The 72,089-nt window shown below is 44.2% G+C and overlaps 1 protein-coding gene across 1 annotated transcript; it reads right to left on the bottom strand.

Annotated features, from left to right (window-relative positions):
* Nucleotides 1-20,877: 20,877 nt before the first annotated feature.
* On the bottom strand, nucleotides 20,878-53,627 carry SAMD7 (sterile alpha motif domain containing 7). Its single transcript, XM_075548902.1, has 7 exons — nucleotides 53,542-53,627; nucleotides 51,370-51,494; nucleotides 48,459-48,537; nucleotides 46,882-47,495; nucleotides 41,251-41,372; nucleotides 35,394-35,504; nucleotides 20,878-21,081 (listed from the first exon to the last, which is right to left on the bottom strand). Exons 1-7 carry the CDS (start codon nucleotides 53,625-53,627, stop codon nucleotides 20,878-20,880), a joined length of 1,341 nt encoding a protein of 446 aa, XP_075405017.1.
* Between the last annotated feature and the right edge of the window lie 18,462 nt (nucleotides 53,628-72,089).

Here is a 72,089-nt window from a genome sequence, read left to right as displayed (position 1 = left end):
ATGATTTTAGCATCCATTTTTTATTTCTGACAAATAATTCTTATTGTGGCATTTGCAAAAGTCCATTTCCTTATTCCTTCTACATTTATTATTTAGAATATTGCTGTAAGGGAGAGTGTATTATTCAATTCTTTACTTATGTATTCATTCAGTAATCTACTTCTATTAGTATTGATTCACAGATATTTTTCATTCTGTATATTATTATCATTATTTATTTTACTTATTCAGAACAGCTGTGTTTAGAATAAGTGGCCTTAAAGATATTTATTATATAAAGCAATGGTTCTCAACCTTCCTAATGCTGCAACCCTTTAATATAATTCCTCATGTTGTGTTGACACCCCCAACCATAAAAATATTTTCATTGCTATTTTATAACTGTAATTTTGTTACTGTTATGAATTGGGCGACCCCTGTGAAAGGTCGTTCAATCTCCAAAGGGGTCATGACCTTGGAGGAAAGGTAGGGTAGAAAGGGGGAATGGATTACAAGGATCTATATATAACCTCTTCCCTGGGGGATGGATAACAGAAAAGTGGTGAGAGGAGACATCGCACAGTGTAAGACTTGACAAAATAATAATAATTTATAAATTATCAAGGGTTTGTGAGGAAGGGGAGATGGGGAGGGAGGGAAGGGGAAAATGAGGAGCTGATACCAAGGGTTCAAGTAGAAAGCAAATTATTTGAGAATGATGATGGCAACAAATGTACAAATGTGCTTGACACAATGGATGTATGTATGGATTGTGATAAGAGTTGTACAAGCCCCCAATGAAATGATTTTTTTAAAAGGGGGGTCACTACCCACAGGTTGAGAACCGCTGATCTAAAAGGAAAGTGGGGACTGAGGAAATCATATTAACCTGTTTAATCTTTCTAACTAGAACCGATTGTAATCAGTCAATTCTGATGCCCAGTGATTGTATAGGACAGAGTAGACCAGTCGCCCCCTACTGAAATCAAGGCTGTAATCTTTATGGAAACAGGCTGCTGTATCTTCTCCCTCCAAGCATTTGGTGGGTTTGAACCTCTGACGTTTGAGTTAGTTAACCAGGGTTCCTTTCCTGGCTAGAAAAGTGCTGATGATTAATGTCATCCTCATATCAGTGGCTCTGCCATTTGGCTTGTCACTCAGGAATGGTTGGGGAATGAGTGTCAGCAGGGTCACCTGAGGGTGTGGCTCCTCTCCCGCCACCACCCACACAGCGGCTTCCTTCAGCGATCTCTGCGTGGAGAGGAGCGCCGGGTCCTTTGCGGAAAGAGCCTGGGGATTATTCTCTGCTCTAATTCATGTAGCTCTATCGACGGACACTGCAGCGGAAGACCTCTCTGAGAAAAACACTTGAACTCTGTCAAGACATGCGACACATCGGACAGACGGGTGTGGTCCACAGAGGTCAGATTGGTTGGAAGGAATGATGTGGGGGTGGTGAGCAAAACACCTTATGGAAGGAGCCCAGCCTGGTAAGAGTCCCAGAAACTGAGGTCGAGCTTCAGAGGGCTGGAGATGTTAGATCACTGCTCTAGACCGTGAACTTGGAGCCCTGGTGGTGCTGTTGGGTCAGTGTTGGATTGCCAGCTGCAAGGTTGGTGGTTCAATCCCCCTGGCTGCTCCTGCTCATTTCCAGCCTCCAAGACATACAGCTTCAGAAATCCTAGAGAGGGTCAGTATGGTGGCAGTGGGCTGTAGAACTAATCTCAACAAGACCTCTGACAGCAGGTGTGTCCCTTGATGAAAGTTGCTTGGTGTATTAATTCAAAGAAGGATGAAACTGAATGCTCTAATATTTGAGTCCAAGCAGTCTTGCTCTGAGTCCCTGTGCTACTCTATCTGAGTGTGACTCAGAAGCAGTGGTTTGCTTACTTAAAAAAAATCATTTTATTGGGGGCTCGTACAACTCTTATCACAATCCATACGTCCATCCATTATGTCAAGCACATTTGTACATGTGTTGCCATCATCATTCTCAAAACATTTGCTTCCTACTTGAGCCCTCCATATCAGCTCCTTATTTTCCCCCTCCCTCCCCGCTCCCCCCTCCCTCGCGAACCCCTGATAATTTTAACATGCGCTTTTTGGACCTCTGATACAACCTTTAGAACCATCTCCACCAGCACAGCTGTACAACTCTAGCTCAGGGACACCAGATGTTGCCCCAGGCACTGATGAGTGCCCTCTCCACCAGAACCCAGAGGACAGCCATGGGCAGCCCGAGTTAACATTTGGGCCTCCAGCATGCAGTTGAGCAATTAAGGGTGAAGATCTATTGAGATTTCGATGTTTAGATGCATTGCCTTGTGCTAGTTAAACACCAGTTTTCTAGAGCTAAAACAGTAAGGCATCCTGGCTCACTCTAGCTGGTTCAAGCCTGAAAAGTAACTGGCTTTTCATGAAGCATTGACTTCTTGTTGTGAATGACAGTAATGCTTCTCCCTGAGTCAGGAGTTTTCTTTCACGTGACTCCAAGTGTGCTACTAAACTGTGCCCAGGGTTCAGACGATGAGCTTTACATTTCTTTATAAGTAGCTCAGTGGTAACTATGGTTACCATTCAGCTGAGGGCCCACTACCAGTATATCTCTTTTAAGGGGAAGGAAGGAAGCATGGGCAGTCATGATGGAGAACCTCAGGGCAGTAGTTTGATTCTTTAGAGCTTGGAAAGTTCAAGTTGCAGACTCATAAATCTGAGGGTCTGTGTTCCCAAAGAAACACGGGCCTCACAATGCTATGAACATGCCGGGGCTCTTCTGTTTGCCCCGGCAGATCCCCTCCCCACCTTCTCCACCTGATTTCTGACCTGGAGGCCGCCCTGTAGCCACTGTGGCTGTGGATTCCCTTGGCCCCTGGCTTTTGGTTTCCTTTGGTCAATGGAGAAGTCCAGCAAGTTGGAGGTTGGAAGCAGCGGTCTGGGCCTTTTGTCCATGGACTTCCCTCTTGCTAGGAACCCACAGTCTGGCTGTGGCCCTCTGCTGAAAGTCGCAGCTCCAGCTAACCACCATTTCCACCCAGCTCTCCCTGCCTGGGCTTCTGAAAGCAGCTCCTTCCCTCGGCCCCTGCAGGCATATGTGTGTCAGTAGGCTGCTAGCCTGGGATTTTCCACACACTGCAAAGCTCTGCGCGTCCTTGTATGAACTCCCTTCATGGGGGGGCTGGTGGGGGTGTGCAGTCACGTTTACTTTCTCAGAGGTAGAGGAATTCCCAGCCAAATCCATGCCTCTTGGCTCCAAGGACTACTTGCCTCAGGAGAGAGCGGTGCCCTGGCCAGGAATGGCAGCTGCCGTGCGTGTCTGAGCGAGGCTGAGATGGTGAGGGGAATTGTTATCTCCTCTGTAAGGGGCAGAGCATAGAAGGGATAACGTAACTCCAGCAGGCAGTTTCGCCACTTGTTATATGGGATTATTGACCAATGGGAACTTTAACAAGATACTATATAGTTACCTCTGAGGCTAGCAAAGATCGAAAGTTGCAATAAAACTTGTCAAGAGTAGGGGGCAATAGGCATTTTATTCATATTGCTAGCAGGAGTGTAAATTGGTATAATCTCTATGGAATGCAACTCTGTAATATCTTCACAAATCATATTTGCATAAGATTTTGGGCCCCGAACTCCGCGTTGTAATTTGCGCTATGGGCCTGAGTGCAGAGCAAACGTGGGCATGGCTGGAAGAACTCTGTCAGCCGAGGGCTGGCTAAACCAACCATAGCAGCCATGTATAACGGATCCCAGCCACTTTCAAAAGGAGTGAGGATGCTTTCTAGATACTGATGTGAAACCATCTCTGGCTATTTTGCTAGGTTAAAAAAAAGAGAGAAGAAACACATATAGAATTTACAGTTAGTGGAGAGCAAATGCTTTGAGAATGATTGGGGCAGGGAATGTACGGATGTGCTTTATACAATTGATGTATGTATATGTATGGACTGTGATAAGAGTTGTATGAGCCCCTAATAAATTGTTTAAAAAAAAAGAATTTACAGTTTGTGTAAAAGGAGAGGGCTTGAACTAGCTCATGGGAAAACTCTGTGATCTCCTCATTCCATTGTTCCGCGAACTTTCTGAAACCTCTCTTGTAAATACAGCTGAGCCTCGGTGGCCCAATGGATGAGGGCTTGCCTGCTAAACTGAAAGGCTGTCCCTTGGAATTCACCAGCTGCTCCGGAAGAAAGGCCTGGCTATGTGCTCCCGTGGCGAGTTGTTGCCCTTGGTGTCGGATGCCGTCAAGTCAGTACAATACGCACATCACAGGACTGGCCCTGGCCTGACGTCGCCCTCACAGTTGCTAGGTCTGAGCCGTCACCGTGGCAATCCCCTCCTGAGGGCCTTCCCCGTTTCCACTGACCCACTTGACGTCCTCTTCCAGGGACCCATCTTCCCGGAGGCCGTGTGCAAAGGGCATGAGATGAGTCTTCGGAGCAGTCGGAAAGCCCTAGAGAGCAGGTCTGCTCCGTTACCTGGCTCGCTGTGAGTCAGAAGTGACTTGAAGGCACCTTACATGAAACGTGCCCAAGCTCTGGAGGCCGGCTTTCAACAGAGAGCTTTCACTGTGTACCCTCCTGAGTCGAATGATCACAGCACTTAAGTTTTATTTTATATATATATATGAATTCCAATTTCAAGAAGAAGAGACGCAGCAGGAAGGAGCAGCAGCAGGAGCAGTAACCTGTCACGGGAAGAGAGAGGATCCCTCTCCTGGCCCAGCTGGAAGCAGCAGTCACTCTCCACCAGCTGCAGGGACACCAGGGGTCTAGTGTTAAGGACACATTCTATTTGGGGGCCACAGCAATGATAGCTTCGTCAGTCGGGATTGGCCTGAACCCGAGTGAAAGACAACCCTTCCAGCCAGGCCCGGCACCGTGGTGCGACTAACAACAACCAAGTCACTGTCCCCGAGTCCATTCTGACTCATAGCAGCCCTGTAGGACAGAGCAGAACTGATCCATGAGGTTTCCAAGGCTGGGAATCTGTACAGGAGCAGGCAGCCTCGTCTTTATCCCCGGGAACTTCTGGTGGTTTTGAACCACTGACTGTGCAGTTAGCAGCCCAACACTTAACCCACTGTGACACCAGAGCTCATAGCATGGGACCAAATGACCCAAGCTAAAAGCAATCAGTAACAAAACATGCATTTCACCCCTAGGGAAATGAACAAACTGCTCTGATTGATCATTTGGAAAAAGCAGACACTGGGGCTGGTGAGGTCCAAGCGGTAGTGTACAGCAGCGGTTCTCAACCTGTGGGTCACGACCCCTTTGGGGGTCGACCGATCCTTTCACAGGGGTTGCCTGATTCATAACAGTAGCAAAATGACGTTTATGAAGTAGCAACGAAAATAATGTTATGCTTGGTGGTCACCACCACATGAGGAACTGTATGAAAGGGTCGCGGCAGGAGGAAAGTGGAGAACCACTGGTATCCAAGAATGAGCAAACTTTTCAGTGCCTCTGCCCTCCCCCGCCCCCTCCCCATGGTTCTCCCACCTGATGGAAAGGGACAGAAAGGCTCTGAGGGACAGTTAATGCTCCTCTGCCACCAGACGCTGGAGTTACTCATCACTTTCTTGTCTCCGCCTGTTTTGACGCGAGGATTTCTTTTGCTCAGTTTAAGTTCACTTACCAAACTGAGCTCACTGTTCACAGATGAGAGAAGAGCTGTTCTCTGCATGTTATCTTGGACATAGGGAGGCACTTGGGAACTGACACAACCAGATTGGAAGTCCTGGAACAAGACAGGGAGCCTCGGAGCTCAGCAAGCATCTGGGACTCCGATGGAGAATTAATGAAAGCCACACATCCAAGAGTGGTTTTACCATTTTTTCTGTTGTTCTCTGCTGGGTACCCTGCTTTCAATTTTACAAAGTTGGCTTCAGGAAAAGAAAACAAAAACATATGTAGACTGGATTTCTTTTCAGATTTACAGTTTTAAGAAAGCAAGCAGCCCAAACCATATTTGGTCACATTAGCACTTTAAAGTTTAATTCCTGCTTCCTTTCTTCACTAATAAACAAGCAGACAGGCATCCAGAGATCGTATCTTTTACAGTACATTAACTAGGCTTATGTGCTGCTGAACAGGATTCAGTGACGTTTATAGACTGAGGAGCACCAGGAAGAAAGGGCTGGAGATCTATTTTAGGACATCAGCCAATGAAACCCTATGGATCACCACAGTCTAGTCAGTAACTGCCCATGGGGATGGAGCAGTACAAGGCAGTGTTGCTTCCTACATGGGATCGCTCAGTGGCCACCAAGAACAACAGCAATGATACCAGCACGGGATGTTATAGGTAATTTTACAGATCAGAAAGCAGGATTTCAACAAGTAAAATGACCCAGTTGGAATTCAAGCTTAGAGCTCCTAGCTCCAAGGTAAGGGATTCTTTTGCTTTCAGAGCACTGCTGAAGGGCTTGCCTGGGCACCCTCCTGTAAAGGAGGGGCTTTCTGCTGGGACTGCATTTCCGGATGGGGTTAGATAGGCAGTGGACAAGCTATCCCTTGTGGCAGGCACATAGGAGCAGAGTGAGGCAGCAACTGCTAGATCATCTCAGCAGCAAATGGAAGCAAACAAACACACTGGTTTGGACTCACCCTGTTCCTGAACACCATGCAAAACTAGGTTAGGTGGTGAGGAATGGAAGAAGAATAATGTTAATGAGCCAGGATGCTCAGAAGACTGGGTAGACTAAGACTCCAGAGAGAGCGAAAGCGAGAGTACCTGCCCGAAGGAAGCTGTCCTGGTTACCTCGTGCGGCTGCCACAGAAATACCACCCATGGCGGCTTTAGCAAAGCAGAATGCACCTGAGCCTAGTTTCGGAGGCTGCAAGCCCGAATTCAGGGGCCAGCTCTAGTGGAAGTCTCCATCCCTCTGTTTGCCCTGGGGGAAGGTCCTTTTCTCTCCCCCCCACCCCCCCGCCAATGTCTTCAAGCCTGGCTTTCCTTGGAGGCCTAGTGTGTCTTGGCATCAGTCGTTCCCTGGGTCTAGGAGGTTCTCAGCAAGAGACCCTGGGTTCAAAGGACATATTTCACTTCTAGCTCCTCTCTCCTGGTGGAAGCCAGATCTCTCCTCTGCCTGCTCCTCTCTCCGTTTATCTCAGGGAAACTCCTCCTGGATGAGCGCAGAGCCAGGGCTGATTTAAAGTATTGCTCCCACTCTAGTTCCTTTATAATGGATTGGCAGAGCACATCATGGGTGATGACCGCATCACCACTAAGTGCCAGACTACATCATTATAGAATTGCCAAACCACTGCCATAGTGTAGCCCAATCCAGCAGCCACACACACACACACACACACACACACACACACACACACACACACACACGATACACACACACACACACACACACACCAAAATGTTAGCCATGATCATTCTGAAGCAACAATCCATCGCTCTCTATTGTTTGTTCATCTAAATTTGCATAGTAACTACGTACTATTTAGGGGGGGTGGGATAAGACAAATTTTACTTTTAATTTTTAAATTTGATGCTAGGTCCTTTAGAGAGCCAGATAGGCCATGCTCTGGTGTCTTCAAGTCTGAGTCTGGAGCTATTCTTGGTGGTCCCCAGTCTCCCCCAGGCTGTGGCTAACAGGAAGCCCTGGGCGGGTGGGTGCATGGGCTTGGAAGGAACTACTTGTATCTTCACATGACACTCTCTGACCTGGTCTATCACTTCTTGAGCAAGAAACACTGTACGAATTCTCATGCGCATACAGCTCTCTTGTTTGTAGATGAAGGACCCGACCGCTGACATGGCAGATAGCTGGAAAAGCAGAGAGGAAACATGTTTGCACAATGATGAAGCACTGGGCTGCTAACTGAAAGTTTGGGGATCAAACCATCTGCTGGTCCACAGGAGAACAATGTGACAGCCTGCTTCGGTGAAATGTCAGCCTAGGAAGGCTGCACGCAGTTCTCCTGTGTCACATGGCCTCACTCTGAGGAAGAGTCAACTCAAGGGCAACAGCCTTGGCTCATGGAACAACAGAAACATGCTCATGGAGAACCTAAACACAAGATAAATGGTGCGTCAAAGCCATGTTAAAATATTTTCTAACTTAGAGGTGGAAACAATTAATTGATTATGATTGTGCTTATTTTGAGAGGCGACAGAGTCCTCCGTTGCACCTTAAATCTCAGGGAAGTGTTTCAGTTGAGGGAGACAATTGTCCATTGTTGGAAGGAAGAAACAGTTCAAAGTACTAGCGACAATGCCAAGTCTTTGGCCATGTGTTTTGTAAGCTTGCTCTTTAAAGTTGGCCTTGTGGTGTGCACAGCAACATTAAGTATGCAGTAAAAGTCTTTGAATTGAAAACAATCAAAAGTGGCGTGTGTTTTGCTGCCCGAGATTACTGTAAATCATTTACTAGTGCTCCTTTGTTCTGCCCAGTCGCTCCCTTATACGGGTTTGGCAGGAGGACTCGGTAGACAGAGGGGAACAGAGAAGTACAGAGGTGGCTGTACATCTCCAGGATCACACGACAGAAAAGAGCTAGTTTGAGCTTTCCATCCTCATCCATTTTCTCAACAGTTTCCCTGCTCAAGGCAGAGGACGAGATGAGTGGAAGTAATGAGGTGGAAAGATTTAAATGCTTAACTGATTATTTATTTGCTCCTTCAGTTTTCATAAACTTTGTCTCTGTATGTTCGCATTCATTCCAACTGTGTATAGAGTGCTGAGACAGGATGATGGCATAGTTGGACCATTAAGCTACATATTTCATGTTTAAGTGTTCATAACGGAAAAACAGAGGCAAGAAAACTTCTCCATCCTTCCCATATCTTCACTCCAACTTGCAATCTATTCAGGAGCCCTGGTGGTCCAGCGGGTGAAACATTGAGCTGCTAAGTGAGGGGCCTGCAGCCGGAGAAAGAGAGGCTGCTCTGTTCCGTAGTGTCACTGTGAGCTGGAATCAACTTGATGGCACTGGGTTTTATTGTTGTCATTTGACACAGTGTATGTGCATGACAACTGCACTCAGGCCACCTATCAGTAAGATCTGAGGGGGGAATTCACCCAGTTCATGGAAAAACGGAATTACAAGATAGCAGAATCATTCCGTGAACTTTTAAAAGCTAAAATGCATGTGTAAGTTTGTATGCAATATTTCTGTCTCCCCCAACAAAGATCGGATGAATAAAGATTCTTAAAACACAATCGTAATGAAAACTGAAGGGAAAAAAGGTATTCCAGTACACCAGAAGGGTCTTACTTTGGGTTGTGGGACAGAAGCCCCTTGTAATTCGGAGACTCTATATTATAATCAGGGTAATAAATCAATTAATTCAATCCCTCCCAGTTCTAGTACCCTAGCCTAGAGGATATCATTTGATCCACTTCATTTAGTATGGCCTGAAGCCAGACACCTGTAACTTTTCAGTAACACGAATCAAGAAATTCCATTTAACGATCCAAGCCAGTTTGTGCTGGGTTTTCTAATAGTCTGAGTGTGCGAGTCAATGTCTTGGCAGGACACACATGTCATACTTAAGGTGATTGAGGAGAGTTTAAGAAAGGGTTAATGTCACAGGTATGGGTGGGGTTGAGGGGACCAACAAGAACTAGTAACAGCTCGGAGCACTTGGTGTCCGCAGGCCTGAGTGACAAAGGAGGAGTGGTGGGAACTTGAGCACAGTGGCACCTGGAGCTGCAGGACAGGGCCACCTGGCAGAGCCGTGTCTTTTGTAGGGAAGGAAAGCAGCCCAGCATGGACAGAACAAACACTCTTTAAGAACCAGCAGACAGTTCCACTGGCATATGCTTCACATACCGTGCACGTCAATAGTTCAATCACAGCAAGAAGAGCTGCGCATTGATCACTACAATCAATGTTCGAGCATTTTCTTCCTCCTTGTCCTCATCCTTATCCACTCCCCGTTCCCCACCTGGGAAATCCAGATGGGAATTTGCCATATCCCCATAGAACCATTTATCCAATTACTCTATAGATTCCTCTATCCTGGATTTCATATACAGAAAAACCTTAAGAAAACAACAACTAATTAGCAACAACAAGGTGAAACAGATTTAAAAAACCTCAACTGAAGAGAAATCAGAAAATATGAAAAATTAGAACAAGTTTACAATGGATCCTAAAGAAGATCGAATGAGAAGGTGCTCAATTTTAACCCAATCACACCAGCAATAATCCTCTTTCCAATGCACTGTGCCTGACGGCAAGGCCACTCCCCTCCGGGTCTGTGGGCGGGAGGGTTTCACCAGAGGCTCAGTGGATGCGTAGTTCCTGTTCACTTTTCCATTTTTAACTGAAACAACTTTCAAATGGGCCAAAAGGGAGATCCCACCATAAGATACTACATTTTAACTACGCTTGCCATAATCAACTTCCTCTGTCACATAACAACGCTACTCACGCCCCTGGACTAATATCAGAGAGGATTCACCAGCGGATTCACCATTAGGCCGTGCATGGACCCTAGAGGTGGATTTTGGGCTTCTGCTGTCAGGAATAAACACTCTTCATACATACCCTCTAAGCTCGTTTTCCTCCCCCTCCTAGCTTTCATGCTAGAAGTTCACAGTTTGGAGCCTTCTGTTGCTTGGAGTGCACTGAAATAGGTGAGGAATTCAAAGTCACAAGGGACTAGCAACTGAAAGAATTAAATGGAATATTACAAAAAAACAACAAAATGATGGACTAAACAGGATTAAAAATGTAGCCTTCCGAGTTGAGCCACCCCATGAATCCTACCCTGCTGGTCACTGTGATTGGGTCCATGAGCCCCAGGAACCAATGAGACAGAGCAATGCCCAGGTGTTTGTCTAAATCGATTAAAGAGAGATTCATGGTTTTCGCTGCACTCTGGGACTGGACAATGTCATCAGGGCTGCAGACAGGCATTTGGGTACCCCGAGAGGACCTCTTGGCACTGCTCAGAAGCCAGCTCTATGCGACCTAACGATGCAGTCAAAGGAAGACAGCACGGAAAGACAGACTGGGTGATTGGTGATATCATTTGGGTCACAAGATTAAGCCTTGCTTGAAGGCAGAGAGATAGGCTTCTTATTACCAGATCCACTGGGTGCTATCTATGATTTAAGTCGGTTTAATTTGGGGTTTAGGCCATTTGCATCATAGAACAAACAGCCTAACTCACCCACCACCCCAAAACAAGATAGCTGAAACTCTCCATCGTTGGTAAATAGTGCCTTTATCTTCATCAAACTGTTTATGGGGGTCACAAGCGTCCTTGCATGGCATTCATCTTGTGCTTCATAGCTTTGACTTAAAGTTCAGTCAACCCTTTCATGTACTAAGACTTGTAGCTTAAAAAAAAATCCTCCACCCTAAACTTAGATAAGGCACTGATTGATAATGAAATTTTGATGATACTGATAATAAAAAGCAACCCAGTTAGACTCGCTTTGGAAAGTAAGAGAAGCAGGGCTTAGAATCCACGTGATAGATGTTATTTATTTAAAGAGTTGGTGCTTGTTGACAAAGGTTGGTGAATATTATTGTTTTATGCCTCGGGGATGGGAGCAGTCATTAGGCCTGGAACAGAGTTGTTTTGTTTGTTTGTTTGTTTGTTTGTTTGTTTTCCCCATATGCTTCCAAAACTATGTCACCATTCGTAGATGGACCCTGTAGAATCACCGAAACTGTTCTTAGGTTAGACTCTTATGAAATGGTTCTTAAACAACCTCTATATTCAGATGTATCAGCTATGGGCTGATTCTCTCGCTCCAGGCCAGGTGGATATATCTGTTTCCAGGGTTGTGAATTTTCATATTTTTTTCTTGCTCAATTGAGTGTGACAAATAATTGGTATTGATTAAAAGCACAAAGAAGAAAGTGAGAAATTTGAGTGATAAGTGAATCTAACCCATCAGACTATGAGAGTAACTCCAATCTCATATAGTAATTAGCCCTTTGATCATCATCCAATTCATAAAACAACTCAGACAAGCATTCTTCCTGCTGCTTTGAAGGAAGTCTGTTTTATATACATGGGAACATCATTAGGTGTCTGTAAAGAAACCAGTGTTACTGTAAAAGACAGTGATTAGCTTTGAAAGCATCAAGGAACTCTTTTCGACTGTTATTTGTCAAATTGTACCAGTGCTTTCTGTCAACACCGTAATCTCTGGTTTGCAGGTGCAGGAAAACGGCAGCTGAGTTCTGTTATCAAGGAAAGGCATAGCACTGCATCTGAATTAACTACAGCAAATATTATGCTTCCTGCTCAGAACTGGTTCGATTACTTACACGAATGTCAAAGAACACACGCACAGTTTGACAAATGACTCGCTTGGCCCATATAGAAAGCACTGACATTTCTACAGTTTGCACAGGACGTGTTTCAGTGTTCAGAGACCAGCTGAATGACATTTCTGTTTCACAACCCAAGGCAGCTGGTGACACAACCTACCTTAGGAGAGAAACAGGCTTCTGATTTACAGCAGACTAACCTTTGCCGCATTGTGCAGTGTCTCATGGACGGACATTTATTAAGTAGTTTTACAACAGTATGGAATACAGAATTCAAAATTATTAAGATAGAGAATTTGGGACCGAGCTGAGTTGGAGAGAAGAGGTAGGCTGGATTACAGACTAAGGAAAAAAGAAAAACCTACTTCGGTGCCATATAGCAGTATAGTTCCTGGATCTCAGTTCATGTGATTAAAGAGCCTGTGTCTTTGAGGAAAGGCAGGATTATGAACCAGCCTCCAAGAGCTAGTTACAGAAATCCCCTTGGCACACTGAAGGGGAGGCTTGTGGAGATGTTTACTGTAAGAGAGCCCTTTGGAAGAAAGAATAGACGTTTCCCTGGTACAGGAAGCAAGCGACTCTGAATCTAGGACAGATGGGCTAGTGGATTTAAGGAATTTGAAGTCAGAGGCAGGATAATGAATATTTTGAATTGGCAATAAAATTTTAAAGTTTTATTGATATTTTTGATGTCAAGATGGTCAGGAACACAGAGAGGAACAGCCTTCCACAGGATGAGGTGGGTCAGTGTTCTAAGAAGACAAATATGGTCACTGTGGCAGTTACATAATTTTGGGTCAAATTGAAGTGTAGGAGTGGAGGCTAGCCTGTCAATCAGGCCAGCTTGAGGACCTGATTTGGAGGTGCCAGTGAGTTATAGGCTCTCTGGAGATTGGCCATTCTCTCTCTGCCTTTCCCTTCATGCTGGTGAGTCAAGCAGAGATATGGTCTTTGAAATGAGATGGAAGCTAATTAAGGCGTTTTCACAATAAATCATAATGGAAGTGAGTCTTCGATTTATCAAAAGACCCAGTCAGTGAGAACCACTCAATACAGTGGCCTCCTGGGGTTCTGTTGGATCAGTTTAACCTAAAGCAGAAAGGTCAGATCAAAAGGTTAAGATAACTCTGTTTTAGGATCCCCAAAGGGTAATCTGGATAGATTTTCTTAAATGACCCACAAGGGTTTATTAGGGCGAAGTTTTAAGAAGCCTGAAAATGACATTAATAAGAAAAAGGTTAGGAAAATTCCTCTGAGAAATTTTATCACAATGCTCATTTATAGAGGGTTGGAAAGGCTGTCCTACAAAAATTTCATTGGGAAACCTTGCCCCATCCATCCACAGTCCTCAGACTTTTATTTGTTCCCCAAACTCTAAAAACATTGAAAAGGAACACAAGGCAATTCCCTGAGGGTGTTCAAACTCCCGTTTCAATGTGGTGTTAACCAAAGACCATAGTACTGAAAAGCAAGGATGTTACTTTGAGGACTAAGATGCACCTGACCCAAATTATGATATTTACAGTCGTCTCATATGCATGTGAAAGTTGGACATGGAATAAAGAAGACCAAAGTAGAATCTCTGTATTTGAATTGTGGTGCCGGAGAGGAATATTGAAAGTACCATGGGTTGCTAAAAGGACAAACCAATCTGTCTTGAAAGAAGTATGCCCAGAGTGCCCCTTAGAAGTAAGGATGGCAGGATTTTGTCTTACATATTTTGGACATGTTGTCGGGAAAGACCAGTCCTAGAGAAGGGCATTATGCTTGGTAAAGTAGAGGGACAGCGAAAAAGAGAAAGATTCTCAAGGAGATGGATTGACACAGTGGCTGCAACCATCGCCTCAAGTACGGGAATAATTCTGGGGATGGCATAGGACTAGGCAACATTTTGTTCTGTTGTGCAGAGTCACTACGGGTCAGAACGGACTCAGTGGACCTAACAATAACAACAGCAGCAGCACAGACCTCTCCGGGCAGGTTGGAGAAGTGAAGGCACTGCCCTTCAGGACTGTATGGACCTAGGTGAAGGGCGTGTTGAAAAACAGGAGCTTCAAGTTTCCATGTTTTTGTTTAATAGAGTTGTCTATGAATTTGTCACCATCCTTTTCCTCTACCGGAGACACAGTCAGCAAATTCCCTCTTTCTATGAGCTAAGTTTGCACTCGAGTATGCGTGAGGGGTAAGTTTGCATGATTTTTCCCTTCGGGGCTATTGTTAACCTTCAAGTTGTCCCCATTCACAAAGGGAACAGCACACTTCGTTCCCCTGAGCCATTGCAGATTGGACAACAGGTTGACCTTTATGCTTGGTTAATTTGTGGAAGGAACTTGCCAAGCCTTACGTTCTTTTCAGTCTTAGTCTGGAAGTTGCAACGAAGCCTGTTGGAGGCATGACTCAGAGCAACCCCTAGAGGTTTCTGAGACTGAAACTGTTGACGGAAGTAGGAAGCCCGGTCTTTCCCACGGAGCTGCTGGCAGTTGTGAGCTGTCTGTGGATAGCAGCCCACCGTGCAACCGCTACACACTGGGGCCCCCACGCAAACCTCCGCTGGCCAACTCGAGGTGCTGTCCTTAGCCCTTCTACTGGGCAGCTGAGAACTTTTCCACTGAACCACCAGCGGGTGAAGGGTGAGTTTCTCAAGTTTTCCCTTTGGGAGTTGGAATTAGCCTGAAGTGTGGATGTCTCAGGGTCATATAATAATTCCTTTGCCGTGTCACTGCCACAGGTGGTCGAAGCTGGAAAGTAACTTGGGTGGCATCTTTTTCATAGTTTGCTCCCCAACCTGCTCCCCTACCCACCACCATTGCCTATGGCTAATCTATACTGAGACCCTTTAAAAAAATCATTTTATTCAGGGTTCATACAACTCTTATCACAATCCATCCATCCATCCATTGTGAAAAACACATTTGTACATTTGTTGCCATATCATTCTCAAAACATCTGCTTTCAACTTGAGCCCTTGGTATCAGCTCATTTCCCCCCTTTCCCCCCACTGCCCCCTCCATCATGAACCCTTGATAATTTATAAATTATTATTATTTTGTCATATCTTACACTGTCCGATGTCTCCCTTCACCCACTTTTTTGCCATCCATCCCCCAGGGCGGAGGTTATATGTAGATCCTTGTAATTGGTTCCCACTTTCTACCCCCCTTCCCTCCACCCTCCAGGTATCGCCACTCTTACCACTGGTCCTGAGGGGTTCATCTGTCCGGGATTCCCTGTGTTTCCAGTTCCTAACTGTACCAATGTACATCCTCTGGTCTAGCCAGATTTGTAAGGTAGAATTGGGATCATGATGGGGGGCGGGGGGAAGCATTTAAGAAATAGAGGAAAGTTGTACATTTCATTGTTGGGGATGTCCAGATGCCTACAGATGGGCTTTGGGTCTCCACTATGCATTCACCCTCATTTACAGCGATATGATTTTTTGTTCTTTGATACCTCATTGCTGATCCCTTCAATACCTCATAGTCACACAGGCTGGTGTGCTTCTTCCATGTGGGCTTCATTGCGTCTGAGCTAGATAGCCACTTGTTTACCATCAAGATTTTAAGATGCCCAGATGCTATATCTTTTGATAGCCTAGCACCATAAGCTTTCTTCACCACATTTGCTTATGCACCCATTTGTCTTCAGTGATCGTATCAGGGAGGTGAGCACACAGTGATATGATTTTTTGTTCTTTGATGCCTGGTAACTGATCCCTTCGGCAGCTCGTGATCTTGCAGGTTAGTATCCTTCTTCTATGTAGGCTTTGTTGCTTCTCAGCTAGATGGCCGCTTGTTTACCTTCAAGCCTTTAAGACCCCAGATGCTATATCTTTTGATAGCCGGGCACCATCAGCTTTCTTCACCACATTTGCTTATTCACCCATTTGTCTTCAGCAATTATGTTGGGAAGGTGAGCATCATGGAATGCCAGTTTAATAGAACAAAGTATTCTTGCATTGAGGGAGTACTTGGGACCCTTTTTTGAAATAGCAACAAAGTGTTTGTAGCCTTTTGTTTCCTGGAAGTAACTTTCTAGCTCTGTGAAATAATCATTTAATTCACCTCAACAACCAGTTTTATAACATTTTTGTAGCTACAGCTAGCAAAATGAAATAAACTACTAAGGAATGAGTCAAAGGAGAGGAAAAGTATTTAGAAATAAGGCTTTAAAAAAAATAATTGTATGTAGCCTAAAAGCATTCTGCTTTCTTTGTAAAATAGTGCCCAATGATGTTGACACTTAGTCATTGCCTTTCCAGTGAAGATTAATTTATCACAGCTGCACAATGACATCCTAAGGCTCCTATCATGTGCATCAAAGACTTTGAACCCTGGGTTGTGACTTAGGTATGTGACTTAGGTAATGTAAAGAGGAATTGGGTTCCAGAGGAAGATGTAAAAGTCTAAGTTAGACTGGATAAGTATAGTATATTGACTAGCACTCCCTATAAAAGGGCTTTCATATATCTGTAATAAAATAACTGCAAATATTGACGAGGTCTGCATTTTTAGTAATAGTAGGCAGATTAAAATATTCCATGTGTAACAAATATATTATCTTGTTAAAATGGATAATACATATCAAATATCATATATGTGACAGCTCTTTAGAAATCATATTAAATATTTTTATTATGGAAGATGAATGAACAGTATTGTAATCTTACATGCAATAACCCAGCTTCAACAAGTATTGACCACTAGGCCAACGTGTTCACCCTCCACTTCCCTGGATTTACTGCACTTCCCTCCTCCATTGGAAGCAGCTCCATGGCAGGATGTTGCTGGGAGACACAGTGTTTCTTGAGCTTCTTTGGTTCCTACCCGCTTTGCTGCATGTGCCAAGGCTGCAAGGCCTTGCCTGCTCTCTTTCCAGGGCCATTTCTCAGAATTGCTTGTGATAGACAGCTGATAATCTTACAAAAAGGAAGTAACAGCCCCTGCTCCCTTGGAACAAGAGAAGGCTTGCTCATTGTCTGCCATAAAATTGGTGGATTCCCCACACTCAGTGTTTCTGAGAGATGAAGCCAATCCACTACCTGTACAGGCTTCTCTAGACCATCAGTGTAACCCCCATGACACCTGAAAGCCAGCAGGGGTACCAAGCAGAATGCTGACGTGCACGCTGTTTATTGCTCACGGGTATTCTGTGTACTACCAACCACCAAGACAAAACCAAAACCCCAAACTCGCTGCCATTGAGGAGTCGACTCTGACCACGGCAACCCTCTAGGACAGGGTAGAACCACCCCTGTAGCTGTCTGATGCTAATTTACTAGCTTGTAGGTAGAGTGAAATAAAATCCCAGACTTGACACACCCTGTATATTCGTATATATTTTAAATGCACATTTTAAATGCAGTTTTTGTGGTAAAATTAAGTGCCTCAGCTGATATCCGGGTCAACTTATACTGAGCATGTACAGTATACACTTTTATTTGTACATATTTCAATACATGTTTCTAAAAGACAAGAACTGAAAAGTAGTCCCAATATTAAAAAGAATAACAATATAGCTGGCATACGGATTATATATCCAAAATCTCTTTAAAAATTAATAAACCAAAACCAAACCCATTGCTATCAAGTTGACTATAATTCATAACAACCTTTGCAGGAGTTCTGAGGCTGTGAGTCTTTATGGGAACAGACAGCTTCGTCTTTCTCCCAGGGAGCAGCTGGTGGCTTTGAACTGAAGACCTTGTGGTTAGCAGCTCAACACTTCGCTGACAGCCTCCTTTACACGTACTCTCTGGTTCTTTTTAAATGCATGAATCTATAATTATGTACAGTGCTGTTTTTGGCGACAGCACAAGCCAGGATGGTGTATCAGACATGTTCCTTTTATAGAGCGAGACTGAAACACATCTGTTCAAATGAGTCAATTCCCAACTCAATGGATTCATCTAACAGGAATAAGAAATTCAAAAGCCACCGGATCGGTTGCACCATGATTTCTTTGCTTCTAAAACGATTAATTAAGCTTTTCCTTTTTTTCCTTTCACCATAAAAACAAAAACAAAGAGCAGTGGCCAGGAAGCAACAGGTGACCCAGGTGTGTCTGCGTAGACTGGTGCTCCACAGGATTTCAATCGCCATGCCTTCCTGCTGAGGTACATCTGGGTGGACTCAGACTGCTCACCTTTTGTTGGCCAGCAGCTGAGCATATTAACCCTTTCCACCATCAGAAACCAAACCAAATCCATGGCCAACTAGTCCATCGCCCTGGTCTTGTTAGGAGGTGCTATCCAGTCAGTTCTGCTCATAGCGATGCAGGAGCCACAGGCCGAGGGGTCATGGCTCCGCAAGGGCTGCTGTGTGAGCCTGTCGCTGCCGCCGCTGTGTCAGTCCCTCTCACTGAGACTTCCTTTTCGCCTCTGACCCTCGCCGTACCAAACCACCCCCCTGCCGTCTTGTCAGTTCTGACTCATAACCCCAAACCCCAAACTCTCTACCACCAAGTCCGTTCTGATGCATGTCCGGCACCTGTGACCTCACAGCGGGCACAGTGTGAAGCTGCTCGGGGCTGGGAATTACAGCAGGTGGAGAGTCACGTGGCACATGGTTCTTGGATCAGAAGAATAAAAAGGAGGAAGGGGGGGGCATTTTTCTTTCCTTTTTAAAAATATTTTTATCGGTGGCTCTTACATCTCTTATCACCATCCATACATTCATCCAGTGTGTCAAGCCATTTGCACATGTGATACCATCATCATTTTCAAAGCATTCTCTTCCCACTTGAGCCCTTGGTATCAGCTCCCCATTCCTTCCCCCTCCCTGCCCCGCCTGCCCTCTCTCACGAACCCTTGATAAGTTATAGATTATTCTTGTCATATCTTAAAGTGTGGTAGGGCATTTATCAGAATACCTTATTGAAAAACACCCTGAGGCTTATGATTGATCAGTTTAATTTATGTTATACACGCCATCTTAAACGACTTACATATCTCATACCAAATTAATAACATTTGGAAATTTCCGGGGAGATGCGTTTTCTTCTCTCTCTTAGAAAAGGGACCAAGAACTTGGCAATTCACAAACACATGCCAGGGAGAAACAAAAGCCAATCACAGATTGTTTTTTCTTGTGAAGCAAAGATAAGACAGGCGCAGCTGAGTTAGCAGGACTGCTGGGGAAGTAACATACCACAAAGCCAGTGTGGGCCGCGTGTTCCCATGTCGATGAGAAGCAGCTTATTGGTGCTAGTCAGCTACTGCTTTGAAACAAATCAGTGCTTAGTGGCCGGAAACAGCACGTGCTTTTAGGCTCACAGTTTCTGTGCTCAGCTACCCAGGGGCACCTGAGCTGGGTGTCTCTGGCTCGAGGTCCCTGGTGCGGGTACCCCACCTTCAAGCTTCTGGTGGGGGCTGCTGTTATCCCACAGCTCCACGGGGGGAGGATCCCCCTTCCAATTCTGCCCGTGAACTGTCCTCAGAGCATCTCTTTCCAAATCCAATCAGGTGAGCTTGCCCAGCAGAGCTGCCCAGCAGCTGGCTTCTGCCAGGTGAGCAAGCCACAGAGAGCAGAGAGAAGGCATGCAGGGCCATCCCAGCGTAGGCTCTGTGTGCCAGTCGCTGGAAAAGAGTGGAAAAGTCCAGCCTATCCTGAGGGCAGGGGATTATACAAGGGCATGAGTGCCAGGAAGCAGGTACCTTTGAGAGCCATCCTAGGTGGCTGCCTACGGACACAGACAATACATTCTTGTGGCTAAAAATTCCAAGCGAGAGAAACAGTTATAATATTTCCCTGTCACCCATTTCCCTCCTTCAGCAGATTCCACTGGATTCTCCCGTCTCCCTTCAGAGAGTCTCCCTGGAAGGCGGACTTGAACGAGTGGGGATCCATCAGGTGCTAGCAGGGACTCTCTTTAATCTTCTCCCCTCCGCCCTGCCAGTTCAAACCTGCTTCATGGAGATAAGGCTGCCCTGTTCCTGGGATGAAATCTGAGGTGGGTGCTGATGACTTGTCATCTCTCGCTCACTTAATAGAGCCCTCTAGTTTCTTTCAGTCATAACATCATTTCATTTAGGAAATACATTGCCCAGTCCTAAGTAACAATCAGACTCTGACCTTGAAGGTGAACCTCCCCTTTCCGGAGCTAGGCTAGGGCCTGCTTTAGCTGAAGACCAAGGGCGAGAAAAACGAAAACCTGTGGGGTTGGCGTCTCTTTCCTCCCTATCTTGAACTTCTCTATGTTCTCAGACCTACTGGGTTCCTTTATCTCTTCCAGGATTGGAAAGTGGGAAATGAGAGAATAAAAGCAAAGCAAAACAACAATGACTTTCCTAGTGCCGAGTCCAATTCCCAGTACCCCATGTGGGTCACAGTGGACCTGTGAAGAGAGGGAAGACACTGCCCCCAACCTTCCCCACTCTGCCCACCCCCTCTCCTCAGCCCCAGCCTAGACTCTTCAAGGTTTTCTGGGAAACGCCCTCCTAGGATCATGCAACTTATTTGCAAACACTCTCTGTCAGTTAGCATTTGTTTACTCTGCATCTGCTTTGTGCCAAAGTCATTTCAGCCTCCACGAAGTCTCTTGATCAAAGTCTCCTGCGGGAGGGCTTTCTGTCCTGGGGAACCCTCGCACCCCTTAGGATAGCTCCACTCACGGCAAGAGCGATAAAGACTGATTTTGCTTTTTCAATTTCCCAGATTGTCTTGCTCAATTCCTGTTGGAATTATATCCTGGGAGCAAGGAACGCCTGATGTATCACTCCAGGAATTAAGATCCCAAAGAGAAGATGGTGGGTCTGCTGGTGGGTCAAACGCGTGCCTTGTAGAATATTCCTGGATAGGCAGTGAAAGGTTTTTCTTGTAGAAGAGACTCCGCACATGCTGAGATACCTTTGAAGACAAAATAATCATCGCAATTTTGTCTATGGATTCGATCAATAACCCCGAATACTCTGCTTAACTACAGGAAGGCTTTTATGGATTGAATCATGCCCCCCCCTGCCCCCGCAATATATGTTGTGAATCAGCATCCCATGCCTGCGGTTAAGGATCCCTGCTAACCACAAGGTTAATAGTTCAGTTCAAAATCACCAGTTGTTCCACTCAAGAGAGATGACACTATCTGTTCCAATAAAAATGTCTCATAAAAGCGTGGGAAGCCCTAGATAGGGTCACTGTGAGCCAGAATGAGGTCGATGGCTGTGGGTATCTCGGCGGTCAGAACCGCATTTGGGGGTGGGTTGTCTGCGGTATGCTAATGAGGGAGGTTCATGTATTTTGAGATATAAAAGAGATGAAATAACTAGCGAGGAAGAAGAGAGATGCCAACGCATATGCAGGCTTCCCAGGAACAAAAGCCCGAAAGAGACCAGGAACTTCCTCCAGATCTGAGCGACCGGGACAATCTCCCAGAGCTGGCTCTCTCTGAATTCAGCTGGCAGCTTCCCAAACTGGGAGCAACCAGATTTGTTGGTGAAAGCCATCGACTGGAGGTATCTCTGTGACAGCAGCACCAGCTATTGCCACCGGAGGAAGGCTCTCACAGACACCTACAAGGTGGCAGCACTTTGGACATTGGTAAGGAAGAGGCTGCAAGAGTTTTATGGTGTCTGATGGTAAAAACCTAGATTGCTTGGAAAGGCTGTCGGTAGAGTTGTGGGCATTAAAGGCGATTCAGAGGGAAGTGAGGAGATCTATGGAGAAAGTCTATATCCTGTTAGAGAGCACAAATGGTGCCCCAAACGGAATGTTGCTAGAAATTTTAAAGGTGTTTTTAGAGAGGTTTTTAAAACATACGATGAATATGTGATTGGACAGTGGCAGAAGGACGATACTTTTTATGCGGTGGCAAACAATTTGTCTGGATTATGTTCAACTGTTCAGTAGAAAGTAGAGCTTCTAGGTGCCGGACTTGGGAACGTAGCCGGTGAGATTCCTAAGCACCACCTTAGAGGGGCCGCATGGTTCCTTCTTGCTGTTTATTGGAACATGTGACGAGAAAGGGGTGGACTTAAAATGAACTTTCCAAAATGAAAACAACCCTTAAATATTTGGAAACTCCTGCTGAACAAATAGGAGCCCTGCTGGCTATGAGTTGGGCCGCTGAACTCAAGGCCAGCAGTTTAAAACCTCCAGCCACGCTGTGGGGGAAAGCCAAGACTTTCTACTCCCATAGAGAATTACCCTCTCAGAAACCCACAGGGGCAGTTCTACCCTGTCCTACAGGGTTACTATGAGTCAGAACCAACTCAGTGGCAGTGAGTTTGGTTTGGGTTTGGTTGTACAAATGGAGGACAGGTATCCTAGAATTTTCACCAGGAAGGTGGCTACAGAGTCTTTTGTTCAAGAGGTTAAAGCTGACTGATGGAGCTAATGGAGTCTCATAGGGGAAAGCCATCAGCTTAGACTGAAGGGGCAGAAATAGGATTGAAAGGGGTAAAAACCTTCCTCTTGGAATTCCGTAGGTAGGAACTAGGCCAACATCTTCTGATCTCCAGGGACAGGCTGGAGGACCCTCAGAGCTGCTGGAAAGCCCACAGGAAGCAGAGCCTTTTCCGTTCAAAGGATGGGGGCAGGATGTTAGAGGGTGAGGCCATCGCCAGGTAGGTTTCAAAGAGTCAGATCTTCACCAACTGGCTTCGGAGGTTGCTATTAAGGTGTGTCAAGGAGCGGGCAGCTACCCCAAACTGAGGGAGCAAGAATGCCATGCCCAAGGGCAGAAGAGTGGAACCTGCCAGGGCCAAGGGGTGGGGCAGCTCCTTAGACTGGGAGAATGGAGTAGAATAAAGCAGAGGAAGCAGATTTACCAGAGAATCTTTAAGGTGGAGCTGAAGCCCGGGGCTTTGGGGCCAACAGAGAGAGTCTCAAAGGCAGGTGCTTAGCTAGATGGTCCAGAAGAACCAAGGGTTAATGTCAAGCCCGGAGACCGAGGTAAGCGGCTCTGCTAGGTTTGGTACTTGCTTGGTATTCATTATTCCTTCTTGTTCTGCAATTTTTCTCATTTGTAATAGAAAGGTTTATGTGCCTGATCCAGCACTGTACTTTGGAAACAGATGAGTTGTCGTTTAAATTCCACAGGTACACAGATGAAGAGGAATTTTGTCCCAAGATAGAATATACTGAAAACCTCAACTCTAATTGATTTAAATGATTCAGAAGATGAGATTTTGGAGTTGGGGTTGATGTAAGACTTTTGGGATGATGGGATGGGATCAATGTGTTGTGCCTGTGACAAACACATGAATTTGGTGTGAGTGTGGGGGGGGACACACAATGGGTAGAATGCTCTGGATTGAATTAATTCCTCAAAACATGTTATAAATCCTAATTTATGTGCTGCGATTATAATTCCATTTGGGAATAGGTCGCCTCAGTGAGGCCGACAAGGCAGCATTAAAGTAGGGTTCGTTTGAGTCAAACTCTTTTGAAATATACAGAGGTAAGCAGGCAAACCTGGAAGCAAAGGAAGGGGGTGATCAGTAGCAAGCTGCAGGGAGCTGCCTCGGGAACAGAACTCCTGAAGAGAGGAGGAGCCTCCTCCACAGCGGATACAGGGAGGCATCCCCTAGACCAGAGCTAGCATCCTGAATCGGGACTTCTTGTGATATTACTATTATAGTTCAACTAAGACACACACTGGAATCGTGGGTCATTTCAGCAAGGGGCATCTAGACAGCGGTGAGGGTCACGAGTTAGGGCTCTGGGGGCCTTTTGTCTTTCTCGGAGTCACGCAGTGTCTACGGCTTTAAAGATGGTATTAAGGGGGCAGTAGCTTTCTAACTTCACATCTTGGTTTGACTGTAGATCATCTGCCTATACAATTATTTGTCTCTAAATTCACTCTGTTTTTCCTTTTTCCAGTGGTCCCCTCAAGAAATCCTATAGTCATTGCCTATCTCTAGCACAGCCACCCCCCTTCTTTTCCTGGACAAGGGGGGGTCATTTTAAAAATGATCTCAGCACATAACTGGTCTTCACTGGGACATGAGTGAGGCTCCCCTGGGACTTGGTGGCCCAGCACCAACCACTGAGCTCCTACATTGTGTTCCTCTCGTTGCCTTTGCTCCACACCCCATCCTGAGCGGGACCATGGAGATCTCCACGTTGTCATGGCTCAAATCCAAGCTGACATCATCATGGTGGTATTGAAGCCCCCAAATTCCAGGTCCTCTTTCTACCCCCTTTATTGTGCCCACTTCCTTTTTTGTCCCAGAGCTTAGGTTCTCTTTTATTGATTTGTTTTTATTAATCATTTTATTAATCATCTTACAAATCTTATAGCAATCCATCATTCAATTGTATTCAGCGCTCCTGTACAGTTGTTGCCATCATCATTTTCAAAACATTTTCTTTCTACTTGAGCCCTTGGTATCAGCTCTTCTTTTTCCCCCCTCCCTTTTCCACCCTCCCACCCTCATGAATCCTTGATCAATTATATATTATTGTTGTCATTTTGTGCCTTACCCTGTCTGTTGTCTCCCTTAACCCACATTTCTGTTAGTCATCCCCCTGGGGGGTGGGCTATAGATCCAACCTTGAGATGGGGTCTCCCTTTCTACCCCCACACCTCCACTGTCCCCCTACCCTCATGGTATCACTATTCCCACTACTGTTCCTGAGGGTTTTATCTCTCCTGAAATCCATGTGTCGAGAGCTCTTATTTGTACCAATGTGTGCACTCCGGTCTAGCAGGATTTGTAAGGTAGAACTGGGTCATGGTAGTTGGGGAGGAAGCATTCAGGAACTAGAGGAATGGTGTGTCTTTTCATCCATGCTATAGTGTACTCTGGTTGAATTGTCCCTTCCTTGTAACCCTTCTGTGGGGGAATGTCCAATTGTCTACAGATGGTCTTTGGGTCTCTATTCCAACCCCCCTCAATCACATCATCAATATAATTGTTTATTTTGGATCTTTTGATACCTGATACTGTCAACACCTCATGATCACATAGGCTGGTGTAATTCTTCCATGTGAGCTTATCTGCTCCCCTGCTGGATGGCCGCTTGTTTAACTTGCAGCCTTTAAGACCTCAGATGCTATATCTTTTGATAGCCGGGCTCCATCAGCTTTCTTCACCACGTTTGCTTATGCACCTGCTCTGTCTTCAGTGATCGTGTTGGGAAGGTGTGTGCTCACTTCCTTAGATACACAGCTCACTGGTTCAGTGTCTAAGATTCTGTTCTAAAGGTGGGGTTCCTTTTTTCCTGGCAGCCCTTTCTATCATGAACTTTTGTCCTTCATCCCTGTTTGGATGTTGAGACCTTGTTTCTCCTTCTTGATGAACTCCTGCCTGGGCACTTTTTGGACTTCCAGATGTTACTCAGTGTCTTCCAATTCTGCTGTTTTAATTGGACCTCTAGAAATTCCTAGCTTCAAGGACTCTAAAATTGATCTGTCAGGCTGAATATCTGCCAGAAGCTGGGGCTTCACCTAAGGAGATGTGGGAGTACCGGGCCAGAGATGGCCCCTTCTCTTCTACCCCATTGTCCTATTATGATAGTAGATGGGGGCCTAAGATAGGAACTTCATGGATTCACACACGTCATATGGGATGACTTAGAAATAACCACAGCCTATTAAATGAAGGGGGAAGTGCAGAGTGGAGACCCAAGGCCCAAGTGTCGGCCAATGGAGATCCCCTCATAGAGGCGTTTAGGAGAGGAGATGGGTTAATTAGGGTGCGAGGTAGTACCAATGACGAACACAGCTTTCCCCCAGATCCTGGATGCTTCCTCCCCCCAACTACCATGATCCGAATTCTACCTTGCAGGCCTGGATAGGACAGAGGCTGTACACTGGTACATATGAGGGCTGGAGGTACAGGGAATCCAGGGTGGATGATACCTTCAGGACCAAGGGTGTAAGGGACGATGCTGGGAGAGTGGAGGGTGAGTGGGTTGGAAAGGGGGAACTGATTACAAGGATCCACATGTGACCTCTTCCCTGGGAGAGGGACAGCAGAGAAGGGGGGAAGGGAGACTCCGGATAGGGCAAGATATGACAAAATAACGAGGTATAAATTACCAAGGGCACATGAGGGAGGGGGGAAAGGGGAGGGAGGGGAAAAAAAAAGAGGACCTGATGCAAGGGGCTTAAGTGGAGAGCAAATGCCTTGAGAATGATTGGGGCAGGGAATTATGGATGTGCTTTATACAATTGATGTATGTATATGTGTGGATGGTGATAAGAGTTGTTTGGGTCCCTAATAAAATGTAAAAAAAGAAAAGAGGAGAAAAAATGATTAGGGCAAAGACTGTACAGATGTGTTTTATACAATTGATGTATGTATATGTATGAACTGTGATAAGAATTGTATGAGCCCCTAATAAATTGTTAAAATTAAAAATAAATAAATAAATAAATAGATTAATTAAAAAAAAAGATTCTTAGTAGAAAAAGCAGGGGCAACATGATAGGGCTTGCATTTAACAATGGATTAGCTAATTTAATAACAGAAGCACAAATAGCAAACGACAGAGTAAATAAATAGGAACTTTGAAACATGAAGTAAAAATAAAACTTCTTTTCATCTGGTAAAAACTTTACCAGAAAAATCGAGAAGACCAACTAACAATTGGAAGAATATCCCTAGAAGCCATATAGCCAATAAGAAACTAATAACCAATGTACATAGAAAACTGACAAATTGACAATAAAAAGACATATAACTTAATCACAAAAGGCCAAAGACAGTCATGAAATAGGCCATTCAAAGGACCACCTATCTCATGACAAGATGCTGAGTATCATTAACCAACAGAGAGATGCAAATCAAAGCCATAATGAATTGTCATTTCACTCCCACCTGGATACCCAACCTAAAAACAAAGCAAAGCAAAACAACCAAACCCCCCCCCCCCAAAAAAAGAAATAACCACAGCCTTGTGAAAATAATGTAGTGAATAATACTAACAAGAAGTGAGGAGACGATTACTAGGGTCTGGACATATTTTAAAGATCAATCCAAAGAAAGTGATAACTCAAAGCCAAAGAAAATTTGGACCCAATATAAGAAAAAAAGGGCATGCCAACATGAAGACTTGATAAGCTAAATACTTTCTTAACTGAAGCAAATGAAATGCAATACTTTGAACCGTGTCATATTTCAACTATGAAACCCCCATGGGGTATAATGATCACTATTTTGTGATAGCTTCTGAGAATGAAAATATAAGCTGGTGGGATTGATGGTGAATGTTCTCACGTTCAGAGTCACATGGAATAAGTGATCTCAGACACCAGCATCTCTCACAAAGATATATGGGGTTTTCCTCTCACATTTCACTTGAGGCCTTACGGAGTTCACAGAAGTATCCAGGAATCCCAGGCTACGTGATCAGGAAGGAGAAAGCAGTGTTACTGACTTGTGTCCTTCTCAAGTAAATGTCCACCACTCATCTGTCAGTTTATGACACTGTGGTGGCTGGAATGTTGCTGTGATGCTGGAATCGATGCCACTGTGTTTCAAACACAGTAAGACCATGCATTGTGGAAAAGCACCGTGGAGCTTCCAGACTAAGAAAGACCTGGTGACCTACATCTAAAAAGATTGGCCAGTGAAAACCTTATGCACAACAGCAACACACTGAACAGTGCTGGAAGATCAACCCTTCCGGTTGGAAGACACTTAACACAGGTCTGGAAAATGCTGCCTCTTCAAAGTGTAGTTGATGTTAATGATATGGGTGGAGTAAGACTTTCGGGACCTTCATTTGCTCAGAATGAGAAGAAGCAACTAGAACTCTCCATTAGTAATAATCAGAATAGAGAAGTATGAATCTAGAAAAATTGCATGTTGGTAGAAATGAAATATAATGCATGAGGATTGCTAGCCTAGGCTGTAGTAAGTGGAAATGAACTTGTACTGGCCATTTTGAATTGCTCATATTGTCTACTATGCTAGGAAGGGCAAAGGAAGAGGCATGGTGTGGCAGTCATGATCAAAAAAGCATTGCAAGGTCTATCCAGATGTATCAGCTAATACCCACATGCCTACGAGAAAGACCTGTTACTGTCGTTATTATTCAAGTTTATGCACCAACCACTAATGCCAAAGATAAAGATATTGCAGATTTTTACCACCATTGGCAGTTTGAAATTGATCAAGCACATGCCCAGTGTATTGAGAATTACTGGTGGTTGGAATATGAAAATTAGGAAAGGAAAGACAGATTGGGGAAATATGGCCTTGTTGTCAGAACTGATCCCAGAGATCCATGTTATAGTTTTGCATGGCAAATAAATTATTCACTGCAAATATCTTTTTTCAACAACATATATCAGGACTATACATCTAAATCATGTCAGATTGAATAGTAGGGATCAAATTGATGACAGCTGTGGAAAGAAACAGTGAAGAAGGTCAGTATCATCAATCAGAATAAGTTCAGAGACCAACTGCGCCAAATTGCCAATCACTTATCTGCAAGTTCAAGATGAAGATGAAGAAAATTCAAACAAAGTCACAAGGGTCAAAGTAAAACCTTGAGTAAACCCCTCCTGAAATGAGCGACCATCTCAAAAGATTTGACACCCTGAACACTAATAAATGAAAACCCGATGAACTGTGAAATGATATCAAAGACAGCCTCCAGGAAGAAATCAAAAAGTCATTACAAGAACAGAAAAGAGAACAGAGAAGCCCAAACTGGATATCAGAAGACACTCGGAAATTTATTCTTGAAGCTAGAGAAGTTAACGCTCATGCAGAACCTGCATATAAACCAAGAAGCACTGAATTGTTCAACTAGAGCAAGGAAATGCTGAGTGGTTTAAAAGCAGGAAGTGCATGCATCTGGGTTGTATGCTCGCCCCATACTTATTCCGTCTGTGTGCTGAGCAAATCATGAGAGCAGCTGGGCTGCATGGAGAGGGGTGTGGCCTGAGAATTAGAGAAAGACTTACTAAGGACTGGTGGGATGCAGATGAAACAACTCTCCTTGGTGAAAGTGAAGAGGCCTTGAAGTAATGAAGATCAAAGACCTTCAGTGTGTATTTAACCTCAACAGAAGGAAAACAAAAATCCTCACATCTGGACCAATCAGCGACCACACCTTAAATAGAAATATTGAGTTGTCTGTCAATAATTTCATTTTAAGTAGATCCACAATCAATGTCCATGGAAGCAGCTGTCAAGAAAGCAAACAAAATATACTGTTGGATTCTATTGGTGAGGGTTTTGTTAAGGATTTTTCACCAATATTCATGAGGAATATTGTTTTATAATTTTATTTTTTTAGTGATTTCTTTGCCTGTTTTTGAATTCAGGGCTATGCTTCTTCATAAAATGAATTCAGGTGTAATTTAATCCATATATATGTATATATTATATTGAAATATAGTTTATTATTTCATATGGTTGACCCTTAAATAAGAACAATAAGAGGTACACTCAAAACTAGATTCTGTTGTAAGAAAGATTCTGTTGTACTATTTTTAAAATACTCATGAAAATACATTAACATATTAAATAATATCTGACAAAAACAAAACTGTTGCTTAAAATATTTCCATTTTGCTTCTTTTGAAAAATAGGTGGTTTATGATTTTATTTAATTTTTTGTTAAAAGATCACTTTACTGGGGGCTCTTACCACTTTTATTACAATCCATATATCAATTGTATCAGGCATGTTTGTACCATCCTTCTTTGCCATCCTTTTTTCTAGACATTTACTTTCTATTGAGCCCCTGGTATCAGCTCCTGTTTTTGTCCCTCCCTCCACCCCTCCCCCACACCCTCATGACCCCTTGAAAGATGATAAATTATTATTATTTTCAAATCTCTCAATGACCGCTCTCTCCCTCTCTCCATGGTTTCTGTTTTCCGTCCCCCTGGAGGGGCATATGTGGTTCTGAGTCCATCATTGTGATGATAGGTTTCCCTTCCTTCCCTCCTCTGCCCCCTCCCCCTACCCTTCTGATATCCCTATTCCCATTTCTGTTCCTGGATTCCATGTCATGAGCTAGACAATGGAACCTCCCCCCACAGAGGGATCACAGGGAAGGGATGAGTCAGTCAACCAGGGCTGAGTAAAGCACCAATGAAACACACAATATTCCTCTGGTTCCTTGAGGCTTCCTCACCCCCACTATTATGACCCCGAAGTTGCTTCTCACCTCAGGCTAGACTGAAGCATGTACACAGGTATAGATAATAGATAAGACCTTTTTAATATTTTGAAATAATTTGTGTAGAATTGGTGTCAGTTCTTCTCTGAGTGTTTGGTAGAATTTACCAGTCAAACTTTTTGGGCCAAGGGTTTTTGCTGTTTGGGGGAGTATTTCATTTCTTCTTTTGTTATGTCTGTTCAACTTTTCAACCCTAGTCTGTGTTAGCTTAGGTAGGTAGTGTGTTTCTAAAAATATGCCGATGACCAGCCTGTGTGATCACGAGGTGCTAAAGGGATCGGGTATCAGGCATCAAAGAACAAAAAATCATATCATTGTGAATGAGAGGGTGTGCAGATTGGGGACCCAAGACCCATCTGTGGGCAACTGGACATCCGCTTACCGAAGCGTTGTGGGGAGGAGACCAGCCAGTCAAGGTGTGATGTAGCAACGATGAAACATACAACTTTCCTCTAGTTCTTAAATGCTTCCTTCCCCAGCACTATCATGATCCCAATTCTACCTTACAAATCCAGCTAGACCAGAGGATGTACACTGGTACAGATAGGAACTGGAAACACAGGGAATCCAGGACAGATGATCCTTTCAGGACCAGTTCTGAGATTAGTGATACCGGGAAGTTGGAAGAAGGGTAGGGTAGAAAGGGGGGAATTGATTATAAGGATCTACATGTGACCTCCTCCCTGGGGCACGGACAACAGAAAAGTGGGTGAAGGGAGACGTCAGACAGGGTTAGATATGACAAAATAATAATTTATAAATTATCAAGGGTTCATGAGGGAGGGGGGAGCGGGGATGGAAGGGAAAAATAAAGAGCTGATACCAAGGCTGATACCAAGTAGAAAGCAAATATTTTGAGAATGATGATGGCAACAAATGTACAGATGTGCTTGACACTGGATGGATGTATGGATTGTGATAAGAGTTGAATGAGCCCTCAATAAAATGATCTTTTAAAATAATACAAATGAGTCAAAGGAAAAAAACCAAAACAAAAACATGCCCATGCTTTCTAGGTTTTCACATTTGTTAAAGTATAACTCTTCCTAGGATCTGTTACTACCTTTTTAAAATTTTACCTTAACTCTGTTGCAACATGACACATAGACCAATGGAACAGGATTGAGAATCCATTAGCAAACCCATCCGTTTATGGACAGCTGATCTTTGACAAAGGGCTGAAACTCATTAAATGGGGGAAGAGATCGTCTCTTTAACAAATAGTGCAGCAAAACTGAATACCCATTTGCAGAAAAATGAAGCAGGCCCCACTTACACTGTATAAAAAATGAACTCAGGATGAATCAACGATCTAGATATAAAAACCTAAAAATATCAAGATTATCAAAGAAAAATCAGGGACAAATTTAGGGACCTTAACACATGATGTAAATACACTATCAAATATAACCCCAAAAATGCATAAACAGCAGAAGAGAAGCCAGACGCCTGGAACCTCCTAAAAGTAAATGTACATCTGAAGCCAACACAAAGAGAGTAAAAAGACTGGAGGAAAACTGGCAATGAATATTGGCCAAGGAGTTAATCTCTTAAAATTACAGAAAATCAATTATCTCAACAGCAAAAACAGAAAGAATCCACTTACAAAATGGGTAAAGACTATGAAAAGACACTTCATCAAAGAAGGCATTAAAGTGGCAAAAACAAAACAAAACCCCCAAACATGAAGAAATGCTCACAATCATTAGCCATTAGAAAGATGCAAAAAAACCCAAAAACAACCAGCATTGAGATATTATCTTAGCATTAATAGCAATTGTGTCACAACTATCATTTCTCTAGGACATGTACCTAGCATTAATAGCGAAGTTAAACAAACAAACCGAGAAAGTGAACTGTGCTGGCATGTGGAGAGACTGGGACGCTGACGCATAGCTGGTGGAATTGTAAAAGGGCACACCACCATGGGAAACAGTACAGCACTTGTTCAAAAGCTGGGAAGAGAAATCCCACACGATCCAGTAAGCTCACGATGAGGTGCACGTCCTAGAGAAATAATAGATGTGACACAAATAGGCATAGGTGCACACACATGCTTATCAAATCACAATAGCGAAGAGAGAGACAACCCCCCATGGCCGATAACAGAAGAGTGGAGCCACAAACTAGAAGACATGTACACAATGGAACACTGGGCCAGGTTACAGATGAACAAACCGGCAACACTCCTCATAAGGAAAATTAACTTGGAAGCCATGACGCTGACTGAAATAGGGCAATTGCAAAAGGACACATATTGTAGGAGAGCAATAGCACAAAAAGTCAAGAGAAGGTTTTCACCCTCACAAAACAGAAATCAAATGACTTATTGGATTGGTCCAATCTGCTGCAAGCTCTCCTCTAAAACGTTCATAAGCAAATATGTGACTTGGAGGACTGAGGGGTGCCTGCCCCTGCCCCTGCATGGGCACAGCGGACGCCGAATAAGGAAGACTGGAGAAAAGCTGAGCCCTCCACTTCCTGGTGGTGGTGAAGAATGTTGAGTGTCCCATGGCTTGCCAGGACAATGAACATGCCAGCCAACATGCTCCTATGAAGCAAAGAAGACAGGTCTTTGTCTCACATATTCCGGACTTGTTATCAGGGGGGACAAGTCTCAGGAGAAGAACGTTGTGCTTGGTAAAGTAGAAAGTCAGAGAAAAAGAAGGCCCTCAATGGGATGGCCTCACACAGAGGCTGCTCCCAAGGGCGCAAACATAGGGATGCTCTTGAGCACTGGGCAGTGCGCTGTCCTGTTTCACACAAGTCTACTGCGAGTTGGAACGGATTCAATGGCACCTGACAACAACAAAATGTGTCAGACCCCTTGCCCCCGTGGAGGTAATTCTATTCGCGGGTGGAAATTTTTGTTTTTGTTGATGAGGCCATATCAGTACAGCGTGTCTCAGCGCTATAAAAAGAATGCACCAAAGAATGCACACCTGGGAGAAGATAGTTACTGCGTGAGGCTCACAGGGCCAAGTAATGCCACGCTACGGAACTGGAAAGAGACACAGATCTTCCGTCCAAGCCAACAGAGCAAACGTTCCTCTAGAGCAGGGGCCTTGAGTTTGGACTTCTAGTCTCCTGAACAGTGAGAAAATAAATTCCTGTTCTTTAAAGCCCTTGCTACTCTTTCTTTTATAGCCGCATTAGGAAGCTACGTGGTCACGAGAAAAAGGCACATTCATTATGAGCGTTTTTGTCAAGAACTTTTATTTTTCCAGTTTATTCAGGGCCTCTTGTTTTTTCCTTATCCCTCTCTTTCTAGGAAGCCTGGCTCTGGTAAAGCGTTTCTGTGTTCTTCTAGTACTTGCGAGCGTGCCCTTGCCTCAGTGGGAAGGTCTGTATTCAAGGAAAAGCCCATGGGATGAGCATTTCGGCTAATTCTCAATTATTACACTATAAATAAGTCAAGACATCATTAACCACAAAATACATTTTAGAAATATGTAAAATAATTTTTAGAAAATGAGTAAGGGCAAAAAATTTCAAAGTTTTTTTTTTTTAGAAATAGTGGGATCTTGGCAAAAGCCTGAAAGAATAAAAATTAAGATCTGAAAGAAGGCAGTGCAGTGTCATTGTGAGCATGCCAAGAGACACAGTAGATAAACTGATCAATAATTTAAAGTGAATCTTGTAAAAAAATGTTCAGAGGGAAAATGCTTTTAAAAATATATATATATTTACCACCATGATACATGGAAAAGGAATCTTGTGTTGAACAATGTCAATGTATTAGCCTTGACTACGTACCACGGGGAAGTGAGGTGAGAGGTGTGGGGAAATGCTCTATGTTGTCTACACAACTTTTCTGTATATCTAAATTTATTTCAAAATTAGCAAAAATTTAAAAAGATTATAGTCAGTGGAAACATTAAAGTATTTGCATTAGAAATAATGAAGTTCTTTACCTAAACATTTTAGGCAAATATAATTTTTGAAGGAAATTCAGAAATCTCAGCTCCTGACATAACTGATTGCAGATAGTTCAGTCTCTGCTCTGCATACATCCTGGGGAAAATTAGTAGGTGCTTCTAAGATTCACTTTTAGTGTTGCTCATCCTTTCAATGATTATGTATCGATCCTATGCTAGGTCTCTCGTGTCCCAGAGATCTGTTGGTCAACAGAACAGATGGAGAAAGACTCCAGCACATGCTACACCCAAAACCCCTTTAAAAGGACCGCTCTTCATTCCTTTGTGAACAAACTCTGTGTGAATGGTAGCAAAGGGCAGGGAGAACCATGAGAAGATGAATGGTGGGAGAGATGATGATGATGCTGATGATGATAATGATGGTGGTGATGATGGGGACCAGGATGAAGCAGTGGAGATGGTCAGAATCGATTGGTTTCTGAAGACATATAACACATGCACATGTACAGTGGGGTGTTGAAAGTGGTTTGCACCAGCTCACAAAAGTTGAGAGGGACATTTTAGGAAGTTTGCCAGCCGGTTGCTAAGCATACTCTTGTTAAAAATTGGTATACTTACAATTAAATGAATTATATTGAAAATAGAGGTCATACATATGCAAACCTCATTGCTTAATTATTTTTGCTTCATTATCTTACCAGAAGCCCTAGTGGTTGTAGTGCATTATGCATTGGAACGCTAACCTCAAGGTCAACAGTTCGAAATCACCAGGCGCTCTGTTGGAGAAAGATGAGCCTTGCTACTCTCCTTGTTCTACATATAACCCCCTCCCTGGGAGATGGATGACAGAAAAGTGGGTGAAGGGAGACAATAAGGCATGAAAAAAAATCTATAAACTATCAAGGTTTCATGAGGGAGGAAGGGGGAAAACGAGGAGCTGATACCAAGGGCTCAAGTAGAAAGAAAATCTTTTGAGAATGATGATGGCAACAAATGTACAAATGTGCTTGACACAAAGGATGAATTGTGTAAAGGGCTGTACAAGCCCCTAATAAAATTATTTTTTAAAGTTGCAGTGTCAGAAATATACAGAGGCAGTTCTACTTTGTCCTACAGGCTTGCTGTGAGTCGGAATCTACGGCAGTGAATTTGTTTTTTTACAACCTCTCTAATCATTACGCGACGTCATCCTACCTGAGACTGAATCTTTAGAGCAGGTCCCAGCTTTAGTCCCATCGTGGCTCGAAGATGCTCCTCAGTGAGTAATGGCAAAGTTTCTCCATCAATCGCGTGATCTTTAAACACCTTATTTAAACACAAAAGGTGTTAACTTTGTCCAACTGATTTTTTAAAAATTACTCTCATATAAATATTTTGGTTAGGAAAAGTTGCCTTCTCTATGATCACAGAAACATTTATAACATTGTGGTAGTTACATAATTTCATGTCAACTTGTTAAATAGGTCATAGGGGTGGAGTCTACCCTGTCAATCAGGTCATAGCCTGATTGATGCCTCCTTATGGGCGTGGCCTTCTCAGGAGAAATCTGTGAGTTTTCCTCTCTTCCTCCCTGGAGGCAGGACACACCCACCCTCTCTGCTACACATTTTTTTTGACAAGCCACATGGAGACACACTGATGGAGCCAGAGCCCTGGAGCTGGAGGAGCCATGTGGAGACCCATGCTAGCGCTGAGATGCTTCCACCACCACTGGATCCACAAGACTTTCCACCCACTGGCCTGTGATCTTCCTGCATTTGACATCATTGCATGTTGTGTGTGAGCTTAAAGAGGAATTTATGGACTAGTATCAGACATATGGGCTAATATCGGACTTACAGACTTGTTCTGGACTAGGCTGGGACAATTGCTCTTTGATATAAAGCTCTTTCTGATCCATATACGAATGTCTCTGGATTTGTTCTCTAGTCAACCCAGTCTAACACAAACATCTTTTACTTTTAGTTTCTCTCTCATCTGTGCTTCAGTGACATGCTGGTTTTGCTCAGTTTTTTGTTTTGTTTTGGTTGGTTGTTGCTAACCACCTAGATCACTGTGTACACACACATTTTCCTGAAACTCATTTTGTTGACATTGTTGAGAGTATGCGAGCAAAACATACACCACGTCAACAATTTCTACACATACAATTCATTAATTACATTCTTCAAGCATGCATCCATTTGTGTTCTGCTGTTCTCAGCTGTTTTTCCTCCATTAACATAAACTCCCTAACCCCAAGTTCTTGACACTCTGCCCCCACATAGACAGTGCTTTAAGAACCATAAGGCTCAAAGCAGTTTTTTTTTTTACTACGTAAGCTTGACCAGAGGTTAGTAAACTTTTGAGATGGAATGGCCAATCCTGTCCCTCACAACAATTTAAAAATAATTTGAGAGCCAGAAATATAGTTTTACAAACAAATGAAATCACCATTGTCTGAGTAATATCCTTTAAAACTTGTCAGTTTTACTCAGCGCTACATGGACATGCCAAAAGAGTTACAGAGTGCTTGAGCCGCTGTTTGCTGATTCCTGAGCTAGACTACTGTTTGATTTTAAGATGACTGCAGGGGACATTTTAAATTTAATGTTTAAAGACCATCTCAGGACAACAGATAGATTCAACCCGCCTCTGGAGTCCATGAGAATTTGACATTCTGTTTTGCATTTCCATCCTTTTGATCAGGATTTTTCTATAGAATCTTTGATCAAAATATTCTGTCACGGTAGCTGGGCACCACCCAGTTCTTCTGGTCTCATGGCAAAGGAGGAAGCTGCTCATGGAGACAATTAGTCACACATTCCATTTATTCCCTGATTCCAGACTCTACTTCTTCCTCTGTTTTTCCAGGTGAGTAGAGACCAATTGTTGAGCCTTGGATGGTTGCTTGCAAGCTTCTGAGACCCCAGACACTATGACAAGCATGGAATAGAACCTGCAGACACAGTACTAGGCCTAGTAGATTGTGTTCTTTAATAATCTGGAGTTCTTTATGATTCTTTAAGGGACTCAGGTAAAATCTGCAACTTTTAAATTTGAGCGCAGGGCTCAGTCTTATTTATCAGTGTACTCCAATGTCATGGCTACCACAAGGTAAAAGATGTGCGATAAATGTAGAAGCTTCAGTCAATGAAAAGATTAATGGACAAATCACCCAAGTAAATGGGTGTAGGTAAAAGTCATCGGCAACAGATGTCATCTCTCACACTTACAAGTGTGGTGTTTTCTGCCTTAGGGGTGGGGTGAAGGGAAGATGAACATCCAGGCAACAGCTGTCACCACATGACTTTTCCAGCTGCTTAGTCTGACTCTGTACTGGATGTGACCCCACTTTCCTTTCTTTCCGAAGCTTGTCCAAACTGCTGGTAGACAAAGGTCCTAAGCAGATGAGGAGATGAATATGAAAAAAAAACAAACGGGAAGATTGCTAGTAGTACGATTTCAAGATCTCCAGCTGGTCTGGCCATCCTGGGTTTCCCGATGAGCATTTTCTCTGTTTCGGTTTCTCCACCCTCCACAGCGTTCAGACCACACAGCGCCTGTTTCCAGCGCTCCTCTTGACTTCCCAGTAAAAAGAAAGAAGCCAGTGGAAAAGAAACAGTACCATGCCAGTTGCTGTGGAATTAACTCCAACTCTAAGCTGTGTCAGAATCGAACCTTGCTCCACAGGGTTTCCAATGACTGATTTGGGGGAAGTAATTCTTCCCCTCAGAGGTAATTTCTTCTAGGTGGCTGTGGATGGGCTAGAACCTCCAGCCTTTTGGTCAGCAGCTGAGGGTGTTCACTTTTGGCAACAGTGAACAGTAGTCAGGCTGCTTGTGTTCTAGACCTGACAAAAAATTTAAAAGGACCCATCCTCATTCTTATGTAAATAGACTGTGGGTGGGCGGGAAGGGCAGAGCAGGTCTAGGTAAGAATTCTCTCTAACTCTGATCAGTGAGCCTACAACTTACATTTTCTTTCTTTGTCCTGATACAACGGAAAGGGCTCCTCCACTGTTTGAGAACTGTCTCTGCACATGTGTATGGGCCCCACCAGTCCCTCCTCGGAGGCTGGACTCAAGAGATAATTCCCTCCCTTGTCTCTCACCTCTGCTCTGCTGGCTCTTTCTAGAACACTGTCGTTTTAGCAAGTCTCTAAACAACAATAAGGAAAAGAGACAAACCCTCCCAGTTTCTCGGCACTGCGCCACATCTTCTTCCCTTCACTGCTACGTTCCACGGAGTCTGAGCTTCTCCCGTCACAGTCTTTCTGTAGTTTCATGGAGTCTGAGCTTCTCCCGTCACAGTCTTTCTGTAGTTTCACGGAGTCTGATTTCGGCGCCACCATCTATTGGCTGGAAACCGGACGGCACAATATCCTCAATGTAGGGTTAGTGTCATTGAAATAGCTCGGTTTGCAGTCACGTGCAAGCACACAATTTCACTAGTCTGCAAAGTGGGCATCAATCTAATTTAAAAGGCAAATGATGTACCCAGTACGATGCCTAGGACAGAACCAGTGGCAAACAAATAGGACTTTTATCATTAGGCCTTAGCAAAGAATAAGAGAGGTTGAATGAGTTATCCCAGACCCTCAGCTTACACATTAGAGAACTTGTAAATTCACATGTACCATAGTTCATAAGTAGCCACTGGTCATTGCCAGTCCACCCAGCGGTGCCTCAGAAGAAAGGGTTAGCAACCAAGGATGGGCAGCTTCCTGGTACACAGCTCTACCTTGATGCACACGGCATCTCCATGAGTTGGAATCAACTCGAGAGCAACCAGAGGTGGTTCTATTGCATGATGCGTATCAGGATTTTTCTTCCTGCTGTTCTCACCGCCGTTAAAGCAACAGCAACAAGCGAGCCGATAACCACAAGTAGACTTAATTGGTGGTAGCTTTCGCCCTCTCTCCTTCCATGGCAGGGCATCTAGTGAGCAGAGAGATGGGTCTGTTTGAGCATCCAAACAAGGAGGCACCCCCAAGCAGGGAATTCTTCAAACAGAGTTGGGGGAGCAGCCAGAGCCTAATGAATATGTGCTTAAGCCTCCGCCCTGGTGTAAGTACCAGCACCCCACCCGAGGCAAGGAGGCAGAGCAAGCACCCCACTGTCACCCAGGACATGGTTTCCCTCCATTCGCATCAGAGTATTGAGGCCAAGTGACCTGTGTTTAGTAACTTCACTTACGTTAGTGGAGTAGTTTTATCTGCTGGGTGCTTCTCACTAGACACTGAGTACTAAAGGCAAACGAAAAATGTGGCTCATTCTCCGGGACGTCCCTAACAGGCGGAGCCACTGAGCCTCTCTTACCATCTCTTGGAAAGAGATTATTTGCACAGGAGTGTTGGATTCTAGTTGTTGTTTTGGGGAGGTCGGGGGAACCAAAACGTTTTTCTGCCTACGGGAGGCAGGTGCTTGCAGGTTGATGAGTACACCCCTGGCCCTGGGCAGAGATGAGGAAGAAGAGGGTGGATTGTAGAGCTCCGTCTAGTCCTGCAGACTTGGACCCACCTGTTGAAAGGAAGGGGCTGTAAAGCAAAGGCAGTGGAACTTTTAGGCCAGGGTCTTTGCGAGTTGCGCACAGCAGCTTCCTGGAGATTCGTTGTTCGGGGTTGAAAGGGAGGGCGAGGGTGCTGGCGATAGGGTCTCCCCCTTCCTGCGCAGAGTGGTGACAGGTGGCAGGAAGAGCGCACAGAGGCGTTCTTGCAGCTGGCTGCCCCTGCAGTCGCCTGTGGAGACTGAAGAGCAGCACTTGATCCTGAACACATTTGGGAAACGCCTGGGCATAACTGGTTCCACTTCTTGGTGTGAAGAATGGAGCACAACGTAGAAACGGACAGGTTCCACGGGAGTCGGGAATAGGCGTGGATTTCTAGAAGCCCGCAAGCAGTGTGAGGACATTTGGGATTCTACAGTGTAAAAAGCATGCTACATTATTCACTGTAAGAGCAATTGTGATACACTGTACTTTTGTGGTTGTGGATTCCTGATTATTTAAGAACAATAGGGGTTCAAACAAAATTCACACACACACACACACACACTTACAGGCATCAGTATCACATGTTCATCTCCATTTCTGGCAGTTGTCAGAATTCAGTAACTCGGTGGTATTTGTGGTTGATGTGGCACTTGATGAGTGGCATATGGGAATTTCAAAAGTGACTTTCCCATGGTCAATGACTAATGATAAAATAATCAGGCAATTGAGTGGATGCAAAGGTGGCAACATTTTATCAAGTTATGCAAAAACAAAAGTGGGAGATGTGACAAATACAACTTTTGCACAAGAGGTTCACTAAAGGAGCGTCTGGTGTCATAAAGCATTATGTCATTCATTTATGTTTATAAGTGAGTAAATGTCAAAACGGGGTCGAGCAGTTACAAGATGCCAGTCACTCTTTGATGTCTACAACAATCTTTTGAAAACTCTAGCATAACTATTATCCCATTTTACAAATGGGACCCGAGAATAGAGAAGCAACTTGGCTTAGGCACATGCCCAGAAAGTAGAAGAGCCAGGATTTGAACTTACACTTTATGATTCAGAACATATATATATAATTTTAACTCTGGGTCAATTTTTTTCTATAAACCCCATAACCAGAACTGAAGGAAAAATATAACAGGATTATACTGGAGAAAAGTATTACCATAAAAGAGCTGGAAAACAACTCATGATGAATGAGTTAAATCATAGTGCCGTTTCTTTGTTTCGTTCTCCTTTAACAAAGGAACCACAGACAACAATACCACATTTAGTAGGGGCATTGTTGCTTGGAACTGTGTCAGTAAATCGCTGGATGGGAAACAGAGACAGCTTCTTGGAGGAGAAAGAGAAGCCAAACACTAGTGGTCCCAGCCTTCCTGTAGCAGGGATGTGGGCACGTGATGCAGGTCCCACCAATCTGAGTCACCTTTCCATCTCAGGGGAGCCCATGGCATCAAAAGAAAGGTGGCTATGGGAAATTTGAGCATGATAGAACTTGTGATCAAGGAACTGTATGTGCATTTCAGAGCATCATACTTTTGTGAAAACACTTCAAATACTATTTAAGTCACCTGAGCATAGCCTGAACAGCCTGGCAGGCCATTAATGAAATTGGTGACATCATCTACGGTCCATTTCTGCATGTCTTCATCCAAAGAAAGATTCTCTCCAGTTGCAAGCAGCCCATGTGTTCCTTTAAAAAGGAAAGGGAATGATTTTGTGTTACACATTTTTTTTTCCCGGAAAGAGAAGGTAAGAGCACAGTTTTATACAGTGTGATATTTGCTTCTGCAGAGTGATTCCTTCCTACCCATCTACGTGGAACCCCTCTAAAAGTTACTAGATTTATTTATAAATTTAATACTTTTTAGTGAAAGAATCCTTAGAGATAGTATTATTGTAAGACAACAAAGAAGCTGCAGATCTACTCCAGGTTTTCTTAGATTGTAATAGAAGTGTCCAGTGGATTTCATTCTCCAGATTACTGTGACCACGCTCAATGGTAGTACATGGCTTATCAAATTCTATAGAGAATCTAGTTGTTTCTTCATCAAAATGAAATATTAACTCTTAATAAGGAAGTAGTGTGAAGGACATTTAGTACACATAGGCAAAAGTCACAGTGGTTTAAACTATTTTATCTAAAGAATTTCTAGACAAAGTAGGAAGTCTTACAATACCTGACCTTAAAACCTATGATACAGTCACTGTGTTAGTCTGGGTCCATTAGAGAAACAAATCCACAGAAACTCATATGTATAAGATTGAGTTTTATATAAAGGGTGAGTGCACATCAAGAAAACATCCCAAGTCAGTGCTGCCCAAAGCCACAATTCCAACATTAGCCCATATGTTCAACACCAATCCACAAAGTCCTCCTCCATCTCACAAAACACACACTATGATGCTGACTGCAGGAGGAAAGCCAAATCAGTGAGTGTGTAAGCATCTCAGTGCTGGCAGGGGGCTCAACACTGCTACTCCAGCACCCAGGGCTGCTCGGGGTAGGTACATGTGGTTTCTCCTCAGGGATGTCTTGCAGGAAGTGAGCCTTGCCAGCTAAAGCAAGGAACTGGATAAGGCAGCCGCACCCTGGTCCGCCCATCACAAAGCAAGAGACTCAAGAACTAGAAAGGCGAGGCTCACCAAGCCATTTATCTCTCTGCCTTTCAATTAACCCTACATGTGTTTATCAGCCAGGTTGGCACAATAAACTTTAACTACCTGAGCCACCGTACTCTGGTATAATGTTAGTACATAGACCAAAGGAACAGGACAGAAAACACAGGGAAACAAGCATCCAAATACAGTCAACTGATTTTTGACAAAGGACCAAAAACATTAATTTGGAAAAGAATCTCCTCATCCATCTATGGGGATGGAAAAGTTGGCTCTCCATCTGCAAAATAATTAAACACAACCCATACCTCACCCCGTGCCTCACAAAACAGACTCAAGATGAATTAGACACCTAAATGTAGATGCCAGCACTATCAAGGCCGTCAATGAGATAGATCGAAGGGCCCAGCGCAGGGCATTCCAGGACCACCAGCCACAATAAAGGAAGCACACACAGAGGAAGATAAACTAGACTACTGACAATAAAACATACATCAAGAGACGTCTTCAAAAGAGTAAAATGGCAGTCCACCGATTGGGGAAAAAACTTAAGCAATGACATAACAGACAAGGCACTGATTACTAAAATCTACAGAATTCTGCAACACCTCAATTTAAAAAAACAATCACAAATAGCCTACTTAAAAGGTGGGCAATGGACATAATAGACAATTTACCAGGATAGCACTCGAATGGCTAACAAGTACACGAGGCAATGTTCACAGTCACTAGGCATCTGAGGGGTACAAATCAAAACCCTAGTGGTAGCCCAACTAAAAAACAAACAAACAATACCAGCTGGAGAGGGCATGGGAAAATGGGAACTCTTATACTTTGCTGATGCGCTTGTCAGGATGTACAACCATGGTGGAAACCGATCTGGAGATACCTAGAGTCACTGGGATTAGAAATACCATACAATTCAGCAACACTCCTGCTGGGAAAATACCCCAAAGTAACAAGAGGCAGAACACAAGCAGACATATACTCTCCCATGTTCGTGGCAGCACAGTTCACAATAGCGAGAACCTAGAAACAGCCCAATTGCCCATCAGTAGAAGAAAGGACAAAGAAACGCAGCTACATACACACAGTGGAATACTATGCATGCTTCCCAAACAGCAATGGAACCAGGACATGAGGGACCTGGAAACCATAAGGATGGGTGAAGTTAGCCAACCACCAAAGGACAAATCTGGTATGAGTCCACTACTGTAAGATAAACACCAAGATGAAGGCAGGCCACCGCTCCCAGAGCATGTAACCTTCTAATCCAGCCTCCTAAGCCACAAGGTAGAGACCTGCCTAGTGTCCATGAAATATACATCACCCCTCTAAAAGTACATCCTAAAAACTCCAGAGAGGGCCTCACCTCAGCTGGGGTCAGTTTTTCAAGATCTGGGGAGAGGGAGAAGATCATTCCATTGTCGAATACAAAATCATGCTAAGGTCCCTCTAATCCAACAGATACTCTCACCAGAGTGATATGGAAATGGTACTGGAAATTCAAGTCAACAGATGGGTAGGGGGCATGTATGTCTCAGAGAAGGTAATTGCATCTCTGTTGGTAAATAAATGAGGAGGAGCAACCTCCCAACGGGGAAAAAACAATACTTACATGGAACCCAAGGGGAGACTGTCTTGTCCTAGGTTCCTAATTGGACACTTTTGACATAATTTCTAGTGGCCCCTTGTTGTCCAGTCCATGTGCTGTAGATTATTGGGACTTTAGATTCTGTTCTTTTGAGTCGCACGGTATCTTTCCTCGGTCTCACCAGAAGGACTCAATGTGGAACCCCCGCTTCGTGAATGGGGCTTTACCGCAAACTCATTTGTATCCATTGGACGTAAGGCTGAGACTCTCTACTGTGAGAAGCAGATGATGGCTAGCCCAATGGAAAGGAACTGGTGGGCATTGGACTTTGGTTTACATCTCTTGCCTTGAGGGTGCTCAATGAATGGTGGCCTGGAACTACTATAAACTTACTATTTTAAAGCCCTCCTTGCTTCATTATGACATGTATTAATCTGGGAGGTGTGACTTTGCAGCTATGAATGAAAATATTGGAAGATTTGCACTATCACCAACCTTCGCTGTTTGTGAAAATAGTTTCCAGTCACTTAAGTGTCTAATCTGTACAAGGCAACAATTCATATGTTGTGGCTCATAGCTGGCCTATACTGCTAAATTTTCATTTTCTCAGTAGTGTTTTACATTGTATACCATTGGGTAAACTAATGATACTATCAACGCGTAGTGGTTATACATTGGGCTGCTAACTGCCAGGCCTGAAGTTCAAAACCACTCGCCGCTCCTGAAGGGAAGGATGAGGCTTTCTACTACTGTGAAGCTTTGCAGGCTCAGAGACTTACAGGGGCAGCTCTATATGAGTTACCATTGACTCGATCGCAGTGGAAGTGATGCCCCAGGGGGATGATTGATAATGTTCTCTAGCATAAATAACAATGGTGTCTCTAAGGTGAACCAGAGACATATATAAACCATAGATGCATAAATGGATTTGGGGCTTGCACTTAATTCTAGCCCCAATAGAAGCCTGCTTGATGCTTGACCTAGTGAAGCAATCACTGAAGATAACGGTGTTACAGCAAAGTGTGGCGAAGACAATAGATGGTGCTTGGGTATCAGAAAGAATAGTGTCTGGGGTCTTAAAGACTTGTGTTCAAATAAGCAGCCATTTAAGTGATGCATCAACTCAGCCCATCTGGAAGAAGCCTGTGTAATCCAAGGATTGCAAATAATCTAATCCAAATCTAAAGGAGGGAAATGGCATCAGAGTTAAATTGTGAACACTCAGTTTTCAGAAGGCTATGGATGGCAGTGGATGCCCAAGATGGATTTGTAGGGTTCACACACGGATTAAGCCTCTGGTGAATCCTGTCCGAACATAGTTAGGGGATATAAATATCTCTGTTATCAGAGAGCATTGTAAAGTGGATTATTGCAGATGTAGCTACGTCAAAATGTATTATATTGCCATTTGATATCCCTGTGACCCATTTTAAAACTGTTTCAGTGTGTTCAAAATGTGAAGGGGAAATATATGTGGACTACGCCCCTGTTGAATCCCGTCTAACCATGGACCAGGAATGTGAGCAGCTCTGCTAACATGCCAAATGGATTGGAAATTGTATTGGTGCAGTTGCTATTAGGTTACAATATAGCCCTCTATCACTTCATCTCCCTTATGACCCATTTAAGTTTGTTCTGGTGTTTAAATTTTTATTCTTTCTTTTCTTTAAAAAAATCATTTTATTGGGGGCTTATATAACTCATAACAATCCATACATACATCAATTGTGTAAAGCACATTTGTACATTTGCTGCCCTCATCATTTTCAAAACATTTGCTCTTCATTTAAGCCCCTGGCATCAGCTTCTCATTTTCCCCTCCCTCCCCACCACCCCCTCCCTCATGAACCCTTGATAATTTATAAATTATTATTTTTTCATCTATTACACTGTCCAACGTCTCCCTTCAACCACTTTTCTGTTGTCCATCCCCCAGGGAGGAGCTTATATGTAGATCCTTGCAATCACCTTTCCACCCCCACCTTCCCTCCACCCTCCCAATGTCACCACTCTCAACACTGGTCCTGAAGGTATCATCCACCCTGGATTCCCTGTGTTTCCAGTTGCTCTCTGTACCAGTGTACATCCTCTGGTCTAGCCAGATTTGTAAGGTAGAATTGGGATCATGATAGTGGAGGAGGAGGAAGCATTTAGGAACTAGAGGAATGTTGTATGTTTCATCGTTGCTACACTGCACCCTAAATGGCTAGTCTCCGCCCCACAATATTCTTTCTTTTCTATTGAGGCTTTCATCTGTTTTACTTTGTTATTCTTGTTAGTTTTCCCCCTTGTATTTTAAAAAATGTTTGTCTGTATATGAAATCCAGGAAGGTAAGATCTATAGAGACAGTCCCTGGGGTGTGTCAGGGAGGTTGGGAGGCAATAGTGATACATACAAGAATGGGGAAAATGTTACCGAACTCTTCTTAATGTTATTAAACTCTTGAATTGTATGATATGTGAGTTCTAGGCCAATAAAACTATTGGGGAAAATAAATCAAGAAAATAAGAGAAAGAAAAAATAAATGAGTTCTAGAAAATCCTTCAGTGTGTGGTGTTTGGGGATAGCACATGAGCCTTTAAAAAATGTTTTCAGGTAAGAAGATAGCATCATGGGATGGATCATCAGAGTAAATGCTTTTGTTCAACTATTTTTAACACTTAGCTATACCAGAAATCAAATTCATATATCTAAGGAAAGTCTTTTGTTGATAAAATTAGTAGCATGTGAAATATAAATTTTAATACAAAAGTATAATGGATTTTCTTTGGCTTGCCTACGCTTTACCTCCTAAGTCTTTACTGAAAATTGTACACCCACTTATCAGTGTCCAGATAGTTTCCTTGATACAGCATGTTGGAACTAACTTAAGTAGCTTCAGTAAAGTTGCATCGTTGTAGTCAGGATTAAGAAACATAGGATAAAAAAGGGAATTTTAGGATGTGTCAACGTGTGCTTAATGAGGACCTGCCTATCTGAGACACCCACCTGGCAGAGCCGATGGGAGATCTAGCTTCTTCTTAGTGGCGGCTCCCAGCGACCGCGGTGGAGGCTTCTCCTTCCCACCCTCCCAGGTCTTCGCCTTCGGGGAGGTGCTGTGATCTGCCAAGGGCGTCCTCTGGGTGGCCTCGAGGTCTCCCCGGGTTTGGGCAGGCGCTGCAGGTGGCTTTTCCTCGGTTTCCCTGGACTTCCGATTGTGGAGTCCTTCCGCGTCACGGTCCTTTGCAAGGTCGTTCTTTTCACAGGGAGCCGCACCAGTCTGGTCTAGGAGTTTAAATTCTGCTTGATATTTAGAGTGCTCTGTATCACTGTCTAGAACGTTCTGGTTCCCTGTACCTCTCCGGAGGCGACGCCATCTCTGCTCCCAGCTTTCTAGAAAGTATGGACCAGTTGCCACCAGCGCAGGGTTTCCCTGAAGGTTTCTTAAGGTGCTTCTGTGGAAATGCTGGTCATTGGCTGGGAGCATGCTTCTACCGTGGTAGGAGGCTGGGGCTGCAGGGATGCTGGAGCCATAGAGGAATGGTGTCCCTAAACCTAGGCCCTTGGGGTTAACTTTTTCCATTCTCCTTTGTTGATAAATGGCATACATTTCCATTTCTGTCCTAAAAACAAAATGATATATTTTATGTAGCCCCCATCCTTAGAAATATCTATTTTAAGGGTCCCCTACCGTCCCTAAGACAGGCCCTCGGATTTTTCTGTGCGTCCCCACATGCTTATCTGGCGTTTGTTAGGCAGAAGCATGAATTCTCCGAAAAGCTACTGAGGGAAGAGTTGGGAGCCAGATGGGAGGGTGCAAGTTAGGCTGAATCTCACAAGGCATGTGTGCGGCTAGTTTTCACTTCTAAGAGAATGTGGCAAATTTAGCAACGATGGGGACAACACAGGGTCATTTCTTGCCAGAGATTAGTCCTGGTCAGATGTTTTCTAAGGCCTGCATGATAATCCTAGTGGGACCCATGAGAGACAGTAAATCATGCAAGTCTCAACTGTAATAGTAGTATAATAACCTCCGTGTAATAGTGTTATATCATCAAGACCAGGTCACGAGCAATGTGAGTCATCCCTATGTGAAGGAGAATGAGCGGAAGGGAGAACTCCTTGGTGTTTTCACTTCAGGGCCATCTGGACTCCTGAGGATTCCGTAAGGAACAAGCTGACCCTGATGCTTTCTCTCGCCCTTGGGCCATACCCTTGTATTGTGGTTGCTGTGTTTTCTTTCTTCTGGTCACGACAGCTGACCACATCTAATCAAATCAGGAAGGGCTCACAGGAGGCCTGTGGTGCAGTCTGTAGTGGGGCTGGCAAGCTTGGCATCCTACCTTTCGACAGATAGGAATCTTTAAGGCAGGAATGCCAGTATGGATTTCCGAAGAATCACAACGAAAGGTGGGGTGATCTGCAGACTCCACCACACTTAGCTTCCCTAGGTGATGTCTGATCTTGCTTTCATCCGTAGCTAATCTGTGCCTACTCTTCTATGTTTCTCGCTTATCATCTTCCTGACATGCTGTCTGTAAGTAATACATGAATAAATGAACACGGAAATCACGTGGGTAAGTTACCTGGCAGAGGGATGCCTTTGAGACGTGTCATTCCTTCTGGCCAGGGCGTTTATGGACTCAGGTGGTAGGATGCTCCAACCTGAGGAAGGGAAAGCCCCGCCCACCCCACAGACAAATGAACAACGTGTGTTTGAAAATGAAATACGACGCTACATCAGGTCTCTGGCGAAGCTCCCAGTGGAGCAGTGCCTCGGAAAGCACATAGGGTCATCGTTGTGCAGGATTTGCGAGTCACCGTGGTGATGGGGTGGTAACGATTAGATACTTTTATCTTTTTCTTTGACTGTTGGGCCCATGATTGGCAATATTTCCCTGCTGTCCTTCTAAAGAAAAAACAAATGATGAGATGACCTATGCATCTCTTGCTCTTGAAGTAAGAATTGATATTTTTTAAAATTTTATGTTGACCTTTTCTCTTTTTAAAATTAGCTTAGTCCTTCTTGGTTCCTGGAAATAAATGCCACGAGGACTCAAGTGGATAAGATAGAAACGCCTCTCTTCAGGCTTGTACATATATGTGAGATGTTTCAAACCGGCTGTCATGGAATTGGGCAGTAATTACATGATTTTGTTCAGGCCAAGCTTCCCAAGAAACTTGAAATAACAGCGCTGCTGGAGTTTCCAAGGCTGGCTTTTTGTCTTGTAGCTTTGTGCTACATTGATGCTTTCTTTTCTTTGGCTCCTGTTGTTATTTATTAGACGCCGTCAAGTCAATGCTGATTCACAACAATGCCACATGGCAGAGTAGAATCGCCTGATAGGGTTTTCTAGACTAATCTTCACAGAGGGGTCCTGGTGGCATAGTGGTTGTGCATTGAGTTGAGACCATCAAGGTCAGCAGTTCAGAGACCAGCTCCTGAGGAGAATGGTGAGGCTTTCTATTCTCATAGAGTTAGTCGTGGAAATCCAGGGGAGCAGTTCTATGCTGCCCTACATGGTCACCATGAGTCAGAATTGACTCGATGGCAGTGAGTTTGGCTTTTTGATTTTAATCTTTATGGAAGTGGATCGCGAGACGTTTTTCCCGTGCAGCAACTGTGTGGGTTTGAACCACTGACCTGTCAGTTGGCAGCCGGGCACTTCACTGTGGTGCCCTCAGAGCTTCTTTCTGGGCTCATAATGCCCTTTGATTTTATACTGTTATTTCTCAAACCATCTGTGATAAAGGACACATGGTTGGTTTGAAATTCCCAAGTCATCATGAACCACTACTTTTGTCAAATACAGTAAGAATGACTTTCTAGGAAAATGAAGACAAAATACAAGCGCATGTTTAATGATGTGATTGGCATGTGAAAATTATACTGTCAAATTGCTGTAAAAGTATCTAGGCTCTGTGAGGATGGCACAGGACGAGGCCTCTTAGTGAACCCCACCCAACCTCACCAGCACTGAGTCAGCAAGACCTCAGATAACCCACGGGACAGGGTAGAAGCTGGAGACTGTAACTGTGGGAGCAGAAAGTCTTGTCTCTCTCCTGCAGAGCGGCTGCTGGTTTCAAACTGCTGACTTAGCAGCCCAACAAGCAACCACCGTGCCACCAGGGAACCCACCCGCCCTTTATGCACTGACTGCCACACACCGTTCACAGGCCAGCACAGGTCTGTACACTATCTTAGAACAGTGATTTACACCAACTCTGCATAGTTTTGTTCAGTCACAGCTTTACATGTTGAAAGTCATTTTCCCTAACAAGAGGATAAGTACCATGAGGGAAAACTTGAAATAAACCTTATCATAACTTTTTTAAAAGAGTCTTTGCCACTTGTAAACTGTATGAGGTTATATGTATTAACTCCTAGGAGTTACTTCCAACCTTAACACGTTCAGTTCCTTCAAGTTATAGTTCAGAAACTTCAAGGGACTGTCCTTTGGGTCAACAGCAGGTAGGAAACTCATAGTCCATGGCACGCTGCTCAGGAATGCAAAGACAGTCTAGTTAAAAAGTTCCATGTAGGGGACACAATTCTAATTGCCTATATTGTAGACCTTTCTGAAATCTGAGCTCACCAAATCTATTCTAGGGACCTTCCTCTTTCTCTAATAGGCTGAAAGCTAAAGGAAGGAAAAAAATTTGGGGGTGGGGGTGGGCGGAGTTCCTGGCCATTTTTTTTTTGGAAGAAAACTTTGTAGGAGAGAATGAACACATGTGTCAAGTGAACTGCTCGTTGGTTAAGTAAGATCCTTCCCGCAAGCCAAACTCACTGCCACTGAGTCAATTCGGACTCGATAAAAGCACAACAGCCCTAGGCTCCTCTGTGACTATACATCTTTAGGGGAATAGAAAGCCTCATCTTTCCCCTCGGAGTGGATGGTGGTTTCCATTTATGGGGCTTGTGGCTTGCCGACCAACACATAACCCAGTAAGCCACCAGCCTTGTCTGTGCGGGTTCTTAACTAAAACCATTTCAGTAGATTGAAGTCAGTGAAAATCATGACTAGAGTGTGCTCAAGAGGGACTAATCACAAAACCCACACTTGGTCGCTGTTGGGACACCTCCAAATCCTGGGGACCCCATGTGTCACAGAGTAGAACTGAACTCCGTCAAGTTTGCTTCGTTGTCATCTTTGCCGAAACAGATCATCAAGCCTTTTGGGACCCAATTTCCCAGTAGCCTAGTAAAATGCAAGTCAGACCAGGTCTCTCAGACTCAACTTTAGGCTTCCCTTCTTATCGGAATACAAGCCAAGTCCTCAGTATGACCTACTGGGTGGAAAACCTACAGGGTAAGATGCACAGGTAGCGATACTGCAATTCATCATGTTACACTACTTACCCACCATGTTTTGAGTTCACAGAGCAACTGCAGAAACAATCATCATACAATTATGCTTTCAAATTTTCCCAGAAAACTTGAAGGCAGTCAACCACTGGCTCTGCACGCAAGAGCCAAGCGTCCATTGCCCCTACCTGCGTAGACATGACTGGGGAGCACATTGGGCGTATTTGCATTCGGCATCACTGAGGATCCAAGCAGGGAAGGAACACAATACTGTCTTGGATCAGTGGAAGGTACAGTAGAAGGAAATAAATCTCTAAAACAAAAGACAAAGAAGATAAAGTAAGAACAGAGCTATCAAACATTTCTTCATTGTGATTGTTTACACAGTGGTGTGTGTGTGTGTGGTTTGTTTTGGCTATATAGGATTCTATCATGTCTTGCTAAGAGGAAGTATAAAATCCTGCAGTTTCTACTGGTAGAAGTAGAAATGTATTAAGAAAGATTAGGGGGAAGTAAGAAAGGAAGGATTGACCTGCGAAAGTTTCAGAGATGTCTGGGAAAGGAGATCGAATCAGATCAATCCCACTCTCAAAGTCTCCATGACCATCATGTTCTGACCACAGCATTTGCTATAGTTTATTGTGCCAGCCTGGCCGATAAACACAAGTAGGATTAACTGAAGGGCAGAGGGATAAATGGCTCGGTGAGCCTCACCTTGGTTGTTCTGTGCCTCAGTTTAAAGGGGTACACTATCTGTGGGATGCCTAGCCTGTGGACTGTGTTGCTGTAGGTTGAGGTCCCTTTAAGCCCACACAATTGGAATGTTCATTTCTGGAGCTGGGGACCGACAGTTGATGACAGTTGGGGACCTGCCTTGCTGTTTGCTGCCTGGGTATATATAGCCCAGCTCTCTCTACAGAAGGGGACTGGCAACTGGCAGCTCTCAAAACTTGAAGGAGTGCTAGTGTCTCACTGCTTTATAATTTAACTGTTAATTTATTGTATTATCTATCTGTATATTAATTAATGGTTTATTTCTTGAATTATATATCTATCTTTATAAATATATTTATATATAATTACTAGCAATCTGGTTTGTCTCTCTAGAGAACCCTGTCCGATACCACATTCTTTTCTCGTTTTAATGGAAATCCTTTGGCTTGGGTTTGTCATCTGGGATCAGTGTACGAGAGTAAGTCAAAAGGTATAGTTGGTTAGCTTCCAGTTCCTACGTGCACAGGTTTATTCCTAATAAAACATGTGTAAACATGTCTCTGCCGTAAGTGGGTGTGTGCAGAGAAGTCCTCAGCGATACACGTGTTTTAGTCTTATTGGGGTGTCTTCAAAAAGAAGGCTCAGTGACTTCTGAGGCAATCTGCTAGGTCAAAGTCAAGCAGAAAGGTCAGCTATGACAATGGGTTTAAGAATTCCAAAAAGGGCATCTTGATAGATATAGCCCCCCACCCCCACCGCACCCTGCCATGGGTACCGGATGACCATAGGGCCTCGTCATTAAACAGCTGTAAGGAACCTGAGAACTGCATTTGTGAGAAAAAGGCCTGAGAAGTTACATGGAGGATGGTTTTCTTCCCCTCCATCCCAATGCACCTGCATGGGCTGTCTATGGGAATTTCATGGGGAAGCCTTACTGCAGCCCCTCCCCCCCCCGCCATGGTTTTGCCCCTTCTAACTTCTGTTGGTTCCCCAAACTCAACTGAAAAGGAACACCAATTGAGACCCCCGAGGATGCCAAAACCGCCCTTTTGACAGGTATAAATCGAAGAGCCCAGAATTCTTTGGGGGACAGGTTAGAGACAGGGAAACACTGCCTTTGGAAGTGCATAGATCTTAACGGAGGATGAGCTTCACGTTTTGAGGACTAAAGGTTTCTTTGGCTTTCTAGCAATAGTTTTTCACTCACTCCTGTACAATACATGGGGGGGGGGCATGTGTTTCATTCGCGAAGGTCCAGTGGTCACTAGCAGTTCAACTCAGTGGAAAGAAGCAAAGGCAGGATCCTACCAGAATATGCTACCAAAGCCTTGCCATTTCACTCCTATTGAAGAGAAAGAATGGTTCTACTGCTGGGGCCTTAGGGTGTGCAGAGCCTGCACTGGTGCATGGCCTGACACATGCAGTGCCCACTAGTTCTGCGCTGACGGAGCAGGGCAAGCAGGCTTAGAAGGGTGATGGGAGGTATCTTGAAAGTGTGGCCAGCTGGGTATCTGGATGTGAATTACTGTACTCTGGCTTACTGGGACAGCATTAGATAATAGAACAACACGGAGGGCAACATGATTCTAAAAGTAAAGACTATCCACTCTATCCTTACACTGAAATGTTATATTGGCATGAATTACCTGTCCACTGTTTGAGGTTCAAATGATGAGGGGCCACCTGGGGCCCTCTGCTGCCCTGCTAGTGTCAGTAAAGGGTTCATGGCCATCGTTGGGTTTACCATCAAGAGCTTTTGCCACGGCTGGAAGTCTAAAAAGAATCAGAGAGAGGTGTCACCAAGCAACTCTGAGAACTCTCCTTGAACCCAGTGAAAATCCTCTTGTCTTTTCCTAGCACGTGGGAAGACTGTACACCAAGACTGCACTTAGACAGAAACATCCGCACAGGAAGCTGCCACGTCCACCTGTAGAACTCCGTGCTTGAGGAAGAGTCCTCGGAATTTGTCGCCAGCCCACAGGCAATGTCATGACACACCACCAGCAGCGATGAGGTTAAACCAGTCTCACAAGATTCCAAGAATACCGACTCCCTTCTAGCAATGTATTTCAACTTTTACATTTCCAGAGGTACAAATCCATAAGTGCTTCCATCTGTTCGATCTTTGGAAAAAATGTTTCTATTGAGTAGCTAAGGCTAAGACAGAAAATGGGGAAGGGAATCTTCTAATAGCTTAAATTATATTTAATTAGATAGGACACAGACTGGTTGTATTTAATTAGAAAAAGTACTCAAGCTATAGCCAAATATACACAAATACAAAAATCCATACCCTTTAGTTTCAGAATATAGGAATCAGAAAAGGATCGTTGTTAAAGGGATAATAATCGGTGCCTTATGTTTTCTTGATCATTATTAATGTACTTGAAATTATGTTAAATATTGAACAGGTACTGGTCACACAGGCAGGAGAAAGACCAGACCTTGTACTCCCACGGAGAGTTCCAGTCTCAGACACACGCAGGGGCAGTTCCATCCTGCCCAACAGGGCCACTGTGAGTGGGAATTGATGAGGTGGCAGTGTGTTTGGACTTTTTGAGAGCATCAAGCCGGGCACAGCACCAGGCAGTGTTTCGTTCTGCTGTACATGGAGTTAGTATGAGTTTGCCTTGGACTGCTAACTGCAAGGTTAGCAGTTTGAAACCAGCAGCCGTTGAACAGTACATGGAGAAATCGTTCAATGGGAACCTAATGTAAACTTTCATCAGAAACTCAATCAAATATTTTTAGGCTAGGACAGAAATAATGAATATCAGAACCAAGGAGAAGAATACTGGGGGTAAAAGAGGGGAAAAAGAACAAAAAGTTATTTGAAGAGATCAACAAAATTGATAAATATTTAGTCAGCATCATTAAGAAAGAATAGAGCAATTGCTACACCAAGAAATGAATGAAGAACAGGGACATTGCTATTAACTTTATAAAATGAAACAGGATTATAAGAGACGACAATGAAGAGCTGTAAGCTAACAAATCAGAAGGGATCCCTGGTGGTATAGTGGTTACATGTTGAGCTGCCCACCGCCAGGTTGGCAGTTCAAAATCACCAGCTTCTCTGCAGGAGGAAGATGTGCCTTTCTGGTCTCACAGACGGTCAATCTCAGCAACCCACAGGCCCAGTTGTTCCCTGTGCTACGGGGTCACTGTCTGTTGGGTGGGATCGACTCTGTGGCAGTGAGTTTGGGTTTTCAACTGGAACAGCAGTCAAACAGGTGATGCTAGCTGCCATTTCATCCTACTTGTTACCTTCGGAAAACGCTGAGAACGCGCTAGCTGTGTTTGAAACATGGAAATGAGGGAGGAGGACATGCTCTACTTTGCAAAGTTGTCTTCTTTCCTTCATGTAGATTTGATTTAAATGTGAAATGGTTCATGCATTCAAAAACTAAAAACAAGCAATGACTTCTTGGCGTCCCTCTCCCCTGTCTCCAGAGTTCAATCTACTGAACAACTTGAAAGTTCAAGTCCTTGGGTCACCTAATGGCTTTCACCATTCCTGTATGTATTTAACCGCTTCTTGGTGTTCATTGGTTTTCATCGTATTTCCATACGAGCATGATGGTTTTCTCTCCAACGGTGGCCTCAGACATTTTAGTAACTGTAGCACAGCTACTGTTAGACTGGAAATACCTGCCGGGTGCCTCCCAGCCATGGTGAGAATGCCAACATAGAAGGCAGGCGGGCACATCATCTGCGAGCTTGGGACTCAGCCTCTCAGGGGCACAGTCATCTCCTTCTCCCTCATCGATCGCACCACAGGGCGACGCGGGACACAGCCTGGCGCTGCTCCGTTCTGATTTGGGGCATACGTTTACACTCTCTCGCAGAACTTCAAACTCACCCCTGAGTGTTAGGAAACATGGTGGACCTCTTGCATCTGATGCGATGTTTGAAACAAATCAAGCGGCAAGAGAAGGAAAAAGAAGAGCAGAAAGGGGAGAGACAGAGACCCACCAACACGGATGGACTAGGCTTTGACCACCTCCTCCGCCTCACACATGCGCCCTTGCGAAAGGTCACGGAGATGAGCCATCAAAAGTGATGTGTGTCTTCCTTTGGGATCTCCCAAAGCAGACGTGGACACAGGGGCTCGGATGTGGACACGTGGGAGGTAATCTGGAGAATCCAAGCAAGAGGACAGGGAGTGCGAGCAGGAAGGGAAAAGGCAATGATAGATGAGCTGAAGTGGAGCAACTGAGGCTTGATCCTTCTGGAAGTCTCTGAGAAATCTTGCACATGCCTCAGACTTGTCCCAAAGTGCACAGAGAGTTGGCCATGAACCCATTCTTTCTCATCGCTCTTTGGTGAGGGGTAGTTCTCTGGGGCTCTACCTAAAAGCGACAGAAAGTAAGCAAGTTCTTGTGGCCTGGGACAAAGCCTTCAAGCTGAGAAGCATAGAGATGCACATACTTGACATGGGAAGTGGTTCCCCCCACCCCACCTCCCGCCTGTGGGCGAACTAAGAAGGGGCTCAGGAGATGTGGGGCTGAAGCAGCAACAAGATCGATTCAATCAACGATTTTACCTTCTAGTGCCATTCCCCTTGGAAATCGGCCCAAAGGCCTTCCTTCTGAAGTACCAGGCTCATCAAGTACGGATGTATTTCTATGAAGCTCCGTAGAATCCATTGTCTGCAAGAACACAGCAGGGGTGTTTTTGTGGTGGTTTTTCATTACTAGTTACAAGTTCTGTGAAACAAATGGAGGTCTTGAAGGCTGTAGATCCAGTGGGACAAAGAAAGGACTCATCAGAGACAAGTCTTATTTGCTTTATGATTAAAGTCCTCCTTAGTATACGCAAATAATCCATACAAATCACACTGGCAAACCAAACTCAGAGCCATTGAGGCATGTCCGAATGACAGTGACCCTACAGGCCAGGGTAGAACTGCCCTTGTGGGTTTCTGAGACTGGAGTGGGAGTAGAAAGCCTCATCTTCTTCTCATGGAGTGGGTGGTGGCTTCAAACTGTTGACCGTCCTGTTATCGACCCAATGTGTAGCCCACTCCCCCACCAGCGCTCTTTCAACCCGAACCAGTTGATTCCAACTCGTGCAACCACAGATGGACAGAGATCTGTGTGCCGTAGGGCTTCCCTACTGGCCGTAGATCCCCAGGCCTTCGTGTTGAGAGGCCTCTGGGCGGGTTAGTAGTAGTTCAGGCCTTTCCCCTTTGTGGTACTCCGTGATTTCTTAGTGCTGTTCTCAAGTTCAGGGTTTGGGGTTTGCTTTTCTTTCTTTACTCAACTCTAGAGGGGTTGGCCTAGTCTCCACATTGCTCTATACTTCTGATATGGCGCTTATTTATTTTTTTAAATCAAGCCGGCACATGTTTACCTCACGTGCAAACTATTCCCAACACGTAAGGAAATGCTCCTCAGCTAGGAGAGGCCCCTGGGAAGGTGATTGAGTCACTGACTTCCGAAATACCTGCACGCTGGGGTTCTGAGCTCCATTTTGCTTTTCTGAATTTCTATTGATCTTCACACTTGTAAGCAAGTGTTCATCTGTGTATCCCTATCACATCTATTGAACAGCCCTGGTGGTGCCTGACCGTGGTTGCCTCGTGGCTGCTAACTGTAGGGTCGGTGGTGCTAACCCACCAGAAGGTCTGGGAAAGAGAAGGTCCCGTGGTGATTATCGCCTGGGAAATCCAATGGGGGCAGTTCAGCGCTGATACAGAGATTCCCGCGTGAGCCAGCTTCAACCCGACGGCACACAGCATGGCCCTAGCTACTGTGTTCAATCTTGGGAAGAAGAAATGTCTCCCTTTATAATGTTCTGCCTGCGATCATTCGCATGCTTCAAAGACGTTTTAAAGCAACTCTAATCCGGGCCCTGCAAAGACCTGTTCTTGGCCTGACCCGATCTTTCCAACTCTGTGTTTCTACAGACCCACCCTTGGTTGGGGGTGGGGAGGTGGGTACCGAGTCCTACGGGCAGTCAGTGAGTCTCTAAACCCTAATGTCTACATGTCAGGGGCATCGCGTCTCTTTTGGCAACCAGTCGGCAAGGGGGGAACAAGGGTCCCTTTGCCGTCACAGCTAAAGCACCCTCCAGTCACACAGGCGAGCTCTGAGTGCCATCAGCTTGGAGGGCGGCGTTTGGTCCCGTCCTGGAGTGCGGCCGTGCTCTGGTTTGCATCCATGCCCAATTTCCCTGACCCCGGGCTCTAATCCTGGATGCCCAGCGCATTAGCAGGATGAAGACTCCTAATCTTTATCTTCAGACTCTTACCCTCAACAAACCCCTTTGGGCAGCACACAGACGACTTAGCCAGTGCTAATTCTGTCTCAACTCGTTAGGGCAGTCGAAGGAAGACATGAACTTCACGACCAAAGCACTTGCCAGATCAGCAGATCTTCGCTGAGTGCTGGCCTTGTGCACAGTGTCCAGGTGCCCCTTGAACTATGCTCAGTCTCTCATTGGCAATACTATCGCCGTTCCCGGCAGGCAGCACGATTGAGTCTGGTGAATTGACTTTGGGAGTTAGTTATAGAGAGAATGTTGTCCAGGTGTATGATGCACGTATTCTAAGATTAGGCCCACTCCCATGTGCTGGGTTTTCCATCCCTGCTAGTCGATCCCGACTGCTAGGGACTGTGTGTGTGTCTGGAAAGAACTGTATAGTTTGAAAAATAGGACCCCCTTCTGAGTGAACTGAGCAGGGACACCATTTGAAAGATGCATCAATAGAGGTCAGCTTTTACAATTCTTCTGTGGAAATTCAATATAAGCCTGACATCGAATCAGAGGGAAGTCCTATCGAACCGAACTCTAACTCCCTGCAGTCGGACTCAAAGGGACCCCACAGGGACAAGGCTGTAAATCTTTACAGGACGGGGATGCCTTGCCTTTCTATTGCCGAGGGGCTGGTGATTTTGAACTGCTGACCTTGTGGTGAACAGCCCAGTGAGTAACTCCGTACTCCACCAGGGCTCTTTGGGATGCCCCGAGGGCCTTTTTATTTCAGATGTCTTCATAAAACAGTCCTCCTGCCTTCAGACATTCATGATTCAACATGTCCTGTCCTGATGTGAGCTCTGACAAGCGCTAAATCCTGACTCACACACCCTCAAGGACATTTTCCGTTTAAAAAACAGTCATAAATTGAAATTTTAAAATCACATGGCTAAGAGTAATTCACGGACTGTCAAACACTTTTGGCATAAAGATTTCTCTGAGAGTAGTGAGCATGCAAATGTCTCTTATCTCTAATTAGAAGTGTGAACAGTCTACTTTTAAATACAATCGGGGGGGGGGGAGGAAAGCTTTAAAATTTTATTTCTGATATTTAAAGTACATCTGTGAATTGAAATCAAGTTTAAGGTAAGGTCTGATGAATAAATTGACCTACAATATTGTTCCTTTTTAATTATAGATTCACGTATTTCCTGGAAAGATTACAAAGGAATTATAATATTAGATCAGACACATTTCAAGTAGAAGAAATGATGACATTTGAAATGTCTGCATTGAAAAGTTACAATGTGGACATATGTTTAAAAAAAGAAGAAAGAAAAATAAATAAATAAATTTTCAAAAAAAAGAAAGAAAAACAAAAACCCAAACTCATGGCCATCAGGCCACGCTGGCTCAGCGACATGGTAGCACAGGTAGGAGTCTCCTGTGTGTTCCAGACTACACAGGCATATGGGAAGGCCCCGGGTTTCTCCTGAGGAGCGGAGCGGCTGGTAGTTTCGAACTGAGAAACTTGAGGATCGCAGCCCACCACCACACCATCAGAGCTCCTTGGACATATGTAACAGGACAAATTAAATTAGTTCTTAATATGTTAAAGTGTAACCCCAGTGTCATTCATCCCCCCACCCCCTTCCCCATGGCTTGGGCCAGGTGCCTACCCATCCTGGGAGTTCTGTCTTCACAGTCACTTCTGGAGTTCATGTTCCTGTGCTGCTCCTGATCTACTGCGAGGCTCCCCTTCATGACCTGCTCCCCTTTCTCTGCTCTCTTGTTGTGGATGAGGATTCCCAATCACGGGGACCCAAGGTGTACAGAGTCCCACGGCTCTATTGGGTTTGCTGGGCTGTAATCTTAGAGAAAGCAGATTGCCAGGCCTTTACTTCATTGTACTTCTGGGTAGGTTGTGAATCATGAACCGTCAAGTTTTCATTCAAACACAAACCAATTGTACCTGAGCCAGAACACACCCCATTTCCTTTAATATCCATGTCAAACCACTTACCCCAAACAATATGTACATGTAAGGGCAGTCAACTTTACCGAGGTTTGAGCTAACATGTGTGTGAGAAGGGGTATCACAAACAACTTAAAAGTGTGCATCCCCACCTCCATGATATGATCGCTGAGGACAAACGGGTGCATAAGCAAATGTGGCGAAGAAAGCTGATGGTGCCCGGCTATCAAAAGAGATAGTGTCTGGGGTCTTAAAGGCTTGAAGGTAAACAAGCGGCCATCTAGCTCAGAAGCAACAAAGCTCACATGGAAGAAGCACACCAGCCTGTGTGATCATGAGGTGTTGAAGGGAGCAGGTATAAGGCATCATCAGAACAAAAAAATCTTACCATTATGAATGAAGGGGGAAGTGCAGAGTGGAGACCCAAAGCCCATTTGTCGGCCACTGGAGATCCCCTTGCAGACGGGCCCAGGGGAGGAGTTGAGCCAATCAAGGTGCAATGTAGCACCGATGAAGAATATAGCTTTCCTCTAGTTCCTAAATGCTTCCTCCAACACCCCCCCTCCCACCACTATCATGATCCGAATTCTACCTTGCAAGTCTGGCTAGACCAGAGGATGTACACTGGTGCAGATAGGAGCTGGAGGCACAGGGAATCCAGGGCAGATGATCCCTTCAGGACCAGGGGTGTGAGTGGCGATACTGGGAGGGTAGAGGGAGAGTGGGTTGGAAAGGGGGAACCGATTACAAGGATCTACATGTGACCTCCTCCCTGGGGGATGGACAACAGAAAAGTGGGTGAAGGGAGACGTCGGACAGGCCAAGATATGACAAAATAATAATTTATAAATTATCAAGGGTTCATGAGGGAGGGGGGAGTGGTGAGGGAGGGGAAAATGAGGAGCTGATGCCAGGGGCTTAAGTGGAGAGCAAATGCTTTGAAAATGATGGGGGAAATGAATGTACAGATGTGCTTTACACAATTGATGCGTGTATGGATGGTGATAAGAGTTGTATGAGCCCCTAAGAACAATATCGATAATGCAGAGTCTGGCATCTTGCTACCTCTTTGGACCTTCCGTTAGTCGGTTCCCCCAAATAAAACTTGTTCTCCACCTTGCTCTTCAGAGGCTCCCCTGGCCGCTCTGTCCAGCCTGCTCTGATGCCTGCCACATGGGCTGCAACTCTGGGTTTCTCCAAGCCTCCCCCATTCCCCCGTCGCTGCCAGAAATGGGGTGGAAGCCTAGCGATTTCTGTTCTACTGATTTGAATTATGCCGGTTACCACCCACATTTTAGGAGGCAGCTAGATGTAATTTTGGTTTTAAATAACAATAAGGCTTTTGTTTTATGCTAGCACAGTATAAAACAAACTGCATTACCAGGGAGTATTAAGTAGTGCTGACAGCAAAGCACTTAAGACTACGGCACTTGGCAGCGGTCCTGCCGTCGATTTTATTTTTACTAAAGGCATCTGCTTTAGCACTTTTCCAAAAGCATCACCCCACACAGCACATTCTGGAAAGTGTTGCTGAAGACAGATGGTGATGGGCATGCTTCCTTGTCTCCCTATTTCCTTTCACTGTGGAAGCTCGTTGTCATTAGCTGCATCAACACTCTCCTGCCATGGAAAGTTCTAGCACATTCGCGGATATTTAATAAAAAGGGACACATCTTGGTCATCACCCAGAAGTAGAAATTTTTTTCTAATTTTTGTGTGAACTATTTCACGTTACTTCCTGGATACAATACAATGCATGTGCTACGGAGCGGCTCAAGCAGTCCAACACAGGACTCCTAACTGAAACGTGGCTCGTTCCCACGCAGCAAGGGAGGCCTTGGGACACAAGCCTCATGAAGTGCTTCAAAGAGCTCACAGACCAGGGAGCCCGAAGCAGCTCCACAGTGCGCACCCGGGGTCGGCAGGAGTTAGAATGGGCTTCGGGATGCTGTCCACTTTCTCCAGACGACTGTGAAGCAGAGTCTAGGACTATGCCAACTTGTACCAAGACTAAAGTGCAGCGCCAGCAGTTGCATTACATTTTAGATCACTTCGTTTAGGTAAAGAGAGTTTAGACAGGTTCATTACATTAAAATAAGTTAAGGGATGACAAGAGCGTTTTTTTTTCTCTCACGATTTTCATGACTGCTTCTCAATGTTGTTGCTGAAGTTTTTACTCTGATACTTCAGGGACCGTCTAATCGACATACAAGATCCATGACGATTTTGGCAATTAAGTTATATTCAGTAAAGAGCCTATACACCAGCATAGTAAGGTATGGTACGTGCGTGCCCTAGAGCAAGACACATAGATAGGTATCTAATCTATTTGAAGGTGCTGATACCCTCAGCAATAAATTCATATGCAACATTTGAGCCAGCTCCATCTTATATAAATTTCCTTTTTTAAAAATTAGAAAAAGAAAAAACCAACTAAGAACTAGGTCCAGGCAGTCTTTATTTGGCAGGAATGGTATATGATCTTTACTCTGTAATAACTTCTGCCAAATAGAAATATATAGCCAGATTTCTAACATATTGTTATTAATGAGTCACTGGAATTTGTACATGAGCCCAAACCTTCCTGTATAAAAATGTACACTTCCAAAATCTACTGCTTTGTTTTTATAATCTGCACAGTGATCATGGGATGAATGCTGCTGATGGCACTCATCATGTTTTGCATATAACACACCTGTGCAAACAACACACACATATAACATGCACAGAGTGCCTGGGAGACTAATGCTCAAGGCGGCTGCACAGTTTGCACAAACGATGTAACATGGATTTACCGTGTAACACATGCATTGTTTTAATACAATATGGTACATGTGATTATGTCCCTCTCTATTTTTCATAGGAGAGATTCATGTGGAACTGCTCTAAATTTAAGATAAAAGGATCTTTTTATTTTATGTATGTAATTTATTTTTACTCTGAGTAACTAGTCTCAATCCTGGGATAATCCATATATAGATTCATGTACTTACACGCTTTAGGAAGACTTCTTGATTTTGACATTGCAAATGAAAGGACCATCCAGAGCCGCCCTGTTCTTCATCTGCAGCAGCTGATCGCAGGTCGAAATACACCTTGGAGCACAGCTGCAGAAACCATCTCAGTTAACCTTAACCTTGCTTTATGTACAAGTCCCGTTAATTTGATTAGCCCTGTTTCATGACAAACACGGTGCCCGCTGCTATCCTCTACAGATAGGCTAAACGATGTTAAGCCCGAGGAAAGTGCACTGCAGTGTAGCTAAAGCTGTCTCAGAGTTGAGCCTTTAGTTTGATCCGTCCTTAGCCTTTAAGATGCTTTCTAAGCATTTGTCTAGTGCCACTGTTCAATTTGACACGAAACACAAAGGCTAGACTAACAGGCAGTGGACTTTGCTTTGATGGATCTACCCTCTATTTGACACTGCCAGCAAAGTTTGAGTGGAAATTTTCCTCGTGCAAGCCGGAAGGAAAGTTCTTCTCCACAGAGTTGCAAAGTTAGATAAAACCTTGGCGGTGTGTTTAAGGGCGATGCTTTAGAATGGACAACTCTGCTTTCTCGCTCATCCTCTTTGTGAGAACTGTGGTTTCTTATATAAAAGGAAACAAGGAGTTTGGCCAGGATGGCCTGCTTCCTTGAACAGAGGAATCATTATAGCCTTGAAAACGATCATTCCTATTTTTTATTCCAATGATTTACTAGAGAAAAGTGAGAACAAAATATTTAAAAGTTAATGTGACGTTTCAAGTTATGCTTTATGACGCCTGCTCGAAGGTCACGTGCCCAACACGTGGACACGTGGAACAAACAGATCTGCTCCGGGCCAAGGATGGCGAGCCCTCATGTCGCACCCCTTGGAAAGGAGAGAGCGGCCCCTGGAGAAGGACATCACGTTTGGTAAAGCAGCGGGGCAGGGGTGAAGAGGAAGGCCCTCAACAAGACGGATTGATTGACACGGTGGCTGCAGCAGTGGGCTTCGACATACGGACCCTTGTGGGGATGCAGCGAGCCCGAGCAGGGTTTCCTTCTGCGGCCCACAGGGTCACCGCATAGGCCTTGGATCAGCCTCCACAGCACCTAACAACATGAACACATGTGTGAACACATGTGGAACTAATTGTACGCATGCTGGGTTTTGTTTATAAAGCAGAGTGGGAAGCTACCACTGGGGGAAATGTGACCAGGACTCTATTCCCTAACTTATAACCGAGGGAACCTGGAGAGCTAGCATTCCACGGTAGGAAAGCCTCTCCAAGTACATGATCCTGCTTTAAATTTCATTCCCACAGATTCTCCCCTTACAGCTATGCTGCCTTAAAGTGAGCACATGGTTGGCTTTATGTCCCTATAGAAGCAGACAGCCTTTAGCTCTCTTGTCCCACTGTGTCATCTAACACCTCCTCATACCTTCCCCCAATGCAGGTATTAGGTTTCCTCACCTGTGAGCTCAGGGACCTTAATGTAGATAGATCTCACCCACCTTGTAACCCACGTAACTACTGAATTTGCTTGTCTTAGGCTACCGATAAATGTCCCAGGTAAGTAAAGTTTCGCTCTTCTCCCAGTTCCACGTGGACCATCGAGAGAGGCTGAGGTGAGCATGCTACCATAAATGTGTCTGTCTCCTTTGTGGCATTGTCTCTCCTATCTCTCCTACCCTCTATGATTTTACTATGATCTTTATATAGCATCGCCGAACAATTGCGCCGACTGGCCCTGTGGTTGTTGGAGGCTGGTTTCCTCTGGCAAAGCAGTGGTTAACAGCAAGGATTTAGTTGAGCAGTGGATATGGTCAAGTATCTACACGACTCTTTATGAGCTATGTGACCCAGCCAAGTCCCTGAACATCTTTGAGCTTCGGTTATCTTCTCTCGGTTGCCCTCAAGCTTCAGGTGGCTGTGGGAGAAATGCCTTACCGGGTTTTCCTGAGAATTGCAGGCAACACGTTGAACAAAGGTCTCAGATACCAGTTGCTTCTGACTCATGGAGGTCCCTGTGTGTCAGGGGAGAACTGTGCTCGCTGGAAGTTTTCAGTGAATGGTTTTTCAGAAGGAGACCACCAGGCCTCTCTCGAGGTGCCTCTCAGTGGAACTGAACCTCCAGCATTTCGTTCAGCAGCCAAGCAGGTTAACTGTTTGCATCCCAGTAAAGCTTAGGCAACTATAGCCAAGAGTCCTCGTTAGAAGATCGTGGAGAACATTTTCTCAGCCAGGACTAGGAGTAATCAGGCTTTCTCTGAGCAAATAAGCCCAAAGCAAATGGTAGGAGTCATATAGCTGGTGAACTTGTTTCTTTGCATTGGCTTCTGGAAAGTGCAGGGCCAAATTTGTGGCTAACCTTTAGGGGTGCATTTTAAGACTGGAAACAAACCATGACTTCACCTTATTATTCCTGACAGTAGTTCCCCTTTGCATTTATTTCTTTACTAAGTAGTCTTCCACTTTCTCAATGAATTGTGTGCAGATTTTGAAGTTGTTGCCGCTGCTACTGCCGCTGCCATGTGACATCAAGTCAGTTACGACCCCTAGCGGCATCCTAGACAGCAGAATGAAACACTGCATGGTCCTGCTCCATCCCCACAGCTTCTCCTCGGTCTGAGCCCATCGCTGCGGCCCCGGTGTCAATCCATCGCACAAGGAATAAACACATATGTATTTCCACCACTCTGGTGGTCCTCACATGAGGCTGAGCTTGTGTTTGAAAGGCTTGCTTATACGTTGCTCCGTGTAAAACTTATGAATGCTTGTTTCTACATGCAAACAATATCATACACGGTCGCTAGGATTCCTGGCCACTTACAAATGCCACAGCATGGCTCAATCCAGCATAAAGCCACCATTTCTGCTTTTGTTTTTCTGGAAATTTTTATTAGCTCTATTTAGCATGCCAGTGGGGTTCAACACATCTGGGCAGCCTTTTTCTGATTCCTCCGTGGAGGTTGTTCTATTGCTCTTCCCCCACTCCGCGCTGGCTCCTGCCAAGGGGGGAGGGGGGAGGGCTGAGATGATGATAATGGAGCGAGGCAGGTTCAGCAGGTGGAAGTTGGGGAGTGGGAGAAGCAGTGATTGCCAGGGAGCCTGGAAAGTGGGAGAAAGCGTGGAAGAGCAGGTCACTTCAGACAGTGCCTCCATTCTGGCTCTGCTGATTACTAAACCACTGAGTGTCCCCACTGAGGTTAGAAAACAACCACTGCCTGAGTCCCCCAAAATTAACATCTTAAACAAGTTTTTGAATGATCCTGAAATACTGAGCTGTGTGCTGCTGACACGGTCCTTGTTTCTATGACTTTGCATTTTTATTTTGCAAGTGACTTTTGTTTCTGTTACCGGGACTTCCCTGTGGTTCCCTCACTTCTCTTCCAATAAGCCACACAGGTTTGCTCTTACGCTGATGTAGCTTAAGAACAGACGTGAGAAAGAACTGGCAAGTACAGAAAAGAAAGTGACACCTATTCTCATTAAAGAACGCAGCCCAGGAAGCCAGCCCTCTGGGGACAGGTCTGCTCTGTCCTATAGAGATGCAGTGAGTCAGAATAAACACACAGCCCCCCACAACAACACATGGAAAAGAAAAGAGCATAGGCAACAGGGGGGAATGATATTTTGTGCATCCTCCAACAGGCAAATTAATTTGACAAATCATTAAAACCATCACATTTGTAAGCTGGTTGTTGATGGTGATATTTCTTGCAGTGCCAAGTTTCCAGAATGACCACTGTCAAGGGCATTGGAATCTAGGCCACTTGGCCATCCTGCAAAAGTTTCTGCAATTGAACACATTTCCACCGGATTATGTGGGTACTAAGGAGAATTTGTGGCAACCAAATTTGAATTTGTTTCTGTAAATGATAAAAATCTTCTCCAGGTGGGGCTAGGGGGTCATGGTAAACGGGGATGGCAGTTCCCCTGCTCTAGGTCTAGGGCTTTATAAAATGTTGATCTCAGTAGCATCACAATTCATGGAAAATATAATGCAGCTGCATTAGAACACCTGCGAAATGAAGCTAGAATTACTTCAGCTGACTGCTATTAACCCAAGCTCTGGGACCGACTGCCAGATAAATCCTTGTAATGATAGACTTCAGCAGTTGTACAAAGCCAGCTTTTAAAGATTGGTTCCTGGAGATGAAATATGACTTACTGTGACAAAGGGCCTATCAGCCCAGACCAGTTAAATAGACAGATTTTCTTTTGATTATTCACTAACAGAATTAACACTGTTTATAGAAGTAGCATACTGGCACAAATATTAATATTTTTAAATGGCTTCTGTACAGCTAAGGACCGCTGCTTTTATCACTATTGTCCCATTGGTACCCAAACATCCAGTTTTTTAGAAAGCAGAAATGGCATTTGGTGAAATCCTCTAAAGAAAGAACACTTGCATTTCACACACAGTGATGAATTCGAAAGTATCCCCGCCTCTCAGAGGTCTCCCTCCTACAGCGAGGTTTTCTACAACTGGCAAGGGCAATAGAGCAGTATCCTGTCTCCGTACGGTCAATGAAGCTTTGAGTTCTTCCTTCAATACCATTGGTTCCTGACCGTATGCTACCTCTTGAAATGGTTGGCCATTGATCAACCAATTCTTTTTGAACAGTCACCGAGTATTCCTCCTATCTTTGATGTTTTCTGTATTGTTCAATATTTAACCCATATAATCCTTCAATACTGCAACTTGAAGCTTACAGAGTTCCTCCCGCCCTTCAGCCTGAGAAATGTTGAGCATGCTCCTCTCATTTGGGCTTGTCTATCTACGGTCTTCACACATTTCATTAAGACTCCACCTTGACTTCTCCACCTGCCTTTTGAAGTTTTCTGCTCAGCTCTGACTGCAGCATTTTTTTCCTTTTGCTTTTGCTAGTATAAATTCAAGAGTGAGTTTAGAGTATCTTTTGACATCCATTTTATCTCATCTTTATTTACTGTCTATCAAATGACCTCTTGCTTTCTTCATGTATGATGTCTTTGACATCGAATATCTCATCCAGTCTTTGGTCATTAGTATTCAAGGCACAAAATCTGTTCTTGAGAGGGTTTCTAAGTTCAGGTGGAACCTACTCAACATTGTACTTTGGTCCTCATGCACTTATTTCAATTTTCTTCGACTTGCACATGATAATCTGTTTCTCAGTTGGCCCCCAGTCTATTTTTCTGACTGATATTAAACTTCTCGATCATCTTGTTCCACAGATCCTAATGACTTGAGACCTGTGTATTCCTTCTGGCGAGGGCCACGTGTATAGTCACAGTCTACAGTGTTGTAAAAAAGTTATCTGCACTCACCTTCCTGACACAATCACTGAAGACAAAATGGGTGCATAAGCAAATGTGGTGAAGAAAGATGCTGCTGCCAGGCTGTTAAAATATATAGTATGTGAGATTTTAAGGTCTTGAAGTTAAACAAGTGGCCATCTAGCAGGGAAGCAACAAAGCCCACATGGAAGAAGCACACCAGCCTGTGTGATCATGAGGTGTTGTGTTAGTCTGGGTAGACTAGAGAAACAAATTCATAGACACACTCATATGTATATAAGAAAGAGCTTTATATACAAGAGCAATTGAATACTGAGAAAACATCTCAACCCAGTCCAAATTAAGTGCATAAGTCCATTAGCGCATATGTCCGATACCAATCTATAAAGTCTTCTTCAGACTTTTGAAACATGTGCAATGGTAGCCAATGCAGGAAGATCACCGGCCAGTGGGTGGATAGTTTTGTGGATCTAGTGACGGTGGAAGCAACTCAGTGCTGGTGTGGGTCTCCACGTGGCTCTTCCAGGTCCAGGGCTCTTGAGGCAACAGCATAAATCCGTGTGTCTTGTCAGTAGAGAGTCTCTCGGAGTGAACAGAGAGAGAGAATGTCTCCTGCCTCCAAGGAGTAATACGGGATTTCCCAGCATTTTCAGGAGAAGGCCATGCCTGCACAGAGGCCTCACTGTCTATGACCTGATTGACAGGCTAGACTCCACCCTTTCACTCTTAATCCTCTCAAATTGACACATGATTATATAACTACTACAGGGGTCAATGGGAAAAGGTATCAGAAGTTCAAAACCAAGCAACCAAGTCAATGTGAAGGCATGGGGATGTAGTGGAGACCCAAAACCCACCTGAAAGTTAATTGGACAGACCCTTACTGAAAGGCCACATGGAAGGGAAGATAGATTTCGGGTGTGGTATGGCACTGATGAAGCACATAACTATCCTTTAGTTCTTTAATATTTCTTCCCCTTACTATTATGTTTTTTTATTTGTTTTACCTCATTAATCATATTAGACTTGCATATGTTCATTTGTATAATTAAGATCATTCAATACAGGAAAGCCAAGATAGATAATCTTTCAGAAACAGTACCAGGAGTAATGAATCCCTGAGGGAATGGGAAGTAGGGGGAGGGCAGGAGGTGCAGGGGAAGCAGCTGATAACACCGATGACTGTAGAACCCCACTTGAGGGGAGCAAACAACAGAATTGTACATAAATGGGTATATTGGATGGTATAAGATGGGGCAAAACAAATTAACAATAAGGGTTCCTAAAGGGAGGGGGAAAGGGAATAAAGGGGAGGTGATATCAAGGAGGTCAAGAAGAGAGAAAATGTTTTGAAACTGACTGTGGCAGCAATTGTACCATACTGCTTGCTATGACTGAACTATGGAATGTTATGATATCTGTAAGAACTCCCAATAAAATGATAATAAATAAATATAGCCCCCCCAAAAAAGGTATCGGCAGTGAATAAATGGTTGACCTTTCTCTACTGTTTCTATCACCAATGCCATGTTTTCCAGCTAGTGATCTTTCTTTGTTTCCAATTTTCAAATTATCATCACTACTGTGGGAGGACGTCAGATGCTCACAGGCATCCTCCCTGAGGGTGATCTGTTGCCAGACTGCAGTGGGCCCCACTCCCTGCTGTTAAGGACAATGGACGCCTGCAGTCATCTATTTGGTTCCTGTAGGTGGGGTTTACACCCTACTGATAATGGTTCCTATGGAGATCTAGAGAATAGGTCAAAGTTCAGCTGCCATCCTGAACCTAGGATCTACCCATCTTGTCACATGTATACCCCCAATCCCTCCTCTTCCTATTGCGTGTATGTCCCTAGACCACCCCCCTCTCATTACTGTAATACCTATAGCATAGCCCTTTCCTGTGACGGATGTCCTCACCTGTAATTGGGGGGCTTGCATGTCCCCAGAGAAGATAAAAAGCCTGGGCTAGCATTAAACTCTCTCTCTCCCTCCACATGGACCATCAGGCGGGGCTGAGGTGAGCATGCTACTATGAATCATGTCTGACTCCATTTATTTCAATACTTCTCTTATATCTCTCATACTCTCTGTAACTTTACTAGGATCTTTACTTATTATCACTGTACAATTGCGCCTACTGGACCCGTAATGATGTGTTAGGGACTGGCTTCCCCTGACACACTACCAATTACAATGTATCTTGACTTCATGTTTGGTCAATTTCAGAGTGCAGAACTTGGTAAAAATCATTTTCTTCATCTTTGGCATTAGTGGAAAGTAAATTTTTAAAAAATAGTCATGGTAACTGGTCTTCATTGTAGATGATCCTATCACCAACAGCGCTGCATCTTAGAACAGATCTCAAACTGTCCTTTCATTGTCATTTCCATGTAGTACACCATCCACATAGTACACCATTTGATTCTCCAATTCTAAATGGATAGGACCCGTCATTTCAGCTCACTATTGCCTAGGATATCATTCTTCATGTACTCCATTTCATTTCTGATAACTTCTGATTTTCCTAGATTCATACATACTTTGTATGTTCCACGTTATGATTATTAATGTATGCTTGTAGCAATTTCTTCTCATTTTGAATCATGCCTCATCATCAAATGAAGGTCCCCAAAGCGTTCCTCCATCCACATCACTAAGTGGACTCTGCTCAGGGTGGAGTCCCAGGCATCTTCTGCGTGGCTTCCAACCCGACGGACTCTCATCTTCAAGCAATTTATCCATGACATTTTCACGGGTCTTCTTTTTTTCCAGAAGCAGATTGCTAAGTCTCCCTTTCTAGTCTTAGTCTGAAACCTGTTCACCATGAGTGACACAGCTGATATTTGAAATGCCAGTGACACACAACATCCAGCATCACAATAATGTACAATCCATTACAATATAAAACATTGACTAACAAATGATGGCTAGCTGTCATAGAGGATGATTACCCAATGAACTAATTGACAGTATTTGTCCAGACTCACTAATATGGTTGCTATGAGATAAATGCTGGGTGGGGGCACTTATTTCCACGTGTTGCATAAGGTGATGCTGCATATCTGCTGCATTGTTCGCATATGATACTCCAACAGGCATGCATGACACCTACACAGGATGTAGCAACTCCTAAGTAATTATAAGTATTAGAAGCTTGGTTAAAGAGTAGTGATGAGGAAGGACAAAGCTGATCTTGTGAAAACTCCTGACTGAACATGTAGGGTCATCAAAATGTGCCTCTTCTGCCACTGTGTGCTCACTCATGTTGGTCTCCTATAATACCTTCTAGAGGTTCCGATTCATCTTTTTTCCCCCCGATTCATCTTAAAGAAACTGAAGGCTGCTTAAAATTGTTCATCAATGGGCCCTTTCCCAAGCGAGCTGTCAACGTAGCTAAGGGAAAGCTTTGAATTAGCATTAACAGTGGGCAAAATTGAACTTTGGATGTCTACATAATGTTCTACATGATTCAAGTCCTTCTTGCTAGATTAATTACAAGAGCCAGGTATAAAGCAATTCACTACTGGGACCTTAAGTAAGATCCAGGAGACTTATTGATCATCATTATCCATGAAAACATTTCCACTTTTCTTCATTCCTATGAGTAGCTCCAGGTTACTAGCTGATAGAAAGTTCTCTTGTTTGAAGAACTTCTGTTAGTGTTTCATTTTTGTATCTTTCTCTCTTTTTTTTTAAGTTTCTACCTCCCCTTTACCTACTCAAAAGTATAATTTAGATATCTGCTCATATTAATTTGAAG

The sequence above is a fragment of the Tenrec ecaudatus genome, chromosome 4 (assembly GCF_050624435.1).
Source record: "Tenrec ecaudatus isolate mTenEca1 chromosome 4, mTenEca1.hap1, whole genome shotgun sequence".
In the NCBI taxonomy this organism is placed as follows: domain Eukaryota; kingdom Metazoa; phylum Chordata; class Mammalia; order Afrosoricida; family Tenrecidae; genus Tenrec; species Tenrec ecaudatus.
The sequence above is the reverse complement of the archived record's forward strand: the minus strand, read 5'-3'. Positions and strand labels throughout refer to the sequence as shown.

What these genes read in the sequence shown, in the direction of transcription:
- SAMD7 (XM_075548902.1), bottom strand. Translation starts at nt 53,627, where the DNA reads ATGGCCATGAACCCTTTACTGACACTAGCAGGGCAGCAGAGGGCCCCA. An exon ending in GAACCTCAAACAGTGGACAG is followed by an intron (nt 51,495 to 53,541) that starts GTAATTCATGCC and finishes CTTTTGTTTTAG; the next exon opens with AGATTTATTTCCTTCTACTG. An exon ending in CAAAGGCATCCCTCTGCCAG is followed by an intron (nt 47,496 to 48,458) that starts GTAACTTACCCA and finishes TTTTGTTTTTAG; the next exon opens with GACAGAAATGGAAATGTATG.